Source organism: Clupea harengus, chromosome 26 (genome assembly GCF_900700415.2).
Source record: "Clupea harengus chromosome 26, Ch_v2.0.2, whole genome shotgun sequence".
Taxonomy (NCBI): domain Eukaryota; kingdom Metazoa; phylum Chordata; class Actinopteri; order Clupeiformes; family Clupeidae; genus Clupea; species Clupea harengus.
In genome coordinates, this window is record NC_045177.1 from 12,011,079 (window position 1) to 12,082,520 (window position 71,442).

The 71,442-nt window shown below is 44.8% G+C and overlaps 3 protein-coding genes across 14 annotated transcripts in view; 1 reads left to right on the forward strand and 2 right to left on the reverse strand.

Annotated features, from left to right (window-relative positions):
• Positions 1-7,984: 7,984 nt before the first annotated feature.
• vps54 (VPS54 subunit of GARP complex) lies at positions 7,985-26,120 on the reverse strand. 4 transcript variants are annotated; one of them, XM_031563876.1, is made up of 24 exons: positions 26,009-26,120; positions 24,491-24,668; positions 23,718-23,959; positions 23,416-23,500; positions 22,204-22,238; positions 21,922-22,050; positions 20,874-21,259; positions 19,905-20,031; positions 19,569-19,643; positions 18,854-18,961; positions 18,669-18,724; positions 17,310-17,406; positions 16,231-16,622; positions 15,195-15,321; positions 14,907-15,088; positions 14,493-14,605; positions 14,329-14,392; positions 14,097-14,202; positions 13,706-13,793; positions 12,499-12,620; positions 10,469-10,549; positions 10,240-10,347; positions 9,945-10,039; positions 7,985-9,042 (listed from the first exon to the last, which is right to left on the reverse strand). In XM_031563876.1, exons 2-24 carry the CDS (start codon positions 24,636-24,638, stop codon positions 8,937-8,939), a joined length of 3,072 nt encoding a protein of 1,023 aa, XP_031419736.1. In that variant the 5' UTR covers positions 24,639-24,668; positions 26,009-26,120; the 3' UTR covers positions 7,985-8,936. The 4 variants fall into 4 exon arrangements, with proteins under 4 accessions (XP_031419736.1, XP_031419735.1, XP_031419738.1 ...); XM_031563875.1 differs by having other exon boundaries at positions 15,195-15,324; XM_031563878.2 differs by lacking the exon at positions 19,569-19,643.
• A 4,588-nt stretch (positions 26,121-30,708) lies between these two features.
• peli1a (pellino E3 ubiquitin protein ligase 1a) lies at positions 30,709-45,615 on the reverse strand. Of its 2 annotated transcripts, none has more exons than XM_031563962.1 (7): positions 45,213-45,615; positions 39,981-40,209; positions 38,629-38,758; positions 34,942-35,043; positions 34,550-34,759; positions 34,064-34,252; positions 30,709-31,346 (listed from the first exon to the last, which is right to left on the reverse strand). In XM_031563962.1, the coding sequence occupies exons 2-7, from the start codon at positions 40,064-40,066 to the stop codon at positions 30,717-30,719; spliced, it is 1,347 nt and encodes a 448-aa protein (XP_031419822.1). In that variant the 5' UTR covers positions 40,067-40,209; positions 45,213-45,615; the 3' UTR covers positions 30,709-30,716. The 2 variants fall into 2 exon arrangements, with proteins under 2 accessions (XP_031419822.1, XP_031419823.1); XM_031563963.1 differs by lacking the exon at positions 45,213-45,615 and adding an exon at positions 44,676-45,196.
• A 14,456-nt stretch (positions 45,616-60,071) lies between these two features.
• Positions 60,072-71,442, forward strand: part of aftpha (aftiphilin a) — a 12,758-nt gene continuing 1,387 nt past the window's right edge. The window contains exons 1-11 of one of the 8 annotated variants that reach the window (XM_031563821.2): positions 60,072-60,274; positions 61,984-62,321; positions 62,388-63,899; positions 64,284-64,423; positions 64,798-64,927; positions 65,186-65,242; positions 65,682-65,804; positions 66,955-67,015; positions 68,550-68,633; positions 69,899-70,022; positions 70,962-71,442. The exon at positions 70,962-71,442 is cut by the window's right edge and continues 1,387 nt beyond it. In XM_031563821.2, the coding sequence (XP_031419681.1) occupies positions 62,022-62,321; positions 62,388-63,899; positions 64,284-64,423; positions 64,798-64,927; positions 65,186-65,242; positions 65,682-65,804; positions 66,955-67,015; positions 68,550-68,633; positions 69,899-70,022; positions 70,962-71,109 (2,679 nt within the window). In that variant the 5' untranslated portion in view covers positions 60,072-60,274; positions 61,984-62,021 and the 3' untranslated portion in view covers positions 71,110-71,442. Of the gene's footprint in view, positions 60,509-60,601; positions 61,017-61,983; positions 63,900-64,283; positions 64,424-64,797; positions 64,928-65,185; positions 65,243-65,681; positions 65,805-66,954; positions 67,016-68,549; positions 68,634-69,898; positions 70,023-70,961 lie in introns of those variants that run through there. The other 7 variants (XM_031563820.2, XM_031563824.2, XM_031563817.2 and 4 more) reach the window with 7 other exon arrangements.

Genomic DNA, 71,442 nt, shown 5'->3' on the forward strand with positions numbered 1-71,442 from the left:
AAGATGGCATATTTGGGGGTTATCTCTCCCTCACCCCTGTCCATATCCAGTATAACCTGTGTATGTCATATTAAGAAGTGATATGTCGTTTGCAGGGCCGGCTCTAGCCCTTTGGTTGCCCTAGGCGAGATTGAGTTTTGCGCCCCCCCCCCCACACACACAATACTTAACATCACTTAACTTTGCATAGCAGTTTTTTCACCCACTTATAATTATACTATTCTACATTGCAGTTTAACAATACATGTTGCATGGACAACAAACACCAGAATAGTTTCAGAACATTTTCTTTTTTATTAGTTTAAATAATTTATTACACACTCAAAGTTAGGATTAAGTTAACTCCATAAACTGTGCAAAACACTCTTAAGCACCTGTAAGGACATTTAAGCAAATTATGACCCTCTATACCCTAACTATACCCTCTACAAATAAAAGTGCTTTTATGGATACTGTACGTACCTCTACAAAATATCTCAAATACCTCACTACAATTCTTCCAGTCATTTAGGCCACTCCTAATGAGGTGGTCATTTTTCTGTGAAAAGAGCTTGCAGCAGAAGCAATACAGAGTATTGTTTTTCCTTGAATATACAAGCCAGCTTCTCTTGATTTTCTCCCCATTTACTAATTTCCTGTAGAAGTGGTTGTGGTGGCAGCTTCTCCCATCATCTCTTTTTGGAAATGTAAAGTCTGGACTGGTCTGGTATGGTCCTCTGCAAACTAACTCTGTCCTTACCGGATCACAGCTGGCCAGTCAGCAGGATCTATAGGTTCTCCCTGGATAGCAGGAATTGTGGAGGGTGAGGTGTCTGCAGGCGGCAGTGTAGTTTCACTGGTGCCCAGAGTGCTTGATGTGGTCCTGGATGTCCCTTCACCTTCACCTGTATTCAAGCATATTGTATAGCCAGACAAGCAGTGTTTAATATAATAAGTGAAATGATCATGAATGTGGTTGAACTTCTTTAAGAAAACAAGCTATTGTATTTAATACATGCTAACATGTTTCTATTGTACTTTAAAGTATGGATGTGGCTTGAATAAATACTATTAAATAGACTCACCTGATGCAGGCTGTGTGTTCCTGGCCTGTGTGTTACTGGCCCCTTGAGTACTACTGGATGTCCCTTCTCCTGCAGCTGTATTTAAACACAGAGTTCATCCATGCTGTTCGTTACACAGTTGCATTTGGTCATTTCTATCATCCTACCACATAGTTGCATTGTACAAATACATTTTATCTGACCATGTAACTTGTAGTAGATATATTACAATTACTGCCACAAGGCTAAATAATACTAGGCTACTGATTACAATTAGTAGTATTAATGTGATGTGATTATTAAAGTAATAATTGCTAATAATAATAACAATAACAAAAACAGCAACAGTAGTACTAGTTGTGTAGGCTACTTACAAAGTTCAGAGGGAGGCGAATCAGGCGTCCTTTCTACAGCGGCCTCTGCAAAAATTGCCTGAGTGCATCTGGCCAATTTAAAACAAAAATAAACAAAATGTTTAGTATATTCCTGGGGAGGAACTGTACAGAAGGGTGAACACCACCACTATCCCCAAAATGGTTACTGTGTGTGCACCTGCTAGTTGTGAACAGTCACTAAACAGAACGTATGCCATTTATAATTAATGTAGACAGCAGTGTTAATTTCGTTGACGAAAACTATGACGAAAAATATTCGTTAACGACCTTTTTCCCGTGACTAAGACGAGACTAAGACGTGACGAAAACGGATCTTTATAAATAAAAACTATGACTAAATCTATTTTAACTTTCGTTGACGAGACGAGACGAGACGAGACGAGACGAAAATGTTGGTGGTTGACTAAGTCACAATTGTTTTTTTTTTCTAAACTTGTATGCACATAATTGGTTGAATGTTGCCCGGTCCTGTATCTATCCCTCCTCCACTCCCTGAGATGGCCAGACATGCAAGTGACGCCCTATGGCTTAACGTTATGATGGCTGAAGTTCAAGCACTCGGTACTGGAAGACAAATAAGAATAGATATCTGGACAGTCTTAAATTATAACTTGACAGAAAATAAACACAATGCACCGCAATAACCGGAGAGAAACCGTGTGGCTTCAAAATAGATGGGAAGAACACAACAAGAGGCACCTGAAAGCGCACAAGACAACCCTGCCATTTATGCCAAGGTAAATTAGCTAGTAACTGTCAATGATAATTAGCTAATGTTAACTAGTTATTCGAATATATTAGCCAACGTTAAGTTAACTTCAAAGGGGCAGTCGAGTGTATAGGTTGTGTCAGCTTGGATAACTAGCGAGTCATTTTCGATTGAAACCTCCCGTTTGGCTTGGCAAATGAGTTCCAAAACTTTTAGCTAGCTAACGTTGGCTAACTATGAGGTAGCATAGCTAAGTTATACTAGCTATCGATAACTAGCTAGTAAACACATTGCAGAATGGACTATAGGACAGGCCACGCATGACATTAATCAAGAAAAAATAAATGAATATGTGATTGGTTTACATATCCTTGTCTATTTATGCAATTGTTATTAGCACTACTTTCAACTCTCAAACTATCCGTCTAGCTAAATACTGTATGTTGGTTATCAGATTGCACAGCAATTCATATGGAGGATATGTGGTTGATTTAACTAAGGCCAGGTAGGCATAGTAGTTGTATTGTGTTATCAGATCATTTGAATCTTCAAAATCTAGACTTGATATTCTCTTATATTTTAATGATAATACTGTTAATTAAGTATTGCCTTAAAAGTATTATTTACATTGAATTCATTGGAATTCAGCTGTAGGCATAGGAGATCTGTATCTTAGAGACTAATTGCATCCACAGTTTACGTACTGCAAGCTTGACTATTATGCAGTTGTAGACACAACACAAGGGGTCCCCGGGCCTGAGAAGGGATGGAAAGGAGTTTAATGTGACTATAAGATGGACTTAATTTTTAGTTTAATGTGACTAAAACTAGACTAAAATGTAATGAGACTTCGTCGACTAAAACTAGACTAAAATGTTCTGAGTTTTCGTCGACGAAAACTAGACTAAAACTAAGCAGGATAAAAATGACTAAAAGTGACTAAAACTAATATGCATTTTCGTCTAAAGACTAAGACTAAGACTAAATCTAAAATAGCTGCCAAAATTAACACTGGTAGACAGCAACTGTACTTTTCATAACTAGCATACGTTATCCAGATACTGGTCTTTTGACATTTACATCCATGTAGGTTATCAGTGAAGTTACGTTTGCTAGTTTGCCTACGTAGCAAATTAGCAAAGTAACAGTCGCTAGCTAGCTATAGCTAGCCTAAGTGACAGCAATGAAGCGTCCAATATTAGGTGATGCACAATACTACATGTATTTCGTTTGACACCTTAATGGCTGAGATGAGAAGACTTACCTCTATACTTGGCTTTCTTTTCCTCTTCTTCCTTTCTTCGTTTTCGTCCCTGAGCTCCAGATGGTATTGACCGCTTCATTTTTGCGAATGTCACGTAGCTGACACGCTCACGGCTCACCCCACCCTGGCAATGTGCAGGAGCCCTCACATAACTAACGTAACGTAACTTAACTTAACGCAACCGCCCCCCCTATCGACAATAACCATCAATTCAATCTAAAAATCAGGTTGAAGTAAACGTAGGGCTGAAGGGGCGCCCTCGGATGATCATGATTAATAAACATGTTTTTATTTGCTTGTTATTCTAACTATGATTAATGGGAAGTAGGTCCAAGGGCGACGCTAGAGGGCGCCCCCAACCCATTTGTCGCCCTAGGCAGTCGCCTAGTTCGCCTATAGTCATCTTTATTGTCACTGAACAAGTTAAAAGTTCAGCAAGGGAATGATGTGGAATGCACTTAAGGCTCAGTTCAATTTCTTTGTATCCTATGTTTTCAACAAATGCACTTGTCTAATGACAGAACCAGAGGAATCCCATGGGATAACCTGGTGGCCTTCAACTCAGACAACTGCAATGTTACGAAAGGAAGGCACAATTCAGTAATCACTAAATTAAAAGCCAAGCAACCTCACATCCAGGATGTGGGCTGTGTATGCCACCTCGCACAACTTGCCACAGGCTGTGGCATCAAGGCCATGAAGGCCCCAGTGGAAAATTTGCTGGTCGGGGTATACTCCCACTTTGACAAAAGGTGAGTTTAAAAGAAAAAAAGGAAGCTTGAGAGAGATTCTTGGTAATTTTACTTGGAGTATTTGATGACCTGGTTTATCTTTACTAGGCTATTTTATCATCACATCTTACTATTGTCCATATTTGTTTATTTGTGTTTCCTGGTATAGTGCAAAGAGAAATGAGCTTTACAAAGAGTTTGTGGAGTTCACAGACACAGACCAACTTAAGCTGCTCAGATACTGCACAACGCGATGGCTGAGCCTCCACACGTGCATTCAAAGAATGTTAAATCAGTGGCCAGCTCTTCAGGCCTACTTCAACAGCTATGAGGATGAGACGAGTGTTAAAGTTAGGGATCTGGCAGACTACCTTAATGATCCTGAGATCAAATTTGATTTCCTGTTTCTGAGTGCTGCTCTCAAGCCATTGGTTACATTCAACACTGGCTTCCAGGTAGGTAGGATGAATGTTGGACATCTAGCATTATATATACACATGAAATAGTTTTTTCACATTACATTTCTAATCCATGTTACCCATTTTTACCAAAAGGGAGAGGGGGTGCTGATACACAAACTACACAATGAAATGACAAGACTGGTGAAGAGGTATTTGGGCTACATTCTCCCGGCAAGATTAATTGCGAATATTCCAGTCAGAGAGGTGTCACTCAGTCAGGAACACCAGCTGAAAAATGAGGATCTCTTCATTGGAGCTGAGGCCAGAGCATTCCTTGAAAAAGAGGAACTGCCCTCGGTTACAATGACGAAAATATATCAGTAAGTTATAGCTTCAGTTATAACGATACCTTGATGCTTCATTTGTATTTTTTGGGGATTCCTGGTTAATATATTGTGTTATCCTGTCACAATTGTGTTTTTAGGACAGTCAGGGCCTTCTACGTTGAAGTCATAAGGAAGATGCTTAAGGCTTTCCCCCTAGATTCTCCACTGCTTAAAGACCTGGACGTGCTGGACCCAGCCTCTCGCCTAGACCTCTCTCCTGAAACAGGTTGACTTTCTTGTTTTATCATTTGCCTACCCTTCAAATGATCATGTTTTTGTAAAAAAAAAAAACTTTCAGACTTTTAAGTCACCTAACTGAGCAAAGATTTTTTTATAAGAATTAAGTACATTCAGCATTTTGTAAGTAACCCTACTAATAAGATGTTTGCAAATTTGTTCATACTGTGTAGTGACAAGGCTAGGGTGCTTGTTTCCTCAACTGAGACTTGATCCTGATAAGCTGAGAGAGGAACTGACTGACTACCAGGTTGCAGACAGCAAGGAGTTACCTCAGGAACAGAGAGTGGACAGATTCTGGGGCCTTGTAGGGAAAGATGAGCGCTTCAGTCAGCTGGCTAGGCTGATGAAGGCATTGCTTTGCATTCCACACAGCAATGCCTCCTCAGAGAGGACTTTCAGTATGGTTAAAAAAATTGTTACAGAAAATAGAACTAGCTTGAATAACAGCACTTTGTGTGCTCTCTTATCTTGCAAAATTAACTTCACTAAGCCTGCTTCAAAGTACACCCCATCTAAAAAAAACACTTAGGGCAGCCAAGTCAGCCACCTACATTTACAACACTACAAAACAGTAGTTTTAAGACCTGTGCAAGTTACATTAACTGTTTCTTTGATGTTTTTTTTAATGAATTATTTAATTTAATTTGATTATTTATTCTTGAATTATTTAGTTGTATTAAAAAATGTCATGAATTGATAATAAGTTAGTGCAATAGTTAGTTGTTATAATAATAAATAGGTGATTGTGAATACATACATAATAATAAATAAAATAAATAGTTTTTGTTAATAAACAAAACAGTAGTTTTAAGACTTGTGCAAGTTGCATCAACTGTTCATTGTACATTCATGTTCATGAGAATGATTTTGTTGTATTAAAAAATGTCATGAATTGATAATAAGTTATTGCAATAGTCAGTTGTTATAATAATAAATAAGTGATTGTGAATACATTCATTGTGAATACATACATCATAAAAAAAAAAAAAGTTTTTTGTTAATGAATACAGTTATTGTGTATTTATTTATATACTGAAGACTACATAATAAAAACGTTGTCTATAAATAGCTACTTATATGCACAACATCCCTCAAAAAAATGTTTACGCCTCTGCCATTCATGACCCCCACCCCCCACACCGGCCCCGCCCCCCGCCGCCGAAATCTCCCGGATTTTGCTAGTCAAATGTTGGCAGGTATGCCTATAGCAATCGCCGGCCCTGGTCGTTAGCCTACTTGGGAGCTGAAACAATGGTATTCACTGGCCAGTGAGCTCACTCTCACTGATGTATTAGTTTTATGGTAATTTTACTTGTTTACAAATTCAATTCAATTCAATTCAATTCAATTCAATTCAAGCACGAAGGCAGCTGGGAGAATGAATGTGACAGGCTGTAGCGGAGGTGTGTGAATCAAAAGTTGAACAGGCGTGGGCGTGGCCGGAGCGGAGTTCAGCGCAGACGTGACAACAATACCTTGTTAACTATATTGAAGCCATAAGATGTCCTCCTCAGTGTACTAGAGCAGGGGTTCTCAAACTTTTGCAAGCTGCCCCCCCCCCAAAAAAAAAAAAGCTGGTTAGGGGTAGTTGGGGAAATATGTCTACACAAGTACCTGGTTTATGAAGTTAGTGGGCACTTATGTCCTGTTGTTTACACAGGCTTAAACCACAGCAATGTAGCCTTCATGTGTGTTTCCTGGCCATGCCTTTTCTCTAAGTATAAAAAGTAGGCCATATTCATTACCTGAATAGACTTTGCCACATAATAAGATGAAATCTGTTAAAAGACATCAAGAGCAGAAAATAAACAGCACACAAAACCCCACACAAACAGAAAGTCCCATATGGCTTTATTGAAAAAAAAATCACTTGGGATTCACCACATTTAAAAACGCTCAAGCATGCTCTAAGATTTAGTTTGTCTTGCATTTCCTCACCGGCCTTTTCCGAGCACCATTATCAGGGGCGACACACAGATCAGATACAGCAAATACACACGCACTCTCTCTCACACACACAGATCAGATACAGCAAATACACACGCACTCTCTCACACACACACACACACACACACACACACACACAGATCAGATACCGCAAATACACACGCACTCTCTCACACACACACACACAGATCAGATACCGCAAATACACAAGCACTCTCTCTTGTTCTCTCTCGCTCTCTCTCTCACACACACACACACACACACACACACACAGAAGAGTGGTACATGTAGGCACTCTTTAGAGTCTGATAAAGTCTATGGTATAAATCAAAAGTAGGCACTTTTGAATTTGACAGCACTGTTGCTTCTGACTGGTGCAGTGCTCTCCCATAATTTAACCCCCCCCCCCCTCACCAACACCATGATTTGATCAGTCATCAAACACTACAGGAGAACATCATCCTTGGACCGAGGTCAATAAATATGTGAAGGAAAAGATGATCAAGCATGTAAGCAATGGAAACAAAGAAGTAATCTTCTAGGGACATTTGGCAGCAATTTCCTTAACATATTCTGATGGTCTAACTGTAAAATCATTCGCACATTTTAGATTTCAGCGTCATTCTCAGATCCAATTCAATAATTAAATCATTCTCCTTCTGATATTTCAGGATTTCCTTGCAGAACAGCTGTTTCTGCATCTGTGTGGGGAGAACGCTGGGTCATATACACTTGGCCGTAATGCATAGCAATCAGTTGTCTGTGTGCATAGATATGGACTGACTGGGGAAAAAGGACGATGATTTACAAACAAGCTATACACATACTCCTGTCTATGAAATACGAAGACATACTCAAACAAACAGAGTGTCCTCTATATATTTTTTTATATATTAAGATATACGTTTAGAGTTCTTTATTTCACTGATCATCTTTAGAGCTGTCTGTCCAAGTTGCTTGTTTAAATCAAGCATATTAAGAGCCAAGGTCAGTTAACAACTTCAGTAATGGCTTGCATGAAAGCCTGAGGGTACTGCTTTACAGAGCTGTCAGGATTCTGTTGAAGTTGTGCCAACACAAGATAATGTGACAGTTACACACATTTTCACATTCCTCCTCCACTTCATTGAGATCTAGGCTACATGTTTTTCTATATCAATCTGGCAAATGAGTTGATCTGGTCATCATTCCTTCCCTCAGTTCACGAACGAACGGCTAAAAACCACAGTTAAAACCTTAGAAAAAAAATTGTACAGGAAATAAAATGATACTTTATGTCTTTACCCCCCCTGTTGAAAATCAACTCCTCCTTAAATCTCAAACATCTCTCTACTTGAGTCAATCGTCCTTTATTCTTCATCCCCATTGCATTGCACACCAGAGTGACCAGATAGAGCTTTTGTGTGTAGTGACAAGTACGAGGCACACGGATGCACTCGTGAAAAATCATCCCTGTCCAAAATAGGAAGGAAAGAAAATAAGAAAAAAAAAAAAAAGGCTGAAAGAAATGCTGCCCTTTTTTTCAGCAATTTCCAGTTTTGGTCCCCACAAATGAATGCCAGTGTCTCCTCCATTGTGTTAAACGCCCTAACACCCTTGCCCCACCCCACGCCGTTCCCAACCCCCTGACGTGCCCCGTTCTGGAGACACACCAGAGAAAGGCAAGGGACTGGACTAGTGACTGGGGACAGTGATCCCCTGTGGACACGCTGGATAGTAAGACAGAAGCACACACAGCGCCCCGTCCCACTGGAGTCTTCAGATCCCTCTCCCGTGGGCCGTAATGACGACATGTCCTTCAGGAGCCCCACGGCCCCCCATCACCTCTTCTGCTCCCAGATCTCAGCCATGTTCAGGTCCAGCCGCTCCAGAGACCGCAGAACCTGCACGTTCTCTGTGTAGAACGCTACATCAACCACGACCAGCCTATAAGAGAGGGGGGAAGACAAACAGAAACATAAGTTTCAGAATCAGAATCAGAATTGGATTTATTGCCAAGTAGGTTTACACCTACTTGGAATTTTTTCTGGTGTATATGTGCATACAGTAAACATAAAAACATACAAACACAATACGTTTAGAGACAAAGGTTGGTAGACGTGGCTCATCCAAAAAAGGCTGGTTGTATTTCACTGATCTAAAGTCATTGCAATCTCAACATTGTGAACTGTGATACACAGACTTAAAGGTGCAGTCATCGATTCAGGTGAAAGGTTGTTAATACTTGAACTCAACAGACAACCAAATTACACCCCATCATTGTGTGCTCCTAAAGCAACAAGTCGAATGGCTGGAATAGTGTATGGCTTGTTTTGACCTTTGAACCTTCTTTGTTTTCAGTTTCCAGAGTCAGAACTGTGCACATAGAGCAGTGTTTTGAGCGCACACACACACACACACACACACACACACACACACACACACACACACACACACACACACACACACACTGGATGAACCGCTAGAGGAACGTGAGGAGAGTTTGGCTGAACTCAATGAAAAGTGTAATGATTCTAATCATGGACTGCACCTTTAAAGGGGGGAAGATGAGAAAACAAACTGACCCGTGTTGAGGAGCGCACACACACACACACACACACACACACACACACACACACACACACACACACACACACACACACACACTGGATGAACCGCTAGAGGAACGTGAGGAGAGTTTGGCTGAACTCAATGAAAAGTGTAATGATTCTAATCATGGACTGCACCTTTAAAGGGGGGAAGATGAGAAAACAAACTGACCCGTGTTGAGGAGCACACACACACACACACACACACACACACACACACACACACACACACACACTGACCCGTGTTGAGGAGCACCATCGTTGACCACACCTAGTTTAGACAACTGCTTTTTCAGGTGCATCTTAAAGCCGGCATTTATCCTCAAAAACAGCATCTACAAACACAAATAGTTTAGTGCATATATAGTGCATGGATCTATTAACATTTGTCATGGCCTTGCACAACTCTCATTCTGCTATCCCAAAATGTCTTAGACATCTAAGCTCAAAAATTCACAGAAACATTTACTCATTTTCTGTTACAATGTAACACTTGATAACTCCACCCTATCTGTGGTCTTATACGTGTGGCTACCTGAGTCTGCTCCTCTGGCAGGAGGTCACTGATGGCCTCATGCATTTTGGCCATCTGTTTGCAGATGTTCCGGAAACAAATGGAAGGCATAGGAGCCTTTACTTCATACTGTAACAGGAGAAAAATGGCATTAAATTCAGATATTTGTCAAAATGACACCAACTTTTGTACATAACAAGACAAGACACATCTCACCGAGGTGTGGGAGCCGCCAGGAACAAACTCTTACCTTTAACAGCACTTTCTCAAACAAACTGTCCATGATTGCCACCAGTTTGGCTGAAATTTCAGCTATGTGATCATTGTAATCCTGCAAAGAGACAGAAACCAAATCTGGAGAAAAAGTTTCCTCAAAAGGTGGCAATGAAACCTTCTGATACCCATTGCCCTTAGACTTCAATCACAAGACAACATAAACCACAGGAATGTGACACGATATCCTCCTAGTTAGACTGAAACAAAATGGTTTTACATTAAATGTAATACATAATTATATGTGTGTGCATTTACCATTCAGAATTAAACTCCAATGTTTTTTCTTGTTTGTGCTTTTAAATATGGCCAAATGTATGTCCAGGTATGGAAGCTCACTTTAGTGATGTGTGTGTGTGTGTGTGTGTGTGTGTGTGTACAGGTATGGAAGCTCACTTTAGTGACGTGTGTGTGTGTATGTGTGTGTACAGGTATGGAAGCTCACTTTAGTGATGTGTGTGTGTGTGTATGTGTGTGTACAGGTATGGAAGCTCACTTTAGTGATGTGTGTGTGTGTGTGTGTGTTTGTGTACAGGTATGGAAGCTCACTTTAGTGATGTGTGTGTGTGTGTGTACAGGTATGGAAGCTCACTTTAGTGACGTGTGTGTGTGTGTGTACAGGTATAGAAGCTCACTTTAGTGACGTGTGTGTGTGTGTGTACAGGTATGGAAGCTCACTTTAGTGATGTGTGTGTGTGTGTGTGTGTACAGGTATGGAAGCTCACTTTAGTGATGTGTGTGTGTGTACAGGTATGGAAGCTGACTTTAGTGATGTGTGTGTGTGTGTGTGTACAGGTATGGAAGCTGACTTTAGTGATGTGTGTGTGTGTGTGTGTACAGGTATGGAAGCTCACTTTAGTGATGTGTGTGTGTGTGTGTGTGTACAGGTATGGAAGCTCACTTTAGTGATGTGTGTGTGTGTGTGTGTACAGGTATGGAAGCTCACTTTAGTGATGTGTGTGTGTACAGGTATGGAAGCTGACTTTAGTGATGTGTGTGTGTGTGTGTGTGTGTACAGGTATGGAAGCTGACTTTAGTGATGTGTGTGTGTGTATGTGTGTGTGTGTGTACAGGTATGGAAGCTCACTTTAGTGATGTGTGTGTGTGTGTATGTGTGTGTACAGGTATGGAAGCTCACTTTAGTGATGTGTGTGTGTGTGTGTGTGTACAGGTATGGAAGCTCACTTTAGTGATGTGTGTGTGTGTGTGTACAGGTATGGAAGCTCACTTTAGTGACGTGTGTGTGTGTGTGTACAGGTATAGAAGCTGACTTTAGTGATGTGTGTGTGTGTGTGTACAGGTATGGAAGCTGACTTTAGTGATGTGTGTGTGTGTGTGTGTGTGTGTGTGTGTACAGGTATGGAAGCTCACTTTAGTGACGTGTGTGTGTGTGTACAGCTATAGAAGCTGACTTTAGTGATGTGTGTGTGTACAGGTATGGAAGCTCACTTTAGTGATGTGTGTGTGTGTGTGTGTGTGTGTGTGTGTGTACAGGTATGGAAGCTCACTTTAGTGATGTGTGTGTGTGTGTGTGTGTGTGTACAGGTATGGAAGCTCACTTTAGTGATGTGTGTGTGTACAGGTATGGAAGCTGACTTTAGTGATGTGTGTGTGTGTGTGTACAGGTATAGAAGCTGACTTTAGTGATGTGTGTGTGTGTGTGTGTGTGTACAGGTGTGGAAGCTCACTTTAGTGATGTGTGTGTGTGTACAGGTATGGAAGCTCACTTTAGTGATGTGTATGTGTACAGGTATGGAAGCTGACTTTAGTGATGTGTGTGTGTGTGTGTACAGGTATGGAAGCTGACTTTAGTGATGTGTGTGTGTGTGTGTGTGTACAGGTGTGGAAGCTCACTTTAGTGATGTGTGTGTGTACAGGTATGGAAGCTCACTTTAGTGATGTGTGTGTGTGTGTGTGTGTGTGTGTGTGTGTGTGTGTGTGTGTGTGTGTGTGTGTGTGTGTGTGTGTGTGTGTGTGTGTGTGTGTGTACACGTATAAAAAGCTCACTTTAGTGATGTGGTCAAAGTGCCTGAGGACGCTGTACTGTTTGGGCAGCAGCTTGGTCTCAAAGTGGGCCCTGATGATGGGGATGTAGTGAACCACCAGCTGCAGACAGCGTGAGACCAGAGCTGGGTACAGAAGAGAGAGAAGGAACGATAGATAGATAGATAGATGGATACTTTATTAATCCCGAGGGAAATTTAGGTCATCCAGTAGTTTATACACTTAACTTAACTCACAAACATACATACACAAATCACAGTAGAATCACAGTAGAAAAACAATACACATAGGGAGAACATGTTCACAGGGAGTGGGGTGTATACAGATATTATACAGATAATACAGTGTGCATTGGATGTGGATGTTATTATTATAGTCATATAGCTGCTGCTTGGATGCAAACCAGACCTAGGACATGTGAACATACCTTTAGCGTCCCAGCCTTTCTACACTGGTGTCATGTCAAGTCTAGAGTCCATTTGACAATCTTTTCCCTTAGCTACACGGCCCTACGGTCTTGCTTCGTACTACCTTCAAATGGATCAGTTCCTTAGCCAAAAATAACTCATTTAAAAAAAAAATGCAGCCCTTCTGTTCTCCAAAAGTGGAGATTTTATTCTTAGAGGTTTCCTTCTTGTTCAGAGAGAGAGATGTTCCTTGGCGGTGCTGCACTTGGCGATGCTTGGTGTGTTCCCTCTCGGTGGTTTAAGCCACTGGCTCCATAAATCAGCTTCATGCCGTACGCATCATTAACGGTGCGTTAGGAATCTCACGTCATCTGCGTCCGCAGGAACATCTGCACCTCATCAGGAGCAAGGAGACCACATCGCCGCCACAACTAGGAATTCTGCCATTTTTGCCAGGACATTTTGCAGCTGAATTGCAGTGCATCGTTCCATGAGCTGAAGCTCAACAGAGGATGATCCAACAGCTACCGGAAACGTTTCTTGGAAGTCATTGTGGTTTTAAACCGGTTTAAACCAGTTACTGGAAGGAGGGGCTCACCAACTCTTTCATACTAAGGTCATGTAATGTTGGATCATTTGGTCAACAGACAAATAAGTACACTAGTTTTTGTAAATAAACATTCTGTTACATAGATGGCTTCTGATCTGATCTCATTTTAGATCCCATTTCTGCTAAGGGTTTCCCAAACGGTCTAGCCTGGCTGCATGTGTGGCTCCGTGTGAGAGTGCGTGTGTCGGCGTACCCAGGTTCTTGGTTGTGATTGTCTTGAGGCCCACCACCTGGAGCGCTCCGGCCCCCAGCACCAGCTGACAGCTCCGCGAGTTGAAGTGCTGTTTCCACACGCACAGAAACAACACACTACGTTTAGTCCTTGGACTTCAATCATCGCAGGAGGAACTCAGATTATCACGTTTGAGTTTCACATCCTCTAAGCCTGAACAACTTACAGATCACAAAAGAAGCGATAGACATCACGGATATTGATACACGGCCACTGCCTTTGACAGACTTATTGATTGACTTATTGAGTAAATTGACAGTGATTTCAAAACATCAATATAAGAATCAAATCAGATTGGAGTGGTAGAGTGGAGACCAAACATTAAGCCCACCCCTTTAAACCCTGTCCTTACCTTGAGGAAGTCTGAGAGGCGTGTGAGCATATCTGTGGCGATGGAGGGGATGTCATTCACACACTGACAATACTCCAGAAAGATCCGGATCAGCAGTAGGACCGTGCTAAAGAGCAAAAAACACAAAATTTAGTCGTCTTGGGCTTGTACCATATCAAATATGGACTAGACCCACACACAATCTTCTAGATGAAGTATGCAAGAAAGCAGAGGCTCAGTGTATGCAGCATACCCAACAACAGCATATCTTTGTCCATCGACGGTTAAGTAATCACTTGGTTTGCGCTCTTCAGTGCCTGGAGGGGAGACAGAGGCGGAGGGTTAAGATGGCTGACACATCGCCTCAGGAAGGGGGAATGTGTTTGGACACAACGTGAGGAGTGTGGTGAGCTGGACCTGAGGTTTTACGATCGGGTAGCGTGATCCTGCCGTCAGCGATGGAGTTCACCAGGTCTTGGAACTCTGCAGGCACCTCCGCCTGCTTCCAGCGCTCGTTGTCCAACAGCAAACTAAAAGAGCAGCAGGACAGACAAAGAGATACGTCAGGAATCAAGAACACAGACAAATGATTTCTTTGCCTGCTTGTGTGTGTGTGTGTGTGTGTGTGTGTGTGTGTGTGTACGTGTGCTTTAACCTGAGCTTGTTCTTGCGCTCCTCGTGGAACCTGTGGACGAAGCGGTTGTGTGTGTGTGTGTGTGTGTGTGTGTACACGTGTGCTTTAACCTGAGCTTGTTCTTGCGTTCCTCGTGGAACCTGTGGACAAAGTGGTTGTGTGTGTGTGTGTGTGTGTGTGTGTGTGTGTGTGTGTACCTGAGCTTGTTCTTGCGCTCCTCGTGGAACCTGTGGACGAAGCGGTTGGCCTGGCTCTGGAGCGCCCCCCGGAGGGAGACGCTGCGCCTGCCACACAGTTCCTCCGTCTCCTTCACGAAGCCCTCCACCTCCTGGGACAGACACACAAACTCCGCCGAGCTCAGGCGCTCGAGAGAACCATCCTGAGAGACGGAGAACCTAATTAGACCCAAAGCCATGCCAAATCAGGCCATTCTACCCCAAGCGCTGCGTTGGGAAGCAAACTGAGCCGGCCCGGTGGGAGAGTACCTTGGCTCTGGCCATGAGGACCTTGACACAGCGGTCGTGGCTGACGTCAGAGGCGGTGTACAGCAGCTCCTGGACGTTGTTGGCCACGCGACCCAGCTCAAGGTCGGAGGGCATCATGTCGTCACTGCTGCTGAGGAGAGATGAGAGCAGAATGATAAACCTCACAGAGGAAGACAACACTGGTGTGGCTACAGTCATGTCAATCTTGCGGATTGTGTGAAACTCTACATGATTAGAGCTTCCTTCCCCGGTCACTGTGGAGTAGGGATGGGTATCAGTAGGATTGTATCCATACCAATACCGCTTATTGATACACTTATCAATACTCGTATCGAGACCACTCACCATAATTTGATTTATGACATGACAATTATGACATGAAAAGATGCTACAGTTATTTTATAATTACTTTTTTTTGCAGAAAAAAAAAAAAGTTAAATTGTTTCCTGAGTTTCATGTTTCCCTCCCTACCGATAGCAGCACCCGTTTGTCCAGGAGCTTTGGCACTGACCAGTCAGGAACCGGTACCATTTAGAACCGGTTCTCGATACCCATCCCTACTGTTGAGACACTTGCACAGGGGAATGTCCCACATAAATGGGTAGCAAATCATCATCAACTCAGCTGCTTGTAACTGAGCTGAGTTTTGAATTCATATTTTGCCAAAATATGACAGAACAAAGCCAAACTACAAGACTTTAGTGTATGTCTGATGGAACAGCTGTGTGGCATGATAACATTCAGACTGAGAGTGTGTCTGCTGGAACAGATGTGTTGCATGATAACATTCAGACTGAGAGTGGATGAGCATGATAGCATTGATAGCATTGATAGCATGATAGCATTGATAGCATGATAACATTCAGACTGTGAGTGGATGAGCATGATAGCATTGATAGCATGATAACATTCAGACTGTGAGTGGATGAGCATGATAGCATTGATAGCATAATAGCATTGATAGCATGATAGCATTGATAGCATTGATAGCATTGATAGCATGATAACATTCAGACTGAGAGTGGATGAGACTCACAGGCCCGTGTTGAGCCCCCCCGGCAGGGCGGATGTAGTCATGGCGATGTGCTCCCTGCTGGAGGAGGACTCCGTGGTGGCCGAGGCCGAGTCGCTCCCGTACACGTCCCTCCTCGCCTGCATGTGCATGGCCGCGCTGCGCGTCGTCTCCTGCTGCTGGGTCTCCTGCGCCTGCGTCTCCGCCTCGTTCAGAGCGTCGCTGATGAACAGGCCCTCGTGCGTCAGGTAGGCCAGCTCCGTCCCCACCCGAGGGTGGCCCTCCAGACGCTCCTCTTCCTCCTCCTCCTCCTCCTCCTGGTCTCCCGTCCGCTCTCGCCCCTCCGCCGTCAGCCGGCTCCTCTGGCTGCTGTCCAGGACCTCCAGCACCACACACCTGATCACGCTCAGAGTCGCCTGCATCACACACACACACACACACACACACAACCATACTGTTGAGATGACACGCTCTCACAAGTCAAATATACAGATCAGAATCTCACACACATGTTTAAGGGCTTGTGAGGAGTTACAGATGGAGGAGACGATAAGCTACACATGATGTCTCTCAGGGTTTCACACCACCGTGTTCAGAAGAGGAAACAGAACATTCCAGACTGTTATAGTGCGTGAGCCAGGAGGCACCACTACCACTGGTCAGGTCCAAGTTGCCATCATGCAAAAATATATTCCAGAGATGCATAGCTTTCAGAAAAATATGGTGAGCATATACATAATATATATTATACACACACACACACACATATACATATATACATATATATATATATATATATATATATATATATATATACACACACACACACACACACACACACACACACACACACACACACACACACACACACACACACACACACACACACACACACACACACACACACACACACACACACACACACACACACACACACACACACACACACACACACGTATATGCTCACCATATTTTTCAGCATATATAGTGGTATAGTGACACACACACCCCACCCCCCACACCTCAAACTGGTAGTCACTATCATATTTGTGGGGCCTTGGCACATCCACTATTAGTTGAAACATGCTAATCCATCAGCTTACCTTGATTCTCTTGAGGAAGAGGATGAAGTGCTCAAATATGTCCTGGAGCAGCTCAAACCACTGGCAGAACACCATCAGACGCATCTGGTCTGGGAGCCTGGGGGCCACACAGCAGATTCAGTATTGTAGGTGGTCTAACCATAGACTACATTACCCAGAGGTCCCTTATCACCTTTCATTCCTTATCTACCAGCAGATTCAGTATCATTTCAGAAAAGCTCTTCCGAAACTGTGCTTGGCATCAAGTAATACACGTCTACATGTACAGATATTCAAGATTGTGTATTAATAACATCAATTCGTCAGAAACACAAATATCGGATATATTAAAAAAAAAAATCAGTTTCCTGCTATACGGTTTTATGACAATGACACTTTGGCAAGTATCTTCTTATCATGCAAGGCCCAATTCCACCCTTGGCCCAATTCCAATTCCACCCTTGGCTCTACCCCTCTGTTTTGCACGCTCCCGTGTAGAGTAGGGTAGGGTAGGGTGTCCTATTTCTCCTTAGGATGGAGGATGGTCATCTGACCCTCCAAATAGCCCTTCAAAGGAGCCGTTTCAGATGCAGACACCAAACGGAGTGGTGCATAAAAATTCCCAAAATACTTTGCAAACTGAGGCAGTGTAACACGGAACATATCTACCGGTGTGGATAAAGAAGCCCATAAGTTCGCAAATAATCAAAAAAGATTGAATCTGTTGGTATGTTTTAGTGTAATTTAGATACAAAGGAATATTTAACGGGACCGCTATAACACGCATTTCAGAAAAAAGCATTCTTCACGATGTCAATAGAACTTTGTGAGTGACAGTACAGTTATTTCCATGTCTTGTGTATACATCTTGAAAAATAATCCAGCAGCAAAAGTTCTGCACTTCCCCACTCTTCTGATATCAGTGCAGGGCAGACATGTCTATGGGCAGGGCAGGGTTACACTGAAGGGTTCTCTTGTCCCATTTCATAAGGGGGTATTTACAAACAATCCCAAACTCAAAAGCGAGTGTGCACTCAAAACCAAGGGGTTGGGGTAGAAATGGGATTGGGCCCAAACAGTCCAAAAAGTCGACATGGTCAGTGTTACGTCCATCATACAGGCCTTTAAACACTATTTAGTCCACTTTCCCGTGTGTTTCCTGTGTGTTTCTAGTGTGGTTCCTACCCTGCCCGTGTGCAGGCTGGAGTGGAGCTTCCCCTACTGTTAACTCACTGCAGGCTACACAGACAGACAGACAGCTAGCTGGACCAATAGCCTAACACTCCCCTGGGTGCAAGCATGCTACACTATTGTTTCTAAACAGACATGAATGACATCGACATAAGGAAGCTCCATTGTCTGGACTGAGTCCATACTCACTTCATGACGACGTCGGTGTCGATCTCATCAATCTGAGACACAGTTCGGAGGACAGACTAGAATTGGGGGGAAAAGGATAGAGGTAATAAATCATCCCGTTCACGATACTTCCTTGTATTAACTCTGTGAAAGCGCTCTTCCTCGTTCTGAGCATTCCTAGGGCTTCCAAAGCGAGGGGAACATACCTGTCTGACTATGCCCTTGGCTGCCTGAATGATCTCCTCGCTATAGATGTCCAGGAAGTCCAGCTTCCTTTGCCTCAGGAGCCCAAAGACAAGAGACTGCAGTCTGTCCTGTTGGGAGAGCACACGTCAGTACGGTTACATACACAGATCACAGATCAGTGACACCTGATCACATAGTGTAGTGCACATCAAATTAACACAGATCACTACTGTACAGGGAACTGTATACACCACACTGACAATTGGTTAAATGATTACTGACTTCATGCAAAACTGGGATTTTGTGTCATTTTGTGTCAATTTGAGAAAAATCAACATATAAATACGTAAACTCCTCTTGGATGAATTACCAAGTTACCCATTACACCCAGATCATGGTCATCATTATTTCTTGGACTTTAACGGATTACAGTATCGGAACAGGATTTCAGGCCATGATTTACGGTGATTTACAACGACTAACTATTACTAAGAATTATTAGCCATCATGCTCTCTGAGCACCTTGCATTCTCTAATGATGAGTTCATTCGAGAGGATCACTGCCTGTGCATTGGGTGTGTACCACAGAAGAAGAAGACACTAATGATGAGTTCATTGGAGAGGATCACTGCCACTGCATTGGGTGTGTACCACAGAAGAAGACACTAATGATGAGTTCATTGGAGAGGATCACTGCCACTGGATTGGTTTACCACAGAAGAAGAAGACACTCACATAAACCTTTCCCCTCGCATTGGTGTGGTTTCTTAGAGGTGAAAAAAACCCAGCTTGTGCACCAGATTGCCCAACCTAACCAAACCACATACAACAAATATAACCCACCAAACACACACACACACACACACACACACACACACACACACGCCTCCCTCAATACTGTACTACCTCCAGGCTCTTAGTCGCTATTATAGTTAGCCACACATGCACAGCTAATATCATCTTATGAACATAACCTTTGGCGTGCTCAGATCATACCATGTTAGAATGACTGTGACAGTTAGTAAAAAAAGGAGATGATTTCTCTTGCGGGGGGGGGGAAAGTTACCATACCTTCTCCAGGACCTGACTGTCCTCCTCAAAGGGCCGGTTCAGGTCGCTCTTGGCGTAGGTGCTGAAGTCTGCCACCATCATCTTGTCGATGAGGCGCTCCATCTCACACAGCTGAGAGCCCAGGTGCCTGCAGCCAGAGACACAGATCAGCATGGAGCTACTCTACCATGACACGTAGGGGAGAGCCTTCACTTCACTCAGCCCACAGCACAGGGGGGGTTGAGCTGCAACCTGCATGTCAAGACAGTAAGAGAGGCTGGGGGGAAAAGACGTCAAACCTGATAGGTGTGTGGGAATGAATCCTAGGCATTGATCATTTAATAATGGGTCTGACGGTGTATGTAAATAATAATCCATTCATGTACTGTCCACTGACACGGGTGTGTGTGTGTGTGTGTGTGTGTGTGTGTGTGTTCACCTAAACCTGTGTATGCCCTGTAGTTCCTGCTGCAGCACCTCCTTGGTGGTCTACTGACGTGTGTGTACGTGTGTGTGTACGTGTGTGTACGTGTGTGTACGTGTGTGTACGTGTGTGTACGTGTGTGTTCACCTAAAGCTGTGTATGCCCTGTAGTTCCTGCTGCAGCACCTCCTTGGGTGTGTGTGTGTGTGTGTATATATATATATTCACCTAAAGCTGTGTATGCCCTGTAGTTCCTGCTGCAGCACCTCCTTGGTGGTCTACTGACACGTGTGTGTGTGTGTGTGTGTGTGTGTGTGTATTCACCTAAAGCTGTGGATGCCCTGTAGTTCCTGCTGCAGCACCTCCTTGGTGGTCTACTGACACACGTGTGTGAGTGTGAGTGCGAGTGTGTGTGTGTGTGTGTGTGTGTGTGTGTGTGTGTGTTCTGTATTCACCTAAAGCTGTGGATGCCCTGTAGTTTCTGCTGCAGCACCTCCTTGGGTGTGTGTGTGTGTGTGTGTGTGTGTGTGTGTGTGTGTGTGTGTGTGTGTGTGTGTGTGTGTTCACCTAAAGCTGTGGATGCCCTGTAGTTCCTGCTGCAGCACCTCCTTGGTGGTGGCGATGAGCTCCAGCGCGCCCACGAACTCGGAGGTGGAGAGCAGCAGCTGCACGGTGGGCTGCGTCTGGTGCACGGCGGCCATGAGCTTCAGCTTACTGTGCAGGCGCACGCAGTTGCTCCGCGTCAGCGTCTGCTGGAGGGCCCTCAGGGGCCCCGCGCACATCACGCGCTCCATGTTGGCCATGCGGCTGCGCAGCTTAGCCACGGCGTGCGTGGTCTTCTGCAGCCGGTCCTGCAGCTCGTGCTGGGAGGACATGGCGTGGAAGAACGCCTCGGAGCGCAGCGAGATCTGACGGGCGATGCACACCTCCACCACGTCCAGGTAGTGACTCAGCTGGAGGAAAGGGAGAGGAGGAAGAAAAAAAAGACATGAGACTATGAGGTTTAAAGAGAGAGAGAGAGAGAGAGAGAGAGAGAGGAAACCCCATTACTGTTTCTAGACAAAGAGTTCTGTCAGTCCAACCCAACTGTTCATGACTGTGGATGACGAATCAACTGTTCATGTGATCTAAGATCAGCCACTTGTTCATGATGCCTATTAAGTATGAAAGAGCAAGTGGCCATTACTAAGCCTTCTCAACGATCAATATGTTCACATGTCCAGAAAACGGCGTGTTGAAAGTAGATGCATCTTTACCTTTAACAATTATCCTCCTTTTCTTTAAACACCAAAGTATGAACTATCGCTATAAAATCAAGAATAAAAACTTCATGCAGATTGACTTTAATCCGTTCTTTCCTACTCACTTTACCTCAGCATTTTCTATTTCTGTGAGACAGATTATTAGTTGGCCGCATATAAAATACAGAAATTCAAGTTTGTCATTTGACTAATTTGACTCATTCATAACCCCTCGTTTACAATCACAAACACAAATAAACAGCTGTATTGTGTCTAGCCAGCTACACAACTGTGCAACCTAAACCCACTCATTGTCCTCCACTAAATGTCTCCCACTCCAGAGACAAGAATAGAGTTTCTGTGTGAGCGCTCACCTTCTCCTGGAGGAGCCGGGATGATGACGCGTCCCGATTCTTTCCGCTGGCAACACTGAAGTGTGACCATGGCAACACAGCGTTGAAGGTCACGGGGTCATTCAATACAAAATCAGGCCTCATGAAGATCTGTTAAACAAGATGAGGTTAGAAGTTGGAGAAATAAAAGGAATCAAACAGGCAGTCACTTGTCCTTAAATCTGTCTATCAAGTAACAGGTATTATAGAAAATCTGACCCAGGAATAAGACGATGGCATAAAGAAGACTTCCTGCACTCTTACCTTAGGTACCTGTTCCAGTTCCGTTCGAGCTTTTTCTGTGGAGAGGAACACAGTGGTCTGATAAGAGGCAGATCACAGCACATTAAATGATAACATACAGTATGTCATTCTTTGTGTCAGCTCATATTTGATGATGGATCTCCACATTAAATGATAACATATCTCATTCTTTGTGTCAGGTCATATTTGATGATGGATCTCCACATTAAAGGCATGGGGATGCAGTACAAGTTTGCACACTGCCTGGCCTGTTAAACAAGTAAAGGAGGGATCACAGTAAGATCACAGAGAGATGGGCACAGAGAGATGGGCACAGAGAGAGGTGAGAGATGGGCACAGAGAGAGGTGAGAGATGGGCACAGAGAGATGGGCACAGAGAGAGGTGAGAGATGGGCACAGAGAGAGATGGCACAGAGAGAGGTGAGAGATGGGCACAGAGGGAGGTGAGAGACGGGCACAGAGAGACGGGCACAGAGAGAGATGGGCACAGAGAGAGGTGAGAGATGGGCACAGAGAGATGGGCACAGAGAGAGGTGAGAGATGGGCACAGAGAGATGGGCACAGAGAGAGGTGAGAGAGGTGAGAGATGGGTACAGAGAGAGGTGAGAGATGGGCACAGAGAGATGGGCGCAGAGAGATGGGCACAGAGAGATGGGCACAGAGAGAGGTGAGAGATGGGCACAGAGAGAGGTGAGAGATGGGCACAGAGAGAGGTGAGAGATGGGCACAGAGAGAGATGAGAGATGGGCGCAGAGAGATGGGCACAGAGAGAGGTGAGAGATGGGCACAGAGAGAGATTGGCACAGAGAGAGGTGAGAGATGGGCACAGAGAGAGGTGAGAGATGGGCACAGAGAGAGGTGAGAGATGGGCACAGAGTGAGGTGAGAGATGGGCACAGAGAGAGGTGAGAGATGGGCACAGAGAGAGGTGAGAGATGGGCACAGAGAGAGATGAGAGATGGGCGCAGAGAGATGGGCACAGAGAGAGGTGAGAGATGGGCACAAAGAGAGATTGGCACAGAGAGAGGTGAGAGATGGGCACAGAGAGAGGTGAGAGATGGGCACAGAGAGAGGTGAGAGATGGGCACAGAGTGAGGTGAGAGATGGGCACAGAGAGATGGGCACAGAGAGAGGTGAGAGATGGGCACAGAGAGAGATTGGCACAGAGAGAGGTGCTTGTTTATGGGTTAGGATGCAACTTGTGTGTTGTTACCATGGTTATGTGTTATGCTGGAGACTGAGTCAGGATCATCCTTGTTGGGACAGATGGCTCTGCAACGCTCATGGATTTTCTCTTTCTGAGGTGGAACAAATAATTGGGCAATAATATTTTTAAACGCATACATTTCAATTTCTTCATTTCCATATGAAATAAATGCAAAATTCTTTTAACTTTTTGTATTAATAGTTTCGATAGTTATAGTCCAACATTCTGGCAATGTTTTCTAGTCATCTGTTGGCAGCTGACCGTCAGAGCCACTGAATAATGAAAGATGGGGCGGGCTCGGCTGTTACCTGAGACATCTCCTGCAGGTACGGAGCGAAGTGCTCCTTTGTGATGTTGGGGAGGTAGAACGAGGGCATGACTTCGGTTTCCGCAAAATCAAGACCCCAGGTTTTGGTGAAGAAGTCCGACTCTCTCTTGGCCAGACGAGGGTCGTTTAATGCAGCCGGCAGATTGACCTTTGAACTGTAGATGGTCCAGCGGTGCTGGTCTGCCACCACAGACGGACCATCACAGAGCCCACGGGTCTCCCCTGAAAGGCAGTGTGGCGTAAACATTGCTCCATAAACACACAGTGCATGCTAATATACCACACTCATTCAAGTTCTTCACTACCAAATAGAAGTTACAAACAAAGACGCATCTAACCTACAATGACCAGGCAAGCCAAGCAAGTCAAGTATTCAGTGAAACAAACATGACACATTTACTTAAATCTAAACAAACGTGGAAAAGTGCTGGAATATGCACAACACAAAAACATTTTGGGGACATGACCCACAACAATGTCAATGACAGCTCAATATAATGACAAAAAAAAAAACACACCTGCAAATGAGTCACAGAAGTATATCCAGGGCAAAATAATGACAAGCAACCATCTACATTGTGTTGGTCAATATAAGCACCATCCCCTCTAATAACACAATGGAAATAACCAGGACCATCAAGCTTCACTATCGCACTTAAATATTTTGGAGAACTATTACCATTCCAGGCTTGGACAAAGATTACACTGAGCAGGATGTATGAGGCTACCCACGAGCTGATGCTGTCTTCTTACCTGTGGGCTCTTTGGGGCAGACATCAGGTAGGGGGCAGACAGATCGGTAGTGTCTGGATGAGTGCTCTTGACCCTTCCGGTAAAAGCCATCACTGCCGCCGCCTCTGCTTGAGTGAGGCGCTGAGGAGGAGCTGTGGCCTGAGGCCATGGCATCGAGGCTCCTCTTGAAGGAGGCTAGCTAAACAGGAACAAACAAAACAAACTACTGAAAGAAAAGTTCTGCCCTGAAGTATGACATTCTCTTGTTACTAGAGTGCCGCGAAATCAGCACAAGCCAGGCAAGAGCAAGAAATAAACTAACTAAACTAAACTAAACTAAACTAAACTAAACTAAACTAAAAACGTAGTTATTAGAAACAGTCTAACGTTATCGGATTTCTGCCAAACAACCGACGGAAACTGAAAGTTCAAACGAGTGAAACGAGAAGAAACACTTGAGGTTTAGAGACACGAGATCAATGACAGGATGTGGGACGGGTAATCTTCAAGTAACTGAAATCGTTAATGTCAACAGTAACCGCGCAAACTAATGTTGTAAATAATGTTCTATTCCTCTTAATGACAGAACCTCAGGAATATTGAACAAGCGCTTATGTGGTGTCAATGGTAATAGACAAGTCAACTTTAGAGAACAAGCCCCCTTAATGTCCCCTAAAGTCACATCAAGTTTGATGCAGTAACAGCATGTTTTCAGTCATTACAGTATCGACTGCTGTTGTGTTGATGTAACGTTAACCTGGGAATAAACTAAACAAATAGACCCGACAAACACGATATAATGTTTGGACATCCAACTTAACACAGCTGTTCTCTAGTTGGTGGTAAAATGAAAATGCATTAAGTAACATATTAGTATATTTATGACAGCTCATTTGGTAAGATAGTATGCTAGCTGACTCTACCTAACTACTGAAGCGCATACAAACCATTCATATCCAGATAGGTGCGTTCAGTGTTGACGTGTCGCTTGCTAGGTCAAGAGGTATGCCTTTTGGAGTTGCGAAATGCTCTGATCATTAAACACCAATCGGCAATCAACGCCGTTGGTATTTTTTAATAATCGATAGGGTAGCTGGCTAGCCACCCATCGTTACCATTCATGATATGAGTAAACGACCTCAGTCTACCGAAACAAGCTAACTTTCATATAGATAGCTAGCTTGTTAAACTAGCTAATGTTAAACACAACTCGTTAGCATCGCGTCAGCTAGCCCGTTGTTAAATACACATTACATATTAGATTTCCTTAAATTGACCAAGGCGGATGATCTGTCTGTCTATGATTAAGTCGTATTCCATTGGTGTCATGCGGCCTTCGCACAGCCAAACCCCTGACTACACAAAGATTCAACCCTTTTGCTAGCTATAGCTGGTTGACATAAACGCTAGATGGAAAGGAGTACTTGGTAGCCTGCTTCACTGACACTTACTATTGCAATATTTGCACACAAACAAAACAAGCCAACGGGTATACACTTATTACGACAAGAGGAGATGCTGAAAACACACGACAAATACCTGTTGTTTGTAACACAGCAGCTCCTATTCCTGCCATACACCATCACAATCTCATACACTACAAGCCAACCAAACGACCGGCACGGGATCCACAATGCAACGCGCGAATTGATTCCTCGAGTCTTGCCTCAACTTCTATGAAAAAGCAGAAATACAAGCAATTATCGGAACTATCACAATTGAAACTATTCAAATGCAGATTCGCACTTATATATGTAGATGTATATGACCCAATATATTGCGATAGTGTTATGCCTATATCATATTCATTAGCGCATGTAAAATATGGCGAATAATATAGCAGACATCTGATAATCTGAAGATCTCAGATATTAGACGGATGGCCTATAAGTGATGTATTGAATACCAGTTTTGTCATTTGTACAGCAAACGATACACAAACGATATGAATGGTGTCATAAAATATTGGATGTGTAAAAACTGTCGTTACAAGAAATAGAAATGTTTCAAACACTTCACCTGAAATCTTGCTTTGTAGGTATATGTTTATTCATATGTTCATAGGATGTTATTCATCTTAACATTTCATTCTTAACATTCATTCATAACATTTATTGAATGCACAGTTGGCAAATGGAAGCAGATGCAACAAGCTAGCTTTCATTCCATGCCAACTCACCCAGTGCCTAGATCATGTCATCTATTTTCATGGCAAAATTCAAATTTAACACTCTTATGTGTATTTGATCATAGTTTTGCAACTTTCTGAAACATTTGCCACTTTCTAAAACATCATTTTATAAGCACCACCTTCAAATTTACAAAATGAATAAACACACCTGTTGTTCCAACTGGCTGCTTATAGGCTATGCATGCACACACTAAGAAATCCAAGTTCAGGAATAGACCTCCAGCTGTACCCTATCAAGTACACGCACATTACGTTTATCACAGGTACATTTGTGTACCTTCTTGTCTGTACCCAAAAAAGATGTCTGCACCCCTAGTGGCAAAAATGCTCCTTTATGTTCTGGTACACAAATGTAAACATTGGAAAGGTACGTAATGAGGTACAGCTGGAGCGACATGTCATTTTGTAGCTACCAGTGAATGCATGGAGGATGCATGGTGCTCTGTGTTCTCATTTGTGCAGGGCTACTGAAGAGACTGAACACAGTTCAAATGATTGGTGCGTGTTATGGGGGACCTGCTACAAAGCTGTCTTCAGGTGACTTCATAGAACATGGGTCTGATGGAAATTGATATTACCATTAATTTATAGACTTACATTGCATTGCAAGCATGTTCTCCTGTGTGTGTGTGTGTGTGCCATGTGTATTGATAGTCTTGGTACACCTTTGTTTAAAGCCCCTAGCAGACATCCCCCCCTGCCCCAGGTGGAGGAATACACATCAATTGTCCACCATTTTGGGCCTGTGTGTGTTCCTCCATAGGAAGATCCCCTCCCACTCACATGCCCCCTTCCCCACATTGACCTGTAACAAACCAATGCTGACCCATGTAACCTCCCATGATTGACTGGTATTTAACCTGTAACACTGTGGTGCCTCTTTAGTCTTTTTGCCTGCCTCTACTTGATGTTGGAATTGACTCCCTGCAGGAGCACCTTGAAATACACCTCCAGAAATCTTCTATTCGCCTCGTGGTCTTTTGTCTAAAAGAGTGTCGGCCTGAGAATTCCCGTCAGGTCTTATGCTTGATGCCTCAGTCAAGGGACATACTCTCATGCTATGAACATGATTAAGAGGCAAAAACAATCCTGAATCACACACAGACAGGCTGCTGGTCAAGCAGTCAAATCATTAGCGGTTAACAGTTCTGACTGTGAAAGAGGATTCTCTGAAATGAACAATACAATAACGCCACTACAGACACAAACCTCAAATGAACAAGCTCTCAGCACTGACGTTCATTTCTTTGGTCGGGCCTCCTTTGGCCCGGTGACATCCAGAAAAATATGTCAGGAACTGGGTGCTTAAAAGAAGGTCAGCTAATTACATAGCTCTTCCACAAAGAAAACGCTGCTCTGGGTGCTTAAAAGAAGGTCAGCTAATTACATAGCTTTTCCACAAAGAAAACAAGTCCAATGCTGCTCACAGTACATAGTACTGCCAAATTCAACTTTAACCCCTGGCATTCCCCTGGCAACCTGATATTCTACACTCTGAAATGAGAGTCATTATGTTTTAATTGCTCTGTCCAAAATTACTCTGTTTTTAATACATATTATTCGATCTCATTATAATCTTATTAATTATTTTAAATTCATTTATTATCTTTTTTGGTATATTATATTATCCTATTTTCTGCACTTCATTAGCACTTCTATTACTTTGTATTATTGTTGTTGTGACTGTCTATACTATGTTAAGCACCTTGAGATTTCTTTGTATTTTAAAGTGTGCTATACAAATAAAATCCATTATTATTTTTATTTCACCATAAACTTTGTGCAGATGCACTGTTTTAAATTCCAGTCAGTTAGCTGTTTTAAATCAATCTTTTATTTCAAATCACAAACTCCACATCTTACTTATGAACCTTTGCCAGTTCAGCACTTCAGCATTCAATCAATCAATCAATTCAATCTTATATAGCGCTTCTCTAAATACCCGAAGTCGCTTTACAGAGTCCAGAGTCCAGTAGTCATTCATACATACACAGTCATACCGGTGGTGGTAAGCTACATCAGTAACCACAGCTGCCCTGGGGCAGACTGACAGAAGCGTGGCTGCCAATCAGCGCCTACGGCCCCTCCGACCACCACCAACATTCATTCATATCCATATCCATTGTTAGGGTGTTAGGGACTGCATCCTAAATGTGTTTTGCACTGTAGACCAGATAGTACATTCAGGGTGGCATAGTCGGATAGAGTGGGGAGTGCACACGTACGAGTGACAAGCAGAGCATCCTATGCACACTGGAAAATGGCCCCTCGTGATCCCCCCCCCCCCCCCCCCCCCCCCCCCCCCCCCCCCCAATTGACATTTATTTAGTAATCTTCATACACTTCTTTATTGAGAACCACAGACTTACAAACATAGTGTGAACCATTGAGTATCAAAAATATTGCTGTGGGTGAACAAGAAAAAGCAACAAAAAAAAAGTAAGAAAAAAAATTAGAAATAAAATATATAAAACAGCAATCATCGGGGTCCACGCAGTAGGCTTACGTGCCAGGAGCACAGAACTGCAGATGCTAGAATTTGATATATAGCTTCTATATGACATTGAGAATGCGCCTAACCATTTTCATGAGGATTGGCCATTACCTAACTAATTACATTACTGGCAGATTATGATTATGATTATAATTTGAAATTTGATTGGCTATTGGCACTTTTGTTGAGGGAGCCAATTGACACTATGGGAAATGGCACTATAAGACAAACCAAATTCTAATTTCTGGGTTCAACTGTTCCTTCCAGATTGCAATGAGTCAGTGATTGGAGTCCCCAGTGGGCAAAGTTTGACTACATTTGTCGTGTGACCAAAGAATATAAGAGGAACAGCTTTCAAAACACAATATTGACCTTTGAGTTGATTACAGTTCGGAAGGAAACACTCTGAAAGTTAACTGGCTCATTTCTTAGAAATGCTTTAACAAATCCAAATTCTTTTGATGTTTTCCCCAGCAAGGTCTGGAGATGATTCATAGCGACTTTCATGAGAGTCAGATGAAGTGCCTTAAATGAGTTAGTAAAAGTAGGCTTTTCATTAAATTTCAAAATGGTGGAAAAATCCAGTGTGTGTAAATGGGTATGAATGGGCCCATTAGACGGGAGCTCTAGAAATATCTGAGGGTTTTTTCCAACAACATACAGTTGAGATTGAGATATTAGCCAAAATGTAAATGTGACAGAAGTGTCATTTTAGAAGTCATTTCTCCAATTTGGAATCTATGGTCATGATTTGTGTGGGTTTCGTGGTACTGCTGCATGCTGTAGTACAGGGGTTTTGAACTGGTTTTGTCCCAGGGACCACCACCATTCTGACTAGAAAGTAATTTGCGGCCCACTGATGTGCCTGCACGCGCGTGCGTGTTTGTAACCGCCGCCGCCACGCCCCCTCCCCCTGCACAGATATTCTGCGTATATGTGTATTTTCACGATATTCAAGAGTAATCTGGAAATGTGTTGAAATATCAAAGCGAATTTATAAAAATAAAAAAATTCAATGGTGAACTGATCAACATGGGCTAATGTCGCGGACCCCCTGCAATGCCGTCGCAGACCACCAGAGGGCCACGGACCCCTGGTTGAAAACCCCTGCTGTAGCACAATCACAAAAGGGTTCAAGCAGCACAAATACAAAAGGACGTCCAAAGACTTCATTGATGCAACACTGTTGTAAGATGTTGACCTACAGTCTGGCAGTTAAAAGAGCGATCACACAGATGCACACACTCATGCAAACACCCTCCATTCTGCACACACACACACACACACACACACACACACACACACACACACACACCAGTGCACTAGGACATCAAGACGCCTGCATACAACCAGGCTACACCTTTAAGCCTGATACTAACTGCATGTATAATTTGCATCAGTTCATCAATTACAGTTCAAGAAAGTTCATGTGTTCACAAGTCCTTTTCAAAGACGGGAGAAACTGTCCATCATTCTGCCATACAAAAGCTTATGTAACATCTGTAATATTACACGAACCACGAATATCAGATAAGTTAGGGGACGATACCCCCCCCCTCCCTTTAGTCCAGCGGTCCCTGAAAGATGAGCCTGATGTATGGCCTGTCCCGCTGCAGCGGCCGCACACAGAAGGGGCAGGTGGCGTGGAAGGTGTGTGTCCCGTGTGGCAGTGGGATCTGACTCCAGAACGCTGCTGTCTTCTCGGAGCACACGTGGCCGCAGGGCACAAAGGCGTGGGTCGGGGGGGCTGCGTCCAGGTAGAAGGCCGACTCACAGCCCAGCCAGAGGGGCACGTAAGGCCCCCGCGTGCGACACATGGGACACTCACGCTCCCTGGAGCCCAGGTCCTGTTCATTCTGCCCCTGCATCTCCTCCTCTTCCTCCTCCTCTTCCTCCTGAGACTGCTGAGCCCGCCCTGCCCAGCCATGGTAGCCATGGACGTGTCCGCAGCGCAGATAGACCCAGGGCTGCTTGGCGTCCAGGACTCCCCTGCTGCTGCTCCGGCTGGGGAAGGCCAGTGTGTTGAGGCCCACGGGGCACTGGGGCCTGGCTGCGTTCAGCTCCTGCCTCAGCACCTCCAGGTGTGTGACGCTGGGCGTCTGGGCCAGACCCTCGGCGGTGCGCCAGAGCAGGGTGGCGCCACACAGGTCAATCAGCGACCCGTCGAGCAGCTCGTGGCTCTCCTTCTCCACCTGGGTGGGAAAACGGACGGTTAAGTCTTTTGTCATGAGATGAACACACACAGTCCAGCCTTCCCTATACATCCTGCTGTATGTGGATATATGAGACTGAAGACGAATTTCTATAGTGTCATTTGACAAAAATGAAGCGTGTTTGGTGATGGTGCAGCACCTATGGGCTTCCAAGGTCCATTTCTGGCCACAAACTGGCTTGTTTGTGTGGCTTGTTCTATGGTAGCTCAGCTACCTCGATAACTAACATTAGTTAACTAGTTCAAGTTGTGTTGACCATGGAAGACAGGCAGCAGCACAATCCTGAACAGCATATTTTGTCTCTTTAAACTTTTATTAACATAAAAATGACTGTTTAATCAAATATGAACTTTACAGCTGGCTCTGGTAGCTACACAGGCTCTGGTTAGCGGTGGCCATTGACCTCAATTTGCTCCATTTGAGGTTAGCTGTGCAAATGCCCTTGCCATATTGTATCCACCATTTTAGTTTTATAATACTCTACCATCTTACTTGGTGATTATTCAAATAAAGACTGTCCTTCACACATGAATGGCCCTGGGCAAGAGAAGGCCTGACCCTATACTGAGCACGTTACTGTCCACCGGGTCACGTGACTTGTTTTCCCTGCAATACTCCTGTGCCCCCTCTAGAGGGAGCCCTACTACTTCATGCTTCAGACAGGAGATTCACAAAGGAGCACATGGGGCGCTACTGATAATACTCTCTGGGCAACCACTGAAAGAATAGGTGTTATTTCCTTTCTATTTTCTCTTCTGTGCCGTTCAGCAAATTTAATTCTTAAGTTTATCAACTACCCCCGTCATCGCCATGGTTCATATTCACTTAATGAATGCAGTGTTAATGTCAGGAGCCTGTCTCAGAAGACAGATCTAACAAATGGCCATTCATAGACATAGACTCTGTAACAACCACACAACAAATCCTTCTGGACATCCGTCCACTTTCCACCTGTTGTTATAACGACTTAACTTGCAATCCATACAGTACATCAGACAGATGGGGTTTAAGTGAGTTACAGTTTTTTTTAAAGTGTGTTAAAACTCAAAGAAAATTGTGTGAAAGCAATGAGAAATAGTTAACCCATTCGCCAGCGAAGACCCTTGCTGTGCAAAGACTCTTGCTGTGCAAAGAAGGTGTGAGCATTAGATTAAGTTGACCCAGGGTTCGCTAATTGTGTGTAAGCAATCAGTAATGTTCCCTTTGGGTCAGTGAAGAATTCCACTCTTCCTCGGTGCAGCGTGAGCACCGAGGGACCACACTGAACAGGGAAAGCGGGTTTTGAGAAATGACTACTCAGGGCAAACCCACAGCAGCATGTGGGTCAGGAAGTTAAGACAACAAACACATGTGTTATCATGCGTTGTCAGGCAAAGAAAGATAAGAGAAGCTATGACAACGGGCAAATACAAACTTCAAAAACGTATTAAATAAACTCAAATAGAATTAACTTCTCTCTTAGAATGAACTTCTCTCCTCTCTTAAAGTTACCACATGCTGAATGCTGATTAGGTCTGTGTTGAGAGTCGACTGACTAAGTGTGGGAATGTGTGTTATGGCTGTGTGTGTATGTCACCGTGGAAACGGGCTAGTTTGTTTTACACACAGCATCTGCCAGTCCAATTTTTTGGCACTGGTCCAGGGACAGGGTGTGTGAGTGAGTATGAATGTTTCTCTGTGTGTGTGTGTGTGTGTGTGTGTGTGTGTGTGTGTGTGTGTGTGTGTGTGTGTGTGTGTGTGTGCATATTGGTCCAGGGACAGGGTGTGTGAGTGAGTATGAATGTTTCTCTGTGTGAGAGAGAGAGAGAGAGAGAGAGAAAGAGTGAGTGTGCAGATATGTGTGTGTGTGTGTGTGTGTGTGTGTGTGTGTGTGTGCACGTGTGTGTGTGTGTGTGTATGTGTGTGCATGCACGCGTGTGTGTGTGTGTGTGTGTGTGTGTGTGTATGTGTGTGAGTGAGTAAATGAGTATTTGTGGTGTGTGTGTGTGTGTGTGTGTCTGTGTGTGTGTGTGTGTGTAGGTGTGTGTGTGTGTATGTGTGTGTGTGTGCATGTGTGTGAGTGAGTAAATGAGTGTGTGTGTCTGTGCGTGTGTCTGTGTGTATATGTGTGTGTGTGTGTGAGTGAGTAAATGAGTGTGTGTGTCTGTGCGTGTGTCTGTGTGTATATGTGTGTGTGTGCGTGTGTGTGTGTATGTATGTGTGTGTGTGTGTGTGTGTATGTCTGTGAGTGTGTGTGTGTGTGTGTGTGTGTGTGTGTGTGTGTGTGTGTGTGTGTGTGTGAGTAAATGAGTGTGTGTGTGTGTGTGTGTGTGTATGTCTGTCAGTGTGTGTGTGTGTGTGTGTGTGTGTGTGTGTGTGAGTAAATGAGTGTGTGTGTGTGTGTGTGTGTGTGTGTGTGTGTGTGTGTGTGTGTGTGTGTGTGTGTGTGTGTGTGTGTGTGTGTGTGTGTGTGTGTATGTCTGTGAGTGTGTGTGTGTGTGTGTGTGTGTGTGTGTGTGTGTGTGTGTGTGTGTGTGTGTGTGTGAGTAAATTAGTGTGTGTGTGTATGTCTGTGAGTGTGTGTGTGTGTGTGTGTGTGTGTGTGTGTGTGTGTATGTGTGTGTGTGTGTGTGTGTGTGTGTGTGTGTATGTGGGTGTGTGTATGTGTGTGTGTGTGTGTGTGAGTGTGTGTGTGTGTGTGAATGTACTGCGCCCACCATCTTGCCGCGCTGCTGTGCGGAGCGTGTCTCTCGGAGGCTGAAGACGTTCCCACAGACGGAGATCTCTCTCCAGTCGCTGGGCGTGGAGTCTGGAGTGAAGCCATGATGGGGGTGCATCACAAGAACACCGTTGGTGGTCAGGCCGTCCATCAGGCCATCGGGCGTCTTCCACTTTGCAGCCTTCTCCTTTAGGATCATGGAACACACATTAGCACTTTGAGCTGCATTCTTTTGCATGAAAGGTGCTATATAAATAAAGTTTTATTATTATTATTATTATTATTAGTTTACATGCTCCTATGTGTGTGTTGTATGTTGTATACATAAAATGGTACACTCATGGTATTCAGCTCCAGCTCTCTCCCTCCTTATATGTATTGGGTAAGTATAGCATATGAGTGTGGCATTTATTGGGCAAGAACAGCATTCATCTTTCACCACACTGCCCACTCTACAATTCCGCTTTGTCTGACTCACGCATACCCCGAGGAAGATGTTCTTGGAGGAGTCGAAGCCGGCGGCGTAGATGCGAGCTGTGTATGGCGGGTGGCGTTGGCACATGATCCGGCACGCGAAGCGTGATATGGTGCTCTGGGACGACAGTGTTGCACTGTCACTGTAGCCAGGGCTGAGTCTCCCCGGCACCGTGTCCGTCACCACGAAGTCAATGGGGCTCTCAGTCGAGCGGCCAATCTGTTGCACGAGGAAGAGGTGAGTTGGTGACATTATCCTCAATCACACATGATGATCACTAAGATGGTGGTGCTGTGACTCAGTGAATTACCAGAGCTTTTTGCGCACTGTAAATATTCAAGAGCAGACAAAACCCTTATATATGTTAAACTATATTTCAGATTTAGTTCAGTGTTGGATACCTGGAACATGTCCGTGGTGTTGTCATGAGTGTACTCCACCACCACAGTCTGAGCGCGTGACAGAGTGTAGGAGATGCTGTGCTGGTCTTTATTGCTGATGGCCTAGGGAGAAGGACGTTAGCATTAGCAGTTAGCATTAGTGACAGTGGACCGAGGGGCGCACACAAGCTGCCTAGGGCTGTCTGTCTGTCTGTACAGCACACCGCATTCTCAAATTCAAATTCAAATTCAAAAAGGGTTTATTGGCATGACTGCATACAATACAACGTTGCCAAAGCATGTTTACATAAAATGTACAAGCACAATTAACATAAATAAATCAAAAACAAACAATACGTTATAGGTGGTAACAATGTGGTATAGAAACATAGAACAGGTTCATGTTCATTCTCTCTGTATAGCTTCTTTACTGAAGCTCTCTCTCCTGCACCCAACTCTCCTCTTACTGTAGCAAAGGGAGAGCCTGCTTAAGATCCCTTGAGTGTGTGTGTGTGTGTGTGTGTGTACAAGTACACACCGCTAACAGAGAGTAACCAAGTTCATTTAGTGCAAGCCGCAACTCAACACGCAACAAGAGCAACAATGCGATGAGTTAGAGACGAGCGCAAACCCCTGGGGAGGAGAACAAACGACGCAATCAGTTTCATCCGACCTGCATCAGCGGAATAAAGCGAAGCAGCGACTGCATTCAACGTCGGAGTCACAACTCTTCTCAGACTGGCTCAACAACAAACATGTGAATTGCCAGCTCACACACTGAGGAATTCCACTCCCCTTTCCGTGGACTGGTGACTGGGCACATCTATCTAGCACACACACACACACACACACACACACACACACACACACACACACACACACACACACACCAGTGCACTAGGCATAATCGTTTACATGGCTAAGCATCGGACTACTTCACTTTGGTCAATGTTCATTTACTGAATTGGTTGTGGAGAGGAAGGTGTGCATGACCGTGCACATATGGAACATATGAGGGCAGAAAAAAGAAACGCACACACACATTCTTCCTGGCACGCACCCGGCATGCGCACACTCGCACACACACTCACACACACTCTCTCTCTCTCACACACAGTCTCTCTCTCTCATACTCACACACACACACACACACACTCTCTCTCTCTCATACACACACACACACACACACACTCTCTCTATCTCTCGCACACACATCTAGGTACACAACATTGTGTGTTTTACTTGATCATTTTATAAATAAATACTATATATATAGAGTATATAAAACTATATACATATATGCTGGTGTAATTTATGTTGCACAAGAGTTAATGCTACCAATCTCTCCTGTTCAGAACCCAAAAGACCTTCAACCTACTAATGTATGGTCATTTTGTATTCATTTTAATTTTATATATAATATATGGTCATTTTGGTTTGTAGTTTCCAACTCATAGTTTAGTATATTTTATGAGACTGATTAGACTGATTTATGATCTTTTATTTCTACTACTTGACTACTGTTTGTCGCTGCCATGTGTTCAACTTAATTGATCTGCTGTTGTTTTGAATAGCTCATCCAATTGGGTGAGATCCCCAACCTTTTAAAAGCGCTGTTGTCAGGATAGTACCAGTATTATCTTGGTAGCCCTCATGAGTAAAGTGTTAACATGGATTCACAATCGCACCCACATGTGTTTGACACCTATCCAGAGCTATGGTCCTTTATATTATTTTGGTGTTATCCGTGTGAGGTTGGTGCCTATTGTACTGACATTGTTTTGGTACCCCTGAGTGAAGTGTTTCTGAGTGAGTGGCTGTGAAAATGGCCCGAGTCGGCCATCCCACGTTTGTGAGCAGTAGGCTGTAGTTGGAGGTGAAGAGGGAAGAACACAGCACAGCTTAAAAAATAGCTATTTATTTACACAGGGTCATTAGAAACTCCAAAACATATAAACAAAACCAGGGTAATTAGAAACCCCAAAACATATAAACAAAACCAGGGTAATTAGAAACCCCAAAACATATAAACAAAATGAACAAACCACCAGAAGACTAGGCACACATCTGTAGATATGCATCTAGCTTCACAGCTTGGTCTAGGTGCCAGTCTCTTGCTCCCCAGCCTGTCCAGATCTCTCTCCCTCAACAATGAGGTGCACCTTTTAGTAAGGCAGCCCATGGGCTAAATTGGCCCAATCAGTCCCAATTGGACCCATCCACCGATGTGGGGGAACCCGGACCCGACCATTCTGGTGGGGGAGTCCAGCCCTTCTCCCCTCTTGGGCCACAGTGAGAAGGGGGAGGGACTTCACTTCTCACAGTTGATGTATGAGTGTGAGTGGGTTCCCGTATTGGCTCCAGCTCCCATGTTGATTTCAGATCCCGTTTCCATGGCTCCTGATTCCGTTTCCATAGCTCCTGATTCAGTCGATGCTAAGCCTGTTTGCCACGGGCCTCCAGTCCACTCCTGTCTGTCTGTCTGTCTGTCTGTCAGGCCTCCTGTTTGATGCTGTATGTCTGTCCTGCCTCCTGGTCGTCTTCCTGAGTGTCAGGTCCGTGAGTTCGGCCTCCAGGTCTTCCACCGTCCTCCTGAGCAACCCACCTACCCCTTTAGTAGAGGGGACGTCTGCAGTCCATTCCATGAACCCATCCTGGTTCATGTGTTCCCTTTGTTTTGCTCTGTCTTTTGTTTCTGTTTGTGTTTACATCCTTGGTTGGCCATGTGCTTCTTTGTTTACTTCCTGTGTTCCATGAGCTTTTGCTGTCTTTTGTGTCTTTGCTTTCGTTGCTACTTGGTGTGTCTCGATGTTCCCTGCCCACCTGTGTCTTGTTTTCTCATTTAGTCCTCTGTATTTAAACCCTTTCCTCAGTTCTTTGTCAATGTTTGTGTTCGTGTTGTTCCAAGCTGCCCTGTTTGTTCCTACATTTGAAGAATCCTTGTTTGGATTTAGTTGTGAGGTTGAGTGTCTCGAGTTGTGCGTTTAGGTCCTACCGAAAGCTCCGGCATTACACTGTGAGGTATCGATACAAGTGCTGCAGCAGGAGTTGTTACTTTGTATGGACGAATAAGTATGGTGTTGGGGTACTCTGGCCTGATCAGCCTAGAGGGAGGTGGGTTAGCTTTGCTCCAAGGCAAGTGGGTTTTTGGGTTAGGTTTTTCTCTTTTGTTTTAAGACGGCTAATGTAAGCCTGGCCTGCTTTAAGCCGGCTAAGTAGCCACACTGGGAGAAGTGACTCACACATCGCTGCACTTACACAAACCAGACGGGGACGCTGGGAGCAGAGAAGCACCAGCCAGTATTTTATGGAAAAGATGAAAATACCCAAAAAAAAGACGAAACAAACAAAACCAAACAAAAACGAACGAAAGGAATAAAACAGTGCAGGCTCTCCGTCCGTGGCAAGACCCATGGGGGATGCAGGAGAGGGCCATCCTTCCGTGGGAAAGAAGGACAGCCTCCTCTCTCTGGGGGTCCGTCAGGTTACATTTCTTTTGTTTTGTCTTGTCTTACACACACACACACACACACACTTCTTAGTTACTGCCCTACTTTCCGTCATTTGAGTATATCTTATGTTTAATGAGCTTGGAGGGTAGCTTGCTACATAATACTTTGCAATTGAATGGCAGTTGGGGCTCATAGACGGTCTGGTCTATCTCTATTGGTGGGAGAGAAAGTCCTTGTTCAACTGCTGGGGCCTTACCTTGGCAGCCTGTGGGGAACAGACAGCGTGAACTGTGCTGGGCTTCACGCCATTAGCTCTGGGTCTCTTAAAGAGAGAGAAGCGACTCTTTCTTCGACCTCGGTCACCGTTTGGAAGGGAGCCATTGTACCTGTGAAATGTAGCATCATGTCAAAGTAATAGCTGCAAGGTAAATGTCCTTGACTGTGGCTGTAAAGTAACAAATCATTGTTAAAACCCCCTTGCTGTACCTCAGCCAAATGCCTACCTGTTTTATGGTTGATGACAACTTCATGACAAGCATCTAACAATGTTATGGCAACAGTAGCAGTGTTGTGACAACACTGACCTTCCCGTTTTTTTGTGACAGGTGAAAGTTTTTGAATTGGTGCAGTCAACACACAATACTATATTGGACCACTTACAATGAGAACCTTTATGCTGTTGTTAGTCTGGCCACTCGCCTGAAACCAATCCGGTATGGTTAGACCTACCAGGGACCAGAGTCCCCTCCGGCATAGCTTTCAGGGTCTTAGAGGCACACAAGCCTCTCCACCACGACAAGGTCACAGCACGAGGAGAAGTGAAAGGTACTCTGGGTAAATATAGAAATAACTGTATCCTTATACCTGCTAGACTGCATTGATCAGAATAAATGAATCAGGGTCAGGGTATTGGGTGTGTCTAAACAAAACACATTCCGGGTTAGTGTGATTAATGTAATTCATTATATTAATTGTGAAATCTGTCTACCAAGAATATCTTGGTATAACATTTTCTCCAACCAAGAGTAGGATCACACGACTATATCATGCTAATTTTCTTTAGCGAGGTTGACACTCCACCAGAATGAAGATCATTTGCAGTAAGACTATCATCTTTCTGAACTAATATTAAATGTTGTTAGGAATTCCTAAAAGACACCAGAAACAACATAGATTCAATCTATGACAGCTCCTACCTGTTTCACAATGTACTTAATATGATCTCATTTAGCAGTTGGTTACAACTCTGGCTTGTTCAAGAATAGTCACATCAAGTCAGCATTTATTCAGCCAATTTTGTAGCAATAAGGATTCATTCAGGACAACTACATTTATATTTACATTTACATTTAGTCATTTAGCAGACGCTTTTATCCAAAGCAATCGAGACCTAGTGTAACAATAAAAACTACTTTACATAAGAAATAAAAAAGTGCAGGAATGTTACTACAGTAAGTGTGAGTTAGGTACTAGTTAGAGGAGATAACATTAGGGGAAAGATAAGGAGAGGTAGAGAAAGGAAGAGGAAGAGACTTCTTTGGTCTTATTTGAAGATCATTGGACTCAAAACAGGACTAAAAAATGGTTGGGGATGCTCTAATCTCTTACCCTAACAGAATGAGCTCCCCATACTTGGTGGGAGGCTTGCTAGGCGTGCTGCAGCTTGAGATGTCCTGGTGGTCCACAGAGAACATTGGTGAGGCTATCAGCTCCTCCAGAAGAGACCCCTTCCTTCTTCTTCTTAGTGCTTACGCTGCTCCTCCTCAACCCCTTCTCTGTTGTATTCTACTTTGAAACATCGATTGCTTCTCTTTGATGTTATTTTCAGCCCACTAACCTGTTAAATGAACAAAAGGAGGGAATGGAATCTAGATGCTTTAGTGTATAAATCCATGTGCACACATACCACACACACGCACACCTCAATTTGTCCCGTCTGTCAATTTCGAAAACCCCCAAGAAAAGACCATTTTGTGCACACACGCTCTCTTTCACACACACATCTGACATTGCTTGATCAAACAAAATTGGATTGCTGTTGTTGGTAAGGCGGTGTTTTGAAGGTGACCGACTAGTTGAGTGAGTCTGGCCAGTGGGTTTGGCGGTGACAGAGTCAACACAAGGGGCAGATCTGGGGTTACTGCTGAGACCCACTACACCAGCATGAACACAATCAAAACAGCAATCCTCAGTCCCAAACCCAAACCCAAACCCAAACGAAACATCCCATTTACGTCACATTGCACACAAATATGGAGAAGAAGATGGAGTTCCTACAAAAACAGGAAAACCTCACAAAAAAAAAAAAAAAAAGATTATTGTTACCCCATTATAGTTGAGTGTATGTCTAAATCCTTTCTGTTCATCTATTTAGATCTATTCACATGCATCGGTCCTTTGGAACACTGATCACAAGACTTCAGAAGTTCACCCACGGACCCTGACATAACCCCACACATCACACCAATGAAAGAACACATACTGCTCAACATTTCAACTGTTTGTTGAAACACTTCTTCAGCCCTCCCTGTTTCTTGTCAATCAGCTGAAATTATATTTGAACATATGCATCAAAAACTATAAATAAATCAAATAAAATAGATACAAATATAGCCGCAAGTAGCAATAATCAGTCTTCCAAAAGACAACATTTGAATGATTCTACAAGTTCAACATTTGAAAGAGGATTTGAAACTGGAATTTCTAAAAATATATGCAGGTAAAATCACATCACATATAAACTTTGTAGATTGAGCAGCTCTTATCTAATAAACCGCAATGCATCTGTGAGTGACAGCTCCCCCAATGACATTTGGAATGCTGCCAAAGAAACTTTATAGGCCATGGGCAAAAGTTTTATTGGTCTATAACTTTGAAACGGTTTGATGAATCACACTTTCTTTGATACATTTTGTCATCAAGGTCTGGAGGTGCTACAACATTAGTGCAAAATAGATGTATGGCCTAGGACGAGTCGGGAAAATGGCTTCACATTTGGTACATGGCTTGACATTAGGAATGAGCTGACTTCTGATTGGACATTAATGGCCCACTTTTGGAGCAAGCTCTCTCTCAGAAAAAAAATTGATTGGCCTGTATCAATTTGACAAATCAAACTTCTTTTGATAACTTTTTGCCAGCGAAATCTTAAGACAATTCCCACCAAGAAGCTGCAAAACAGCCTAGGATCTGTTACAAAAGCAGTTCGAAAACGCCAGGAAATATTGCCAAGCGGACATTGGTGGAAATGAGGTACATTGAATTGGGTGTTCTCAAGGCATCAAAGGAAAGAATATTTTTGTCATTTAATGGGTAATATTTGGGCGTACATCATTAATCTAATCTTGTCAATTTAGTACATGTGTAACTAGGAAATAAACAAAAGGGGAAGTGAAGTCATCAGTACAATTACAAGAGGGGTTCCATCAACAAATCCTAAACATCCTTCTAGCTCTAACACAAACACTGTCTCTGCATCATACAGCACCGGAGAGTAACACACTGTTCAAGAACAGAATGCACAAAAGGAGAAGAGTCAGGCCAACTGACATCATCATCTTTAAGACGGTAATTAAATCAATTAGGATGATTAACCAGGGCACCCTTCCCCCTGTGAAGTGCAGAAGCTTTGGCACATTCTAAATGATTCCCATTCTCTCCCCTGGAGCTTGGTGCCAGGCGGAGCGGACAGAGGAGCCCATCTCAGACCGGCAGATAATGCACCCACTGTTCTGGGGGAGAGGGTCACACACCCCACCAAGAATGTGAGCCAGAAGTACCACAACACACACACACACACACACACACACACAAAATCCCTGAATTTAGGCTATTTCCTTTTTTCAGTCTGTCTCTCTTGCGTACACACACACACACCCTTAACATAAACTCACAAACACACACACAAAGAGATACAGAGACACACACACACACACACACACACACACACACACACACACACACACACATCCGGCCTCTTTCTGAATCAGCGCCAGTCCGGGACTGGCAAAGGCGTAGGGTAAAATAAACGGGTTTGTTTCCATGGTGACATGCATACTAAAAACAGTGGTGAAATCTCACAAGCACAGTACACATACACACACAAGAAGGTCACAGTGTTACACACACACACACACACACACACACACACACACACACACACACACACACACACACACACACAAGAAGGTCACAGTGTTACACACACACAGACACAAGGCTAACTATTGGCCTGATGACCCATAAAAACTGTGCCCAACTTCCTCTGTAACCACTAGGAATCGCATTTACAGAATTCACTCATCTTTACGCTAGATGCTCTCAGAGTAATGCACTAATGTCTCTAAGTTTAGTTTGTAACATGAGAGAAACTCCCGGAGCAAACCAGGCTAGGGTGTTTCTTTGTCTATAAAATGTGCCATTGGTGGTTTCAGTTGGTCTTTATGAACTTCCCCAGAACAAAAACAGCACTCATCCAGCCACATTTGTGTTCCCTCTCCTCCTGGCACTCCTGGTGTTAGTGACTGAGCCCCAGTTCACATCACAGTGCCCCATTGACACACAACAACTGGGTAAAAGAAGCACTTAGAATCTGGCTCCAACCCACGCTGGCATAGATAAGGGCTTTGACTTTTCTAAATTGAACTTCGTTTCACTGAAAACAAGAGTATCATCTTGTATCTGCTTGTGATTGACACGTCTCGATGCCTCCAGTATTGAAACAAATAAAAATGCCTAGTTTCCAAAAAAAAAACTGTATTTAATAACAAAATGAGATCATTATTCTGCAAGCTGTTCTAAAGCTCTGAGTTGTCTGCAGTTGGAAGACAGGAGAAGAATAAAATAAAATAACAGAATAAATTAGATATCTACTGCAATCACTACCCTTTTAAAATAATACATTATAAAAACCAGAGCTGAGTAAGCCTATGAGTAGAGGTACAAATATTTGTATTGAAAAAGGTTATGTCATTATGTATTGGTGTGTGAAAAGTAGTATTTTAATATTACTGAAGACATCTTACATGTCTACAATTAATTTCTGAAATAAGTGCTTCACTAAAGATGGAGACATAATCAGAAAAGCTGAAAACATTAACTGATGTGTCCTTGAAAGAATAAGATATCAAAGCTTGAACATCCTTTGCCTTATGTCACACATGAAAGGATTCATGTGTATATCCTGACAAAACATAGCCTGACATAGCCTACAGTACGACACCACAAATGTTGGGGAAATCTGGGAATAGTAATGCACACATATTGGCAACCTAAAACGTTAATATGTATTGAGAGACTCTTTCCCACCACAGGAACCCAAAGCATATAGGCCTATTCTATAAAACATTCATGAACGCAAGTTTGTAGTGGAGAAAACAACAAGATTTCTTTATGAACTTTTTTTACAGAGGGCCTATAACCTACTGACAGGGACAGGGAATAGAGGCAGGTGCGGTCCTTTCTCAGTATCACAGGCCCAACCATCTTAAACTCACTAGATTAACAACAGACAGATTCATTTGAAGAAGTGATCCAGGCCTTTTGAGGAATGGAACAACCCGTGTAAGGGTGATATGACGTGGTTATTTATAAACCAAGTAAGGCATCCAGGCGCTCGGATGCACACCAGACTCATTGCAGAGAAAGAAGGCAATGGAAGGCTCGCCCCTATTTGAGCCGCGGGTCTATTACGGCACGTGCACCCGCTGGAACAGTGTAATGACGAAATGTACTTAGTGGACCGAGGAATATCCTAGATATATAAGTAACAAATTCAAATGAGGATTAATAAACGGACGCCCAAGACGACACTGTTATAGGGCACGAAAGGACATAGAGGGGACAATAATCTGCCAATTCTAATATCACCTTATGAATTCCATTTCAAAGCTGTGTTCTACACTTGTGCATCAAATACACTATCCGCGAAATCCAAAGTAGTCACATGTCTAAATTCCAAATTCCAAATAATTATCTAATTAATAGTTCACAGTTGCATTCTACACCTATACACTAGCCTAGAAATCCTAGGCTACATGTCTAAATTAAATGTATTTACTAGGACCTTGCCTAGGCCTACACTGTTAAGTTCTGTTGTTAAATTAGGCTACTATCATGATAACCATCAATAGGACTCGTCCGAGCAGTAGCCTAACGTTAATATCTTATCATAGTCTACAGTAGTCGGAATATACATGCTATTATTGTTAACATTACGATACAAAATCAATTTCTCTTTAACAGTCCATCAGGAAAATAATACAATTTAAGCGTCACCAAAATACTGATAAAGACGATCCTTACCCGACTCAAAGCCTGAATCTCAGTTGTCAGCTGAATGTGGGACTGGTCGATTCAAGTTCAGTTTATAAATTAAGCGATTGTTCATTACCATACATGGTGCGCTTCATATGAAAAGAGGATTTTAAAAATAAATGTTTTAAAGTCATAAATAAGTTACTGCTCACTGTGTACCTTCACATGTATCCCTTTACAACTCTCATCTCACATAAGCCGAGGATGGCCGGGTCACGCGCATAATGAGGGTGCAAATTGTGTGTCTCCCTCATCCCAACACACAAGATTGCATCACATGTCACTCACCAGCCCAATTAACGTTGTAGCCTCGTTTTGTTAATACCTATTTTTGTATCCTACATAAACAGTTTTTAACAATTTACAAGATATAGTCTACCAACCCAGCACAATCAATAGCCTAACCTAAAGCACCACTATCACTAAAATTAAAATGAATTAAACTCACTTTAATAAAATTAAGAAATTGCCTAAAATCCACTGTGGTGTTATCGCAACAGTCAAAAGAGCTGAAAAGTTCCTCACCTTTAACCGCTCAACGACAGAAAATAAGTGTAACAGATAGGCTAGATAACGTTTATCCTACAGTAATATCCTAACTAGGATATTCGGAAACATAACTAGACTCCTCTGGCAATAATGCATTCACTCAGTTCCGCAGTCTTTGCCACACTCTCCCCCAGCTCAAACCCCGAGGCTTTTTTTCCCCCACTCCAGATGTTCCCTGAAGGAAGCGCTTGAACTCGCGTTTGTTGGTGCGGTTGCACTCCAACACATCAACATAGCAACAAGCTCGGGCTAAGTGTTCCTGACTTCAATGAGAATGCAGAGAGCTTGCGCAGTCTACACGCTCTGCTGCCACGGGATTACATAATAAAAATGTTATGCTAACGCTAAGCAAATATTAAGTTTCCCCGGCTGCCAAGTGCCTGAGAGGCAGGCTGTGGGATGTTGTCATGCCGCCATGACAACAGTAACCATGCGCACGGCTATATTTATAGTGTGTTTAAATACCCAGGACATGGGAGGGAACAAAAGACTTGGCCAGATCCCTGCGTGTGTATGTGTGTGTGTGTATGTGTGTGTGACTACCCTGTGTGATTTAAACAGTGAGTCAAATGGTCAAGGGCAGAGATAGAAAGAGAGAGCAAGACAAGAGAGATGCAAAAATGTACACTTAAAGGGACACTGAGGTTTGTAGAGCATTCAAATTCATGTCAAACAAAAACAATGTAATGTGGTCTACTAGGACCTGTTCCCAATTTCATGCAGTATTTAGTTGTCTTTCTACCACAAACATTAAATCCATGCCATGGCAACAAGACTCCGATAGAACAGTGTCATTCAACACTTAAGTGGATCTGTGCTTATAGCCCCACCTATTGGCCAAATAGAAAATAAATATTTGAGTAGTCTGTGGCTTATAAAGAGCCTATAAAACAGGGGTGGCGAACCTGCGGCTCGCGAGCCGCATGCGGCTCTTTGCCGGCTGACGTGCGGCTCGGCTCCAGCTCGACTGCTCACTGACTTTGCTCTTGGTGTACAGAATTTTCATATTGTAAAATAAACATCTAAAATGCATATGCATATATTTGGCAATACAGACAAAAAGCTGTCCGATTTGAATGTGGTATTTATTCATGTATATTTTGTCATCACGCGATCTTGAGAGATGTCTTTAAGTAACGTTAATGTTCCAAACATGAAACATTCTAATGTGTGCACCCATTCTCAGAGAGTTACTAGCCAGACTAGCAGTAGCTACTGACAGAATGCCATTAATCCAGGAAAGGGCAAAGCTAAACGAAAATATGAAGATGAACACCGGACGTTTTTTGCCTGAATGGGAGGAATTCTTTGCGGAGCGAAATGGAAAACACCTCTGCTTAATATGCTAGACGTCACTGTCGCATTTTAAAGCCTCAAACTTGGAGCGCCGTCTCTCCACACACCATGCTAACATGGCCCAGGAGTTCCTAAAGGCACAGAGCTGTGCAAGCACAAGGTAAATACTTTGAAACGTCAGTCAGACTCAGCTTTTTCGGAAATTCACGAAGTACTCTGAAACGGTCACGTTGGCATCGTATCAGGTGTCATGCAATATTGCTCGAGCAAAAAAGTAATATAGTGAGGGAGAGTTTGTGAGGTCTTGTGTACGTGATGTCGTTGCTATCCTCAACCCTGAAAATGACGGATCATAGCGGTCTGTGTCAGACCTGCAGCTGTCAGGCACGAAAATTGAACAGAGGATATCTGACATTAACAACATAATTGAGACACAGTTATGTACAGATCTTGAGAAGTGATCCCTGCAGTAGCCCCCCCAAAAGTTTCCTTAGCCCCACCGAAAAATATATATGAAGTTTAAAATAGTAAAAGAAACGAAATGGTTAAATCATCTCGAGTTAATTGTAGATGTCGTGGCTCTTTTTTTATCATGCCGGTTCATTGATCCGGCGGGTATGCTACCTTACTCAGTAGCTTCGCCAGCTATAACTAGCTAGTGGACTCTAGCCTACAACGTTAACCTACTCACTTGAGCTGCAAATCCCTACCATGCTACAGTATAATTAGCACCTATCTCAGCAGATGTCTTCAATATGTTTATTTTTGTGCCATATTTTAAATCAAATTTTTTTTATTTCTCTTCCTAAAACCCACGAGAGGACACTATTTAAAAGGTTATTTTCAAAAAAATCTTATGGGGGAGCATGCCCCCAGACCCCCCTAGTTTTGCTGGGTCACAGGGAACATAATAGGTTTTAAGTAGGGGCTTTTCTTCACCAAAAGTGGGAACCTAGATTCGTGTGGCTCTTCGAAATGGTGTTGGGTTTTGTTTAGGCTCTTTGAGCTGGACTGGTTAGCCACCCCTGCTATAAAAGGTTATTACAGTGCATGAAATGCCCTGTATTGTTATTCCTAGGCTTCTTATACGTCTTCTTCTTCTTCTTCTTCTTCTTTGTACCGACTTCTGCGATTAATTCAGCACGAACCGCTTAACGTAGAAACTTCGTTCAAACTTTGTCGCGTAGGTCTTGTAAAGGTCACTTTTCTAAACTTGATACTTTTTAAGATATTAAAGACAAACTAATACAAATTTTCCCCTTGACTTACATTGGGTCATTATGACATCATAATAGGGTCATTAAACTGGCTTGCACCTGTGCTTCACTGACACCTGCGCCAAGGTTCCAAGGCTCCTCTTCTCTCTGTCCCTCTCCATTCAACTGTATAACTAGGAATATTAAGAGACACCTTCCATACTCTACTTCTTTTTCTCTCCATCTCTCCATCTTTCTCTTTATCTCTCTCAGTCTACTCTCTCTCACACTCCATCTCTCTGCTTCACTCCATCTCTCTCTCCTTTCAATATTTTCCCTCTTCACTCTCTTTTACTGTTCTTTTCTTTCTTCTTTCCTTCTTCCACTCTTCTTTCCTTCTTCCACTCTTCCTTCCTTCTTCCACTCTTCTTTCCTTTCTTTCTTCTTTGCTTCTTCACTCTTCTTTCTTTTCTTCTTCCTTTCTTAACTTTTGCATTTCATGCACTGGTATTTCCTTCAGGAAATGCATTTTCTAGTTTAGATTTACATTCCCATCCTGAGTGTCACATTTGTAGATATGTTTTAGAGTATCAGGCCTTGGTAGCAGTAGGCTACTAGCATGTGGCTAAATTCAATTCAATTCAATTTTATTTATATAGCGCCATAACAATACAATTGTCTCTAGGCGCTAAGCCTATACGAGGTTCTTTTGATTTACGTTCCCATTCTGTGATGGAGGGTCGACCTCCAGTGCACAGGCTGGATTGACCGTTAAGCAGCGAATCAGGAAGGCACTGTTTGCAAGACTGTATGCATACAACTCACACCACTCACACCTCTTGTACTACACACATTTTTTCTCAATCACACACCTGTTTTTTTCACCAATTTATTTCAGTAATCCTCAGAAAAAGGAAACATCTTTGTCCTTGCCGATTGTCATATAATGTGTACATGTATATGTGACCTTATGTGTGATGTCACCGGAAATGAGATCACGCGAGATACGTTAGTCTTATGTTGATGCTAAAGTGATAAGTTGGATTTACCTGCCTGTGTGTTACCTTCACGTTTGTTCAATAGAGAACTTATACTTATTGAGTGGACATCAGTTCTTTACACCGATAAGTCAAGTCAGACAGCATTCACCATAGCATTTTGATCCTTTGAACTGGAGTCAGCATGGTCATGGTGAGATTGCCTAAAGATGTTCCCAGATCAGTGGAGGACTCCACACTCTGTGGATGACCGTCCCCCAGCGCTCTTCCCAAGCCCCCCATAATGTAGTTTACCTGTCAGAGCAACAGCGGCCCTACCACAGCGTGGAGAGAGTGCCAGCGAGAGATAGATAGATAGATAGATAGATAGATAGATAGATAGAGCCAGCGAGAGATAGATAGATAGATAGATAGATAGATAGATAGATAGATAGATAGATAGATTCACTTGGCTGTGAATGAATTGAGAGACAAAGCAAAAAGGGCTTTCTATGCCATCAAAAAATCTATACAAATTGAACTACCAGTAACAACATGGCTCAAAATTTTCCAATCTATCATTGAACCAATTGCACTATATGGCAGCGAGGTGTGGGGTACACAAATTCAACATGATTGGACAAAATGGGACAAACACGCAATTGAAATACTACATACACAGTTCTGCAAGAGTATCCTCCAAGTGCAGAGAAAAGCTCCCAACTCTGCATGTAGAGCTGAATTAGGCCAATACCCTCTAATATTAAAGATCCAAAAACGAGCCCTAAATTTCTGGAATCATATTAAAACAAGTGACCCACTCTCCTTTTCCTACAAAGCCCTATGCTGCCAGGAGTTGAACCCACAAAGGAGTCCCCTCTGCTTACTTGTCCTGAGACTGGGTGAACCATCACCCACCCAGGTCATTACACAACGACGACCTCAGCCTCAAAACTCAAGATCTCAGATAATCAGACCCAACCAAATCATTATGAAAGAAAAAGAAAAGAGATCACTGGGCAAATCACTGGGCAAAATTAACAAAATCCCAGAACAAATTAGAAACATATGTATCACTAAACAGACAGTACACCGTGGCAAATTACCTGACCACAGTGTCTGATAAAAAAATGAGGAAAACTTTAACTAAATACAGACTGAGTGAGCACAACCTGGCAGTAGAAGTCGGCCGACACAGACAGACCTGGCTACCCAGAGAGGAGAGGCTGTGCTCCTTCTGTAACCAGGGAACAGTAGAGACGGAGCTACACTTCCTGATTTACTGCAACCATAACCAAAGTCTTAGAGACTATTATTTTGACAAAATAACACAAATATTCCCAGAATTCCAACATCTAAATGATCTGGACAGACTCTCAGTTCTACAGGGAGAGAGGGAGGACTGCTGCAGACTGGCAGCAAAATATGTATCAGCCTGTCATGAGCTCCACAATAACATGAACCCCCTGTCCCAGATAACTAATATTTAATGTTTAATGATTAACAATGAACCTGTTATATGTTTCTATACCACATTGATACCACCTATAACTTATTGTTTGTTTTTATTTATTTATGTTTATTGTGCTTGTACATTTTATGTAAACATGCTTTGGCAACGTTGTATTGTATGCAGTCATGCCAATAAAGCCTTTTTTGAATTTGAATTTGAATTTGATAGAGAGATAGAGAGATAGATAGATAGTGTCATGTCCGGCTCACAGACATGACAAATAATAGAAGCCCACACAGAGTTAACGCCAAAAACACTATTAGTTTATTAGCAACTACTATTATACTATCAGGCAAAACTACGGTGATGTGTGGCAGTCAGTGAATCAGTACGGTTGTCGTGTATGCATGTACACTAGGGCAGTAGGTGGAATGTTGTATCTTAACAAGTACGTAACGATGAGCTCTCTCTCTCTCTCTCTCTCTCTCTCTCTCACCGGTGGAATGTGCTTTTGTAGTACTGGGAACACCGGCCCCAGGTGTTCTCAATGACTAACGAGCCGACCACATCTGCTGGACATCTGCAACACAAAACACACAGACAAAGACAAGCAGCCAGCCCGGCACCCAAAAGAGGCGGGGTCGTCACAATAGATAGATACTTTAAGGACATCCAGTAGCTTAGAACTCACAAATAGTGACAAAACATAAATACCCACAAATAGTTATGAGACATACTAAGCAATAATAAAAAAAAAAATAAGATGCAAAAGGCAGACAAAAATGAGATATTAAGTCAGTGCAATGGGCTAATAAAAACGAGTACATGGATGTTAAGTGGGATGGCAGACTGAGGTAGACTCATGCAGAGAAGTCCATCTCCCCCTCCCCTTCTGTGTGGAGTTGTACAGCTGAATGGCCCTGAGGACAAAGGACCTCCTCAGCCTGTCCGTTGTGCATGACAGTGACCGGAGTCTGTAACTGAATATGCTCTTCTGTCTATTGAAGGTACTGTGAAGAGGGTGGTGGTCATTGTCCAAAATAGATAGCAACCTGCTCAGGGTCCTTCTCTCTGCCACTGTTGTGAGACACTCCAGTTCAGTGCCAACAACAGCTCCCACCTTCCTCACCAGCCTGTCCAGTCGCCCCGCACCCCTCTTCTTTATGCTGCCCCCCCAGCACACCACAGCATAAGAGAGGACACTGGCAACAACAGACTGCTAAAACATGGACAGAAGCTTGTTGCCGACATTGAAGGACCCCAACCTCCTCAGGAAGTAGAGCCAGCTCTGACCCTTCTTGTAGAGTGCATCAGTGTTGGCTGACCAGTCCAATTTATTATCAAGATGAACACCAAGGTATTTGTAGGTGTTGACCACCTCCACATTGACCCCCTCAATGGAGACTGGGTGACGCCTCTCACACCTCCACCACTGGATGAGGACTGGAGTGGAAGGAGCAGGAGCTCAAGTATCCATGCCAGCTCTGCTCCAGAGCACACCTGCTTGTCCCCAACGGAAGTCTGTACCAGAAACAGCACCTGAGGCCCTGGAAGGCCCTTCACAGGCTGTTGGAGGAGAAGCAGAGGATGTAGCGACAGATGATGGACACGCACAGGCGACTCGACACCGGCGCTGTACTTCCAGCAGCCACCACAGTTGCTGTAGTCAGCCCTTTCTCCTCCACAGATGTCTGGGCCACCCTAGCGGCCACACTGTACTGACCCCTGTTACCCTCGCCACCTGTGCAAGCTAGCGGCCACACTGTTTCCAGGAGATGGTGGTGGCTGGCCCCCTGTAGCAGACAACATTGTTTACCAACCACCACCTCCAGTGCAGGACCTGGTGGCTGAGCTCACAGAGCTGCTGAGACATGAGGACGACACGTCAAGAGCAGTGAGTGTCCCCACCGACCAGAGCCAGATTATCATCATTGATGGAGATCATTTCGAAACACTGTTAATGACTTCAGAATATATGAATCAAGTGCCTTGTATTAATAATTACCTTTTATGAATCATGTGCTTATGTAAGCAGGAATGTTAAAAAGGGCTGTCTCACCAGTTGCCTCCAGCTGTGCACCCCCGCTGTGCAGGCCACTCACGGGACCTGGGGTCCAGGCAGAGGTCAGCCTATCAGTTGATCCCAGGAGTCCGTGGGGCTCGTGCACAGTGGAATTTCACTGACCAGATGGTTAACCCCATGCTGGGTTTCTCAGAGCTAGCCTGGACTTGTTCTCACTCCCCCCCTCTGGCCTATATAAGCTTGGGCCACCACTGGCCAGTTGTGGGTCAAGTAAGCAGAGTTGGAGAGGAGCTTCAAGCAGTTCATCAGGTCAATTCACGATCAGAGACATTCGCGATCATTTGCCGTGCGTCAATGAAAGAGTGAGTGTTTCGTTGTTGTATGTGTAATGTAGCGGGTCTGTTTCATATCAGTGTATATAATATATGTATGTTTATGTAGGGTGGTAATTATACTGTCTTGTCATGTTTCACTCTGTTACCGTTAAGCAGGAGTTACCGTTGTTAACGGAGGAGTGGAATGTTCACTGTAACGCTGTGAAAGGGACAGATCCGTATATATATCATAGCCATCATAATCACCGTTTGTATATACTGTTTCATCTTTATCATATTTAATTGTTAATATTTGTATATATTTGTTATATATTATTTCCATAGAAACCACGGTTCATGGTTCTTCAACTCAATCACGGTCAATCAAGAATTCATGTGTAAATACGAGTCCTTTACGCGGATAATCGTATTCACCGTTCATCTTCAATCATTCATGTTCATCCTGCCATTCAAGGCTTGAGTGTGTGCAATAAATACTTCATTACATCTGTCATCATTGGGACATTGACATCATTCTAGTTCTAACCGGACAGACCTGTGGCGATTGTCACCTATTTCAAGTACACCAGCATACAGTCTTTGGGTTTCATTCAATTCACATATCACCCTATTTTATATGGTCCTTCTTGCCGGAGATTACAATTACCACAGTTAAGGATGTCAATGCCAAGAGACAACACTCGTGCTCGCCGTGATGGTCATCAGCCCCGCTGCTTGGATGACTACTCGGTGAAGCTCTGGAGGCCTCATCCACTTCAGACACACGCACTCCCAGACCAAGCCGTTGGTGGAGCCATCAGTCCCAGCCATGTGGACGCTCTAGCCCCACCTGCTGGACAGAAGCAGTCAAGCCCACTCCCAGAGGCATTCCTCTCAGCTCTCAGGGAGATGAAGGAGGACAATCAGCAATTAAGGCTTGATATGCAGCAAATTGTCCAAGCCCTCTCACCACGTGCATCAGATGCACCACCAGCTCCAACCAACAGCTTCGCTGCCGCATCCAGAGGACGACCCCACGTCGCAGACAGTGGGGTATCCTATTCAAGGCTTTCTTTCCCGGACTTCTCGTCCACGCCACTGACAACCAGGCAGCCCTTCCTTCCGCCAGCGGATGACCTGCAAGGTGTGCCGTGGACTACGTCTCATCATTCTCAGCTGGTGGTCCAACCAGATGATGACACGTCTCCGTGGCAGGTGCCACGCCCACATCATCCACCTCAACAGTTTGTGGCTGAGCTGACTGACCACATGCGGAGTACGCATATCGGTCCAGGGCACAGCCCGACTGCTCACGCACCGCCATCTCAGGTACCAACACCGCAGGATGAGGTGCCATTCATCCACTCCAGACCACCGCTGGAAGAGCCACCTGACCGCCAGGGAGGCGTCAGGGCGAATCAGAGCCCAGCCGTGCATTCCACCACTGTCCTGCTTGGGTGTGACTCCCCTGTCAAGGCAGTCGAGCCCACCAAGACAGCACAGCCCTCACCACGGAAGCCAGAGCAGCCACCGAAGTACTGTCCGTTCTGCAACAGCATCCAGCACTACTTCAACCAGTGCACAGCCTTCAGAGAGCTGTCAAAGGATCAGAAGGTCAGCTGGATCCAGACAGGGAAACGGTGCTGGAGGTGTGGGAGAGATCATCCAACAGTGCAGTGCTACCTCAAGGCCAGATGTCAGACATGCAATCTGACGCATCTGGAAGTGCTGCACGAGGTGAACGCCAGACCAGGGAAGCCAGCCCCCGCCATTCATCAGCCAGTGACGGACTACCTTGATCCTACCAGGAGGGGTAGTAGTGTGCTGCTGAAGCTGGTGAAGGTGTGCCTGTACAATGGCAACAGGAAGATGGAGACGTACGCCATCTTGGACGACGGTTCCGAGCGCACAATGCTGCTACACAGTGCTGCTCAGGAACTGGGTCTTCAAGGACGGAAGGAGGATCTGGCACTCCGGACTATCCGTCAGGACGGCAAGTCTGTGCCAGGGAGGTCAGTTTCCTTTTCCGTGGCATCAGCCAGTCACCCTCAGAAGCGGTTCAGGATAGAGCAAGCTTTCACCGCATCGGAGCTTGGCCTCTCTACCCACTCATACCCGCTCAAAGCCCTGCAGAAGGCCTATCATCACCTCAGAGGTCTGCCCCTGCAGTCATTCAGTCAGGCCCAACCACTGCTCCTCATCGGGTCTGACTACCCTCATCTCATCACCCCAGTTGAGCGAGTGCACCTAGGCCCACCAGGTGGACCGGCTGCACTGAACACACGCCTGGGTTGGACACTGCAAGGCCCGTTCAAGGTACCCCTGCATCAGTCCTCCACCCCTCAGTGTCTACTCACTGGGACTCATCCTCCAACAGTTGAGCTGCCTCATCACATGGCTCAGCCCTGGCAGATGGATGTCTGGCCCTCCCCGAATGTGAAGCTCATCACATGGTCAAAGCAGGACACAGCCACTGTCAGGTCACAGGAGGAGAAGACAGTCAGAGTGAAGGTGGATCGCCTGCCTCATCAAGCACTCCAACAGTCCGTCCTTGGTCACCGGTGTGGCACTGGGAAACGGCTGCGTCAGGAGTCCATCCGTGCAGAGGCACGGAGCAGCAAAGGCACAAGGAAGAAGCCTTCCCCGTCAGCAGGAAGAGACGGGTCAGCATTCTACGAACCTGCTAACCTGCGGAAGTCAATCTTCTGTGGTAACGTCTCTGTGACCTCTGCTCAGTCTCTTACAGATCCCGGAGGTTTCAGCAGCTACCAAGAGCTGCTGGAGGCCTCTATCAGAGCATGTCATGGGGCGGCCACGCCCACAGACCCCGCAGCAGAGGACGTCAGGCAAGCTGAGCTTGCTCTCCTCCGGACAGTTCAGAGAGACTGCTTCCCGGAGGAATTCATTCTTCTTTCCACAGGGAAACCTGTCCCTGCAGCCAGCAGACTGCTCAGGTTGGCTCCTGAGTTTGACGCAAAGGTCCAACTGATCCGCGTGGGGGGGCGGCTCTGCAGGTGCGAGTCCCTGGAGGAAGACACCTTGCACCCCATAGTGCTGGATCCTCATCACCCCATCACCAAGCTCATCATCCAGGATGGTGACAGCCGGCTCAAGCATCCAGGCCCGGACAGGGTGTTTGCTGAGCTATGGCGACGGTTCTGGATCTTGAGGGGGAGACAGGCCATCAGGAAGCACCAGCACGGCTGTGCTGAGTGCCGAAGATGGCGCAGCAACTCAGTCATCCTCAGAATGACTGACCTTTCACACATCAGGTTGCGGCTTTCCAGGCCGCATTCTATTTCAACAGGTGTGGTTGCTTCGAACCATACCTCATCAGCATACGGACAGCGCAGATCCAGGTCAAGGACCGGACCTACACGTGGCCCGTTGCCATCAGACTCCCATCATTCCTGCAGGATGCAACTTGCTCACTTCATGGACAACAACTTTGCTACGCAAAGTTGGGGCGGCTGTTAAAAAGGGCTGTCTCACCAGTTGCCTCCAGCTGTGCACCCCCGCTGTGCAGGCCACTCACGGGACCTGGGGTCCAGGCAGAGGTCAGCCTATCAGTTGATCCCAGGAGTCCGTGGGGCTCGTGCACAGTGGAATTTCACTGACCAGATGGTTAACCCCATGCTGGGTTTCTCAGAGCTAGCCTGGACTTGTTCTCACTCCCCCCCTCTGGCCTATATAAGCTTGGGCCACCACTGGCCAGTTGTGGGTCAAGTAAGCAGAGTTGGAGAGGAGCTTCAAGCAGTTCATCAGGTCAATTCACGATCAGAGACATTCGCGATCATTTGCCGTGCGTCAATGAAAGAGTGAGTGTTTCGTTGTTGTATGTGTAATGTAGCGGGTCTGTTTCATATCAGTGTATATAATATATGTATGTTTATGTAGGGTGGTAATTATACTGTCTTGTCATGTTTCACTCTGTTACCGTTAAGCAGGAGTTACCGTTGTTAACGGAGGAGTGGAATGTTCACTGTAACGCTGTGAAAGGGACAGATCCGTATATATATCATAGCCATCATAATCACCGTTTGTATATACTGTTTCATCTTTATCATATTTAATTGTTAATATTTGTATATATTTGTTATATATTATTTCCATAGAAACCACGGTTCATGGTTCTTCAACTCAATCACGGTCAATCAAGAATTCATGTGTAAATACGAGTCCTTTACGCGGATAATCGTATTCACCGTTCATCTTCAATCATTCATGTTCATCCTGCCATTCAAGGCTTGAGTGTGTGCAATAAATACTTCATTACATCTGTCATCATTGGGACATTGACATCATTCTAGTTCTAACCGGACAGACCTGTGGCGATTGTCACCTATTTCAAGTACACCAGCATACAGTCTTTGGGTTTCATTCAATTCACATATCACCCTATTTTATAAGGAACATGGCTTTTCTGTGTTTCTGCGTGTGTGTAACTTTGATTATTAGGTGCCACTTAGTCTGCATATGTACAAGAGCATGTTTAGACCAGAGGTGATAAGCTTCTTCTTGTGCAAAACTGCCATCCTTGCAATATAGGGAGCCTCGGACGTCAGAGATCCACCACGTGGTTATCCCTGCTGAACGCTAAACTTCTGTCTATATAAACCTTGTGCGATGTGTTTATCAGGGCTTCACTTTCAGCCTTGTGCTGTGAGTGAGCCCGATTGCAATTGTTGCTGTTTGTCTAATAAATATACTTATATGCAGCTCCGGAGTCCTGAGGTAACTAGGGTGAATTTTCACCTAACAATCACAATAGCATCCTGTGTGCAGACTATAGAGTACTACGCACACTACGACACCAGTGAGTGAGTCAGTGCACTGCAGGCTGTGGTTCTCCCACCAGCGTGAGAAGGTGTACCACGGTCCCTGCATTTACCAAAGGGGATCCGAGAGAGAGTTTGCCAGGCTTAAGGTCGCCCTGGAGAATCTACTGCCCGAGGATGTCACAGAGCGCTTCAGGCACCAGATCCTGGTGGACCACCTGAAGAATGAGAAAAGGCTCTGTTCATAGCTGACCACCAACTCACCGCAACCCTACACTGACACGATGGCCAGCCTCACTGATCACTATGGTCAGCCTCAACAGCTGGTTCTCAGGAAAGATTGAAGACCTGATGGACGTGGTGTCACTAGTGGGTTGAAGTGGTTTGCACTGACAGTGACAGCACTGGTGGGTGTATGTAGGACCAGCTTGGGCATAGTGGACAGTCTGAGCTTTTCTGCCGGTCACATGTGACACCGCTGCTGTCCAAGCTGCCTCAGGGCATGTCAGAATCAGAATCAGAATTAGAATCAGAATCAGGTTTTATTGGCCAAGTAAGTTTGCACAAACAAGGAATTTGACTTGGTAAAGTGACTCTCAGTGTGCTTACACAAAATATACAACACAATACAATACAATACAAACACACAAACAGTGCAACAGTGCAATGGGCTAAGGAGTTTAAGAAAGTATGTACAAGGTGGAATGGCTATATACAGTAGCTGTGAAATGTTGCACAACAGTAGTGCAAAGAAGAAGTGGAGAGTGCGAGAAGTGCAGGGATAAATATATAAATATAAATATATATGCTACAGCTATATATGCTATATATGTGGGCAGAGTTCAAGAGGTTCCTGCACCCCATGCATGTCACCATGCCTAGCCCTAGTTAAGTTCAACTAGGAGCTGAAGATTCAGGAGACAGTGTACGAGTCTCTCTGCAGTGAGGACAGGAGCAGCACAGGACACAGGACAGACCACCGCTGTGACAGCAAAAGTGGCAGGAGCATCAGCAACACCCCGCACGCACATCCTTGACTAGTGTGCAAACTTTGCACAGCTGACATTGGGACAGAGAACAGTGTGGGTCGAGACCAACAGAGGCATCGCTAGCACCAGGATGAACAGTGTCACCTTGAAGTGTTGTGTCAGAAGTGCATGGATGAGAGACATCTCCAAGTTCTGCATGACGTGACTCTAACACCTGCAGCTGAGAACACATCATGCCTGGGCAGCACAACTAAAAAAGTCCTGTATCTGGACAGGCAGTCCAGGTGCAGCCGAGTCCTGCGCAACATGAGTGAGGTGCGGCTGTGTAACGGTGAGCTCGCCTTAGACACATATGCCATCCTTGACGACGGGGCAGAGCAGACCATTCTCCTACCTGCAGCAGTCCAGAGACTTAGGCTCACTGGTGACCAGCTGACCAGCCACAGAAGTCTTTTAGCATAAATAGGGCGTCCGCCGCTGATCAACTGGGTCTGGCAGAACACACGCACCCGCTGAAGGCACTTCAGAGGAAGCACAAACACGTTCCAAGGCCAAGCACAGAGGCACTCGACAGAGTACCAGCTGGAGTGAAGACGAGGTGGGGCTGGACAGTTCAGGGACCGACCAAAGCACATCCAGCAGCAGTTAACAGCAGTGCCTGCCCATCTCCCCACTCTCTCCCACTGCTGAGCTTCTGCATAGTGTTGAGAGGCTGTGGCAACTAGATGTCCTTCCCTACAGTAGTGAGAAGTTGGTCACATGCTCCAGGCAGGATCAGGAAGCAGTCTACCTGCTGGAAGCGAAGACCACACGAGTAGACATTGATGGAATCCAGCGCCATGCCACTCCCCTCCTGTATTGAGAGGTTACTGCCTTCTGGACCCTCTTTTAAAAAATACAAAATAAAGAAATTCTCAGTCAGTTTGTTTGGTTTATGTAGCCCCAGCAACCTTCTAGTGACTAGATGACTAGGTTGACAATTGGAGATCTTGCGTTTGTTCAAATTCACTCGTATTCAGTGATTTCCTGCATAATTTTCTCTTATTTCTGCAATATTCCACAAAAAGTAATTTGAAAATATGCATTCAATTTCCACATTTGTTTTGTGACTGCTTTCACACTTCGTATTTGCAGTGCTTCTGCATAAATAGATAAACTTTGTTTTATTCGTTTGTGCTGTAGTGGTCAGGTTGTGTATCGCTTGTTTTATCCTTTTTGTGTCTGTTCGAAGTGTGTGTGATATTTTTATCATTTCATCTTATGCTGCTTAATGCCGGTGTTAGTCCCTTGAGTTAGTTTAACGTTATCTGTCCTTCTTTCAGTGTAATCATGATTTTGAAGTATGCCCTGCCTTCCTGTCGTCCCATTATGTGTGTGTAATTCCTGATGTGTGTGTGTCACAAATAGGCGTAAGCAACTTCAGAAAAACCCAAAAGAAAAAAAAAACATCAGAAAAACCCAAAGATGCTGCAATGTGTCTACTGGTACCCCTATTTTGGTTCCACACAATTCTTAGAATATATCTTCCCTGACCTCAGGTCATATGTAAGAGTAAAGCAGTTTACTACAAGATGCATATTTTAAAATGTTTTTTACTACAAGATGCATTTTTCGAAGGTTTAACTTTGGGTTGAGGCACAATGTAGGGCCTTCTGACATCACCTCTAGAAAGAGTTGAGCAAATTGTGAGCAAATTGTGTCCTAATTGGAATATTTCCTGGACAGCAGAAGCAACGGTAACCTTTGGTTTTAACATAATCCTACATGGGACAGGCAGTAGACGGGCTGGGACAGACTCAGGATAGACTCACCTGCCATCCTAAACATCTTGTTGCATGCTGGGTAATGATCGGAGAGAGAGGTAGAGGAGGGGACAGTACCATTACCGGCAGAGTCTAGCTTTAATGAATATATATGCCATTCATAATCATATATGTCTGGTTTTATCAGTATTAGACCGCATATGTCTGTCTTGTTCTGAATCATGTGGTTGAATCTTCAAGGTCCCTGAGGTAACGTTAACGTTAAGTTATTTTTTGCTATCTAGGCTTCTAGCAAACATAGGTTGATGACTCGGACGCGGAAAGAGAGCACTCTCATGGATTGATGCTAAATGTCGTTAGCTAGTGTTAGCAGCATTGACTAATAATCTTGAGAATGACGAAGGAATCGTTTTAACGTTATTGGGAGCGACAGTTACCAGCGATACAACTAGTGGGCTACACGGCAGTTTAGTGATCATTCAGGTGAGCAGAATCATTTACAGAGCTTGTCTCCAAGCTCAAAAGCTAGCTAGCTACGTCATTATTTAGCTTAGCTATACTGCTAAGCTTAATGTTTTAGCAAGCGTGCTAGCTAACGCCCCTAGCTGTTATATTGACTAACCAATAGTTAGCTGGCTAACGCTAAGTATCTTGTCAGACCAGGCTTGTTGCTAGTTAGTCGCAAAACAGCTGCGAATAAAACGTTACCAGGAATTTGTATTTACTCAGCTAGCAAGTTGTATAGAGGAATACTGGCATACGTGGCGGGGAGTGTTGATAACTTCACGTTACTAGCTGGAATAGATAACTAAATGTGAGGTCAGGTTCAGTTAGCTTAGTGTTGGCCTGTTTGCTAGCCAGCTGTTAGCAAGCTGTCAGTCGCAAATGTAAACACAGGCCTTCGCCAGTTCTGTCTTACCGACACTACAGAGTAACCACACGTTGGAAGCAGTAGCTGCAAGTTGGGCCAAATAGTTTCACTCGTGCTAAGGTAAACTGTAACCTATTTTGCTATTTGACACATATTACATTTGCCATATCCTAACATTAGCTAATCATCCTAATTTAAATAACAGTACCTTCGTAGTAACCACAGGATTGAATAAAAACTGTCATCGTTATCTTTGTTGCGTGACGAATTTCATGCCAAATATTTGAAGTTTCAACATCAGTCAGTGATATATTAACCTCGTCGTTTTGGAAAGCTTAACAGTTGTTACGGTACTACTTTCTCGAAGTCAATGATGATGGACAGAGGCCTAACGTTACATGTAATGTGTTTACAATACAACATCCCATAATAGCTATAGGTTAATCCAATCAAAAGTGTGGTCAGTGATCCAACATTAGTAAACCGTGTCGACTATGACTATGTCCATGTCTGTGCTTACACTGAGGGATCAGCTGAAGGAAGACACACATAACATTTTATATTTGAACAAGTAAATATAAATAACTTCAGATGGTTTGTTTGAGACATTTGGAATATTCCAATGCTAATTGAAACAAAGTGTGAATTGTATATTTGTATGTTATCTGTGAAATTACACTTATCGCTTGCTGCCTTGTGCTTCCCACGATAAGGATTACATGACTTGATACTCGGCACTCAGCTACTTGATACTATTATTCCTGTAATGCAAGGTCATATGGTAATATGGACATATGGTCGTTGCAGGAGTGGTACTACTTTTGTCATTCATACAGTCTTTTTTGTTAAAATGTCAGCGATTGCTTTCTGTAGATTTTATTTCAGTATTTAAGGACTTTGGCTGAAGCACTCTCTCTTTTAAACTCACTGACTTACTGTCCATTTGAAAACAAATGTAGTCTCAAAGGGTATTTTTAGGTATTCAAGAAAGTGCAAAGTCTGAAACTTTAAAGGGATGTTTCGACATGTTTAAAAAAAAGACGGTGTGTGGTTTGCTGTGCTAATGTCATGTGTTGTCTACGCCTAGGTGTGACCCCGTGGTTTCTGGTGTGACTGGACAGGACGATGGAGCCTGATGTCATCCGCATGTACTCTTCCTCTCCTCCTCCGATGGAGGAGGGTGCAGAGGAGGATGAAGACGAGTTTGGTGACTTCTCTGGAGTACCCAACAGCATCAGCCTCACTGACTTTAACATGGCGACCACATTCAACCAGTCACAGACCCTCGCTGCTACCTCTCCCCCAGAGCTCCTCAATGGTGGACTCTCAGGCCACGGGGGATCTGCTAAGGCCAATGGAATAGTCCCGGGGCAAGGAGACGGGGCCCCGGGGAGGACAGTTAGCGCAGACGAGCTAAAACAGTTAGCGGAGCGTTCACAAACCACTACCCACACAGACTCTGTGCTGATCGGGGAGAGAGACTGGACTGAGGGGGAGCGTTCACAAACCACTACCCACACAGACTCTGTGCTGATCGGGGAGAGAGACTGGACTGAGGCGGAGCGTTCACAAACCACTACCCACACAGACTCTGTGCTGATCGGGGAGAGAGACTGGACTGAGGGGGACAGTGAGGCCTGTAACGGCAACCCAGAGGGCACCAGTCGACTCACAAATGGGTTCGCAGCTTTTGATGAACGAGGAACCCCTCCCCTTGAGCCTCATGCACCTGTCAAACCCAGAGGCCCAGACCCCCATGCTGCTGCTACTGACTGCTGCCTGACTTCGACTGGCACGGATGAGAATGAGGATGACTTTGCAGATTTTGCAGCATTCTCCAACACTAACAGCCACGGTCACAGCAACGACGTCACGAACCAGAAAGATAGCTGGGGAAACCCGTTTGTTGCAGAGTGGCAAGCGGAACATGATGTCCCCCGAGCTCCGAGCGCTGATGGAGAGCGTGGGGAGTCAAGCTCGGAGGAGAATGTAATTAGGGACCCTTGTGGTGCTGAGATGGATCTGCAGTCGCTCCCCAGCGGGACCTCAGGGGGACTGAGGAATGGAGACGGTAGCGTCCACTCATGGCCTGAGCCTGAGCCTGGGCCTGATATAACTCTAAGGGACATGGAAACTGACACCTCACACACTACAGACACACAGTGCACACAGCAGAGAAAGATCACTCTTAATGGAGCGATGCAAGATGGCTCAGACGATGAAGGGGTCAAGGTTCACAGCTCCGTCTCGCCCAGCGTGGCGTGCACAGACGACCAGTTAGAGGAGAAACCGGACAGCTCTGGCAATGACAGCGAGCCCGAGACGGAAACGGAGACGTCGTTCGGTCGGCCGCTCTCCACCGACGCCCTGGAGGAGTTTGGTGATTTCAGCACCACGTGCTCCGTTCCGTCACCACCGCTGCAGGAGGAGACGGCCACGCCGGCGGATCACAGTCAGATGCCGGACGACGGAGACGAGGAAGAGTTCGGTGACTTTGGAGACTTCTCGTCAACGCCGGGAGGCTTTGGCAGCGGGCAGGAATTCACCGCCTTTCCACAGAGACCACACGTGTCGGGGGTGGCTAGCGCAGACGCCGCACACGAAGATGGGAGAGAGGACTCAACGTTGGATACAGAAGAGTTCATCTCCGTTTCCCCCGGAGACCCAACAGAGCCTGAACATACGGCAGACCAAGACCAGCGGTCAGAGGATGAGCTTGGGAGTATACCTGTGAGCGATAGTTTCGCAGACTTCCACTCGGCTCCAGTGGGGTGCGACGAGAGTGGGGGGACTGAAGACTGGACTGCCTTTGACGAGCAGCACGAGGAGAAGGACCCGGGAGCAGGAGGAGGTGCTGGAGGAGAGTCCTGGGCCAGCTTCGGGCCTCCCCAGACAACAGCACTCTCAGAGGAGCCCTCAGAGGACGACTGGCAGGACAGCCAGCAGCCAATCACAGTGCCTCCCAGCTGTAGCAGTGACAGCGGCAGGACAGAGGAGGCAACAGTGAGTGTATTTGTTCTCCAGGAGACAGCTAGTGTACCTATTGTAGCCACACCTGCATTACCTGCGCTAGCTTCTACTTGTTCTGCTTCTGCAGGACAGTTTGCATTATACAATGTTTATGTTTATGTTTATGTTTATGTTTATGTTTATCTGATTTTACATCGACGTCCCATGACCTCGTCCCTTCTGGAGGCTGATGTGGTGGCCCCTGACTTACAGTGGTGTTAATGCACTTATCATGTGATTCATTGAACTGGTGTCAAACTGTGAGGTTTCTCGAGGTCTCTGAGTTGTACTTCATCAGTGTGTACACATATACATGACTTCCACACCGGCCCCTTTTTGCTCTGTTCTTCTGTTGATATGTTTGTGCTGGTGGTGTAGGCTGCTGCGCTGTTGTGTCGGGTGGAGAGGCTCTTCCAGACCAGCTTCCCTGAGGCACCCATGACCCCTGTGGAAGAGGAGGTGATTCACCTGCAGAGTTTCCTGCAGCCAGAGGGGTCGGAGGGCGCAGCCGTGAACAAGTGAGTGCAGTCGTGCGGGCGACAGTGGTACAGGAGGTAGAGAAGTCGTTTAGTAATCAGAAGGTTGCTAGTTCAATTCCCTGTCGAAGCGTCCTTGAGCAAGACACTGAACCCCTAATTGCTCCTGATGTGCAGTGTGCCATCAGTGTAAATGTAAAATGTAAAATGTGTATACATTGTAAGTCGCTTTGGATAAAAGCGTCTGCTAAATGACTAAATGACTAAATGTAAAGTCGTCTCTGCCTCTGCCTCTGCTCAAAGAGGAGGTGGTGTCTGAGGGAGGTGTCTGACGCCGATCCCCCGAAACAAAATTGTCTACACGGGAACTCAATGCAGTTGATGTCTGTGTTATTAGTGTGTGTTTATGTTTGTAGGGGTGTTCGGGTGGACGTGTGGAGCCAGTTGCGGGACGTTCACAATGCCTTTGGCCTCAAGCACCAGTGGGGTGGTTCCCATAGCAACAAGATGCTGTTGTGCTCTCTGGGAATCGACACAAGGAACATTGTAAGTTTAAGTCTTAGAATCGTGTTTCAGGGATACTCGGGGATCTGTTAGGAAATTCTGTTGCTGATGACTTGGAACACTACTGGATTGAATTGATGAAAAGAACTCGGCACACACGAGCACACTGTCAACAAACAGTGGAGAAATGGGAGAACTCATCCTCCCTCACAGATGACATGCTTCTTCAGAAATGTGGCTTGAAGCCCAGCTTAATTCCAATGCATGTTCTTTTTCTCCTGTGTCCTGCTCCTTCCACAGCTGTTCACCGGTCAGAAGAAGCAGCCAGTCATTGTGCCCATGTATGCAGCCAGTCTGGTGAGTGACAACGGCAGCTTTCAGACACTTCATCAGTAGGGATGGGAAGGTGCAGGAATGTACTGATTTGGTTTCATCCTGATTTCACAGCTCTGTTCAGTGTTTATTTGAAGTGTTGTGTCAAAAACACACAGTGCTACTTACATGCTGTGTATCATGTTCCACACATCTTGGCATAGTCTTGGCACAGAAAAGTAAAACATATATATTTTCAAGTTAACTGTATAACGATACCATCCCACCCCTTTTAACTATTTCTTTTGAAAATGTAGCATAGCTGCATGTTGTGAAGATCCAAAGATGTAAAGTGTAAAGGTGTAGTCCCAATGCCATGCCAGTGATTGACTGTCTGTGGTGTAGCATACACTTCCTTCTTCCTGCATAAGGAATGTGGTCTGTCTGTCTGTCTGTCTTTGATGACGTGTGTATCTGTGTCCAGGGAATGCTGGAGCCGACCAAAGAACCAGTGAAACCCGTCTCAGCAGCGGAGATGATCGCCTCAATAGCACAGACGCCAGCAGTGGCCACGGAAATAACCAGCACGACCACAGACACAGGCCAGGTATGGCACAGATTGATCTAGAGACACAGGCACAGGCACATGCACAGGCACAGGCACAGGCACAGGCACAGACACAGACACAGACACAGACACAGACACAGACACAGACACAGACACAGACACAGACACAGACACAGAATGATCTAGAGACACAGGCACAGACACAGGCACAGACACAGACACAGGCACAGGCACAGGCACAGACACAGACACAGACACAGACACAGACACAGACACAGGCACAGGCACAGGCACAGGCACAGGCACAGGCACAGGCACAGGCACAGAATGATCTAGAGACACAGACACAGACACAGACACAGGCACAGGCACAGGCACAGGCACAGGCACAGGCACAGGCACAGGCACAGACACAGACACAGACACAGACACAGACACAGACACAGACACAGACACAGGCACAGGCACAGGCACAGGCACAGGCACAGGCACAGGCACAGGCACAGGCACAGGCACAGACACAGACACAGACACAGACACAGACACAGACACAGACACAGACACAGACACAGACACAGACACAGACACAGACACAGACACAGACACAGACACAGACACAGACACAGGCACAGGCACAGGCACAGGCACAGGCACAGGCACAGACGGAAGAGGAGAATTACATCTGATTAAGGATTATATTTCCATTACATTTAGGAGCATGTTTTTGGATAACAGTGTGAGCAAGGGTCAGAATGGTGGTGAGCTGTGTAAAGTTTTAATAACCAATATTTCAATTTGAAAAGCAGTCCTTAAACCAGTGGAATTTGAGGGAAACTGTGGGGAGATGTTGTCCCTATTCTAAAAGATCAACTCAACATGTGGACAGGCTGTGCTGATCTAATGCCTTTGACCTGCTCTGAGATCAACTCAACATGTGGATAGGCTGTCCTGCTCTGAGATCAACTCAACATATGGATGGGCTGTGCTGATCTAATGCCTTTGACCTGCTCTGAGATCAACTCAACATGTGGATAGGCTGTGCTGATCTAATGCCTTTGAGATCAACTCAACATGTGGATAGGCTGTGCTGATCTAATGCCTTTGAGATCAACTCAACATGTGGACAGGCTGTGCTGATCTAATGCCTTTGACCTGCTCTGAGTGTCTCCATTCTCCTCCTCTCCACTAGGAGGTGCTCCCACCTGTCCAGTTTGATTGGAGCAGCAGCGGCCTTACGAACCCTCTGGATGGCAAGTCTCTCTTCCTCTCCGTTTGTCTCTCTTCCTCTCTTTGTCTCTCTTCCTCTCCGTTTGTGTCTCATCCCTTCTTTATGTCTCATCCCTTCTTTTTGTCTCTCTTCCGCTCTCTTTGTCTCTCTTCCGCTCTCTTTGTCTCTCTTCCTCTCTCTTTGTCTCATCCCTTCTTTTTGTCTCATCCCTTCTGTTTGTCTCTCTTCCTCTCTGTTAGTCTCTCTTCCTCTCCGTTTGTCTCTCTTCCTCTCCGTTTGTCTCTCTTCCTCTCTCTGTATGTCTCTCTTCCTCTCTGTTTGTCTCTCTTCCTCTCTGTTTGTCTCATCCCTTCTGTTTGTCTCTCTTCCTCTCCGTTTGTCTCATCCCTTCTTTTTGTCTCTCTTCCTCTCTTTGTCTCTCTTCCTCTCTGTTTGTCTCTCTTCCTCTCTTTGTCTCTCTTCCTTTCCGTTTGTCTCATTCCTTCTGTTTGTCTCTCTTCCACTCTTTGTCTCTTCCTCTCTTTGTTTCTCTTCCTCTCTTTGTCTCTCTTCCTCTCTGTATGTCTCTCTTCCTCTCTTTTTGTCTCATCCCTTCTGTATGTCTCATGCCTTGTTTATGTCTCTCTTTCTGATTGATCTGGAAGCAAAGGTCAAAGGTGAAAGCAGTAGTTTTAGCGTGGACTCCTAGCGTGGCAGCTTGCCTCTATACGTCCCACAGATTGCTGTGCTCATTTCCATTTAGATTGGATGCTGTGCTCGTGGATTGACAAACAACTTGTCATTGATGGCCAGTTTAGAAATCCATTGCTTTGAAGGATGAAGCATTTTTAATCAGTTTTCTGCAGGATAGAAATCTGATCTGGTATCATTTGTTCTCTCAGGTTCTGTTACATGTTACATGTTTAAAATGTTTAAGGGCCTCTTGGTAAATGACAAAATGTCTAGCAGCCAAAGGTAGGTGTTTAGAACTAAGCATAAACAGCTCTCAGAAAGAGGCACTGAGGATATATGGGAAAACATAATAATGTTGAAATATGTAAATATATGGGTATATATTTCCTCTGCTTCTCCCTCGCCATGATAATGAATGGTGAGTTTGTGTTACTCACGTGGCTCTAGCCATACATGGTCAGTGCCATTGAAATGAACCCAGCACTTACTGTACAAGTCTCTCTACCTAATTGTCTCTTTTTGCCTTTCTGCATTAATAGTATTTATATACATATTATTACATGTAATACATACATACACACAAACAAGCAGTACACAATATCTGCACTACTGTGAAGGCTTTGAATAACAGATGCATGTTTTATTGAACCTGTTTCCTGTCTCACTTATATGTCTAACCTCTCCTCATGTCCTGTCTGTCTGTCTCTCTTCTTATTTCCATCATTCTCCTGCCCTATAAATGCCTGCCATATATCCATCATTAATGCCAACCCCTCTGCTCTCCACTCCTCCACTCTTCCATACCTCTATCTCTCTCTGCCTTGTGTGTGTGTGTGTGTGTGTGTGTGTGTGTGTGTGTGTGTGTGTGTGTGTGTGGCTCGTAGCGAGTGGCGGCTCCTCTCTGCTTAACCTGGACTTCTTTGGGACGATGGAGGAGCTGGTGCCCAGCAGTGGCACCTCCATCCCAGGTCAGAGACCACCACCCCTGTCCCTCACTCTAACAACTCTCTCCTGTCTCATAGAGACCACCACCCCTGTCCCTCTCTCTGAGACCACCACCCCTGTCCCTCTCTCTGGCGTCCTCTGAGGTCGCTCTCATAGAGACCACCACACCTGTCCCTCTCTCTGACGTGCTCTGGCGTCCGTCTCCATAGAGACCACCACCCCTGTCCCTCTCTCTAACAACTCCCTCCTGTCTCATAGAGACCACCACCCCTGTCCCTCTCTCTGACAACTCCCTCCTGTCTCACAGAGACCACCACCCCTGTCCCTCACTCTAACAACTCTCTCCTGTCTCATAGAGACCACCACCCCTGTCCCTCTCTCTAACAACTCCCTCCTGTCTCATAGAGACCACCACCCCTGTCCCTCACTCTAACAACTCTCTCCTGTCTCATAGAGACCACCACCCCTGTCCCTCTCTCTGACAACTCCCTCCTGTCTCACAGAGACCACCACCCCTGTCCCTCACTCTAACAACTCTCTCCTGTCTCATAGAGACCACCACACCTGTCCCTCTCACAGAGACCACCACCCCTGTCCCTCTCACAGAGACCACCACCCCTGTCCCTCTCATAGAGACCACCACACCTGTCCCTCTCTCTAACAACTCCCTCCTGTCTCTGCCGTCGTCCTCGTAGGAGCCATCTCTCTCTCTGTATTTCAGTGCTGTGTTCTTGCCTGTGTAGTATCCCAGCATCAAGGAAGCTGTTCCCTGTTTTAAATCTCTGTATTTCAGTGCTGTGTTCTTGCCTGTGTAGTATCCCCAGCATCAAGGATAGATGTTCCCTGTTTTAAATCTCTGTATTTAAGTGCTGTGTTCTTGCCTGTGTCGTATCCCCAGCGTCAAGGATAGATGTTCCCTGTTTTAAATCTCTGTATTTCAGTGCTGTGTTCTTGCCTGTGTAGTATCCCCAGCATCAAGGATAGATGTTCCCTGTTTTAAATCTCTGTATTTAAGTGCTGTGTTCTTGCCTGTGTCGTATCCCCAGCATCAAGGATAGATGTTCCCTGTTTTAAATCTCTGTATTTCAGTGCTGTGTTCTTGCCTGTGTAGTATCCCAGCATCAAGGAAGCTGTTCCCTGTTTTAAATCTCTGTATTTCAGTGCTGTGTTCTTGCCTGTGTAGTATCCCAGCATCAAGGAAGCTGTTCCCTGTGTTCAATGCCCCAGTCCTTATCTTCATCTTCATCGCAGCGTTTCAGAAAACCAACGTGTGTGTCTTTGGCTTTAGGTGTGGATCCTGAGCTGTACGAGCTCACGACAGCCAAGCTGGAGCAGAGTGGCACAGGCAGCCGGGTCGCCGACGCCTTCGCCCGCCTTATGTCTACTGTGGAGAAGACCAGCACATCCACCAGGTGCGCCAGGCCAGGCCAGGTCCAACATGGGTGGGGGATGGCATGTGTTGGTGTGGCAGAGAGGCCCTTAGTTTAAGGAGGAAAACAGCCCAGATCAGATGTGTGTGTAGGGTTGCAAAAATGAAACTCTTCAGAAAAGTCCACCACACACCTTTCTGGGCTTTTAGGGCTACATCAACTAGTCAACTTAAATTGATGTATAAAAAAGTTGCAAATGAATGTAATAGTGGATTAGTTGGGTTTGGCATTAAGGACATTGGTGCTCCCATTAACTAGCTCATAGAAGGCCTATGGACAAGCTTTTCTGTAATAAGAGGGGGAAAAAACGTATCGGAAAATGATGGAACCACCAGCACAACTGAACATTTAAAATCTAAATTTCATCTTAAAAAATGTATATTACGTAAATATTAATTGAACAAAATAATCGAACATATTAATCAATTATCAAAACAGTCAGTTGCATCTCTAGCCAGAGGTATGCTTTATTCTGGGTACATCAGTAATATTCTACCACTCCAGTTCCCTCTTAATCAAAGCCATTCACAGTTCATCAGATATCTTGATTACCTTTATTGATCAGGCACACAAATAAGATGTTCATCAGATATCATTGATTATTGATCAGGCCCACAAATAAGATGTTCATCAGATATCATTGATTATTGATCAGGCACACAAATAAGATGTTCATCAGATATCATTGATTATTGATCAGGCCCACAAATAAGATGTTCATCAGATATCATTGATTATTGATCAGGCACACACATAAGATGTTCATCAGATATCATTGATTATTGATCAGGCACACACATAAGATGTTCCCTGTAGTGTAGCCTGCAGGGGAAAACAAATGTGCCATGCTACAATTCTCAGTCTAGTGGACCAATGAGATGTGGATCTATATATGTGCCCTTGTGTCATTTCCCCTCCCAGAAAGCCCCGCAAGGAAGAGAACCTTAGTGAAGAGGCTCTGAAGGTCATCACCAGCCTCCCAGACCTGTCCTTTATGCAGGCCAAGGTGCTGATGTTCCCCACCTCCCTCACGCCTCTGGCCTCATCCGCCATCCACACAGCTGACTGACCCACGACTCTCCACTCTGGCCTCTCCGCTCCACTGCTCTCCTTCGCTGTGCTTCATCCAGGGCGTGAGGAACTTCTCCCTTCATCCAGGGCGTGAGGAACTTCTCCCTTCATCCAGGGCGTGAGGAACTTCTCCCTTCATCCAGGGACTGAGGAACTTCTCCCTTCATCCAGGGCGTGAGGAACTTCTCCCTTCATCCAGGGCCTGAAGAACTTCTCCCTTCATCCAGGGACTGAGGAACTTCTCCTTTCATCCAGGGCGTGAGGAACTTCTCCCTTCATCCAGGGCGTGAGGAACTTCTCCCTTCATCCAGGGCGTGAGGAACTTCTCCTT

What these genes read in the sequence shown, in the direction of transcription:
- vps54 (XM_031563875.1), bottom strand. Translation starts at nt 24,638, where the DNA reads ATGGCCTCAGGCCACAGCTCCTCCTCAGCGCCTCACTCAAGCAGAGGC. An exon ending in CAGGGCATCCACAGCTTTAG is followed by an intron (nt 20,032 to 20,873) that starts GTGAACACACAC and finishes CTCTGGCTGCAG; the next exon opens with GCACCTGGGCTCTCAGCTGT. An exon ending in GGGGGGCTCAACACGGGCCT is followed by an intron (nt 15,325 to 16,230) that starts GTGAGTCTCATC and finishes ATCTCTCCTCAG; the next exon opens with CAGCAGTGACGACATGATGC.
- peli1a (XM_031563962.1), bottom strand. Translation starts at nt 40,066, where the DNA reads ATGTTCTCTGTGGACCACCAGGACATCTCAAGCTGCAGCACGCCTAGC. An exon ending in GTTCCCCACAGGCTGCCAAG is followed by an intron (nt 35,044 to 38,628) that starts GTAAGGCCCCAG and finishes CCTTCTCCCTAG; the next exon opens with GCCATCAGCAATAAAGACCA. An exon ending in CACAGCAGCGCGGCAAGATG is followed by an intron (nt 31,347 to 34,063) that starts GTGGGCGCAGTA and finishes TTTCCCACCCAG; the next exon opens with GTGGAGAAGGAGAGCCACGA.